The 72,089-nt window shown below is 35.6% G+C and overlaps 4 protein-coding genes, 1 long non-coding RNA gene and 1 pseudogene across 5 annotated transcripts; 4 read left to right on the forward strand and 2 right to left on the reverse strand.

Annotated features, from left to right (window-relative positions):
• Positions 1–13,096: 13,096 nt before the first annotated feature.
• Positions 13,097–17,366, forward strand: LOC131628767 (uncharacterized). Its single transcript, XM_058899588.1, has 2 exons — positions 13,097–14,203; positions 16,445–17,366. The coding sequence occupies exon 1, from the start codon at positions 13,289–13,291 to the stop codon at positions 14,195–14,197; it is 909 nt and encodes a 302-aa protein (XP_058755571.1). The 5' UTR covers positions 13,097–13,288; the 3' UTR covers positions 14,198–14,203; positions 16,445–17,366.
• On the forward strand, positions 16,477–17,403 carry LOC131628757 (two-pore potassium channel 1-like; annotated as a pseudogene).
• Positions 17,404–23,392: 5,989 nt separating this feature from the next.
• Positions 23,393–27,857, forward strand: LOC131628746 (RNA-binding KH domain-containing protein PEPPER-like). Its single transcript, XM_058899574.1, has 6 exons — positions 23,393–23,788; positions 25,282–25,540; positions 26,496–26,644; positions 26,758–27,012; positions 27,141–27,332; positions 27,458–27,857. Exons 1-6 carry the CDS (start codon positions 23,510–23,512, stop codon positions 27,638–27,640), a joined length of 1,317 nt encoding a protein of 438 aa, XP_058755557.1. The 5' UTR covers positions 23,393–23,509; the 3' UTR covers positions 27,641–27,857.
• Positions 27,858–42,254: 14,397 nt separating this feature from the next.
• On the forward strand, positions 42,255–43,894 carry LOC131628785 (uncharacterized). The gene is made up of 3 exons (XM_058899605.1): positions 42,255–42,467; positions 42,675–42,875; positions 43,712–43,894. Exons 1-3 carry the CDS (start codon positions 42,357–42,359, stop codon positions 43,745–43,747), a joined length of 348 nt encoding a protein of 115 aa, XP_058755588.1. The 5' UTR covers positions 42,255–42,356; the 3' UTR covers positions 43,748–43,894.
• Positions 43,895–44,181: 287 nt separating this feature from the next.
• Positions 44,182–47,975, reverse strand: LOC131628774 (uncharacterized). The gene is made up of 2 exons (XM_058899596.1): positions 46,844–47,975; positions 44,182–44,486 (listed from the first exon to the last, which is right to left on the reverse strand). The coding sequence occupies exons 1-2, from the start codon at positions 47,843–47,845 to the stop codon at positions 44,328–44,330; spliced, it is 1,161 nt and encodes a 386-aa protein (XP_058755579.1). The 5' UTR covers positions 47,846–47,975; the 3' UTR covers positions 44,182–44,327.
• A 19,568-nt stretch (positions 47,976–67,543) lies between these two features.
• Positions 67,544–68,918, reverse strand: LOC131601233 (uncharacterized). Its single transcript, XR_009283598.1, has 3 exons — positions 68,827–68,918; positions 68,517–68,692; positions 67,544–67,619 (listed from the first exon to the last, which is right to left on the reverse strand). It is a non-coding gene; the product is annotated as an uncharacterized LOC131601233 (long non-coding RNA).
• Positions 68,919–72,089: the final 3,171 nt, after the last annotated feature.

Below are 72,089 nucleotides of genomic sequence, written 5' to 3' on the forward strand. Positions count from 1 at the left end.
CTTGGTGTATCCCTTGTCAAGAACTCTCAATCCAGCAGTAAGAGTTTGAAATCTTGAAAACATCTTTTCAATGTCTTCATCATCCTCCATCTTGAAGGCTTCATACTTCTGGATTAAAGCTAGAGCTTTAGTCTCCTTGACTTGAGCATTTCCTTCATGAGTCATTTTCAAGGACTCATATATGTCATAAGCCGTTTCCCTGTTAGATATCTTCTCATATTCAGCATGAGAGATAGCATTCAGCAAAACAGTTCTGCATTTATGATGATTCCTGAAAAGCTTTTCTGATCATCATTCATTTCTTGCCTCGTCAGCTTTACGCCTCTGGCATTTACTGGATGTTTGTAACCATCCACCAGAAGATCCCATAGATCACCATCTAGACCAAGAAAGTAACTTTCCAGTTTATCTTTCCAGTATTCAAAGTTTTCACCATCAAATACCGGCGGTCTAGTATAACCATTGTTACCGTTGTATTGCTCAGCAGAGCCAGATGTAGATGCAGGTGTAGACTTTTCACTTTCATCAACCATCTTTTACTGAAGCGTTTTTCTCTTCCTGAATCTTTTCTAAACACGGTTAAGTGCTTGCACCTTAGAACCGGCGCTCTGATGCCAATTGAAGGATAGAAAAACACTTAGAAAGGGGGGGTTTGAATAAGTGTAGCTTTAAAAACTTGACAGATAAAAATAAATTGCACAGTTATTTTTATCCTGGTTCGTTGTTAACTAAACTACTCCAGTCCACCCCCGCAGAGATGATTTACCTCAACTGAGGATTTAATCCACTAATCGCACGGATTATAATGGTTCTCCACTTAGTCAGCAACTAAGTCTTCCAGAGTCTACTGATCACACACTGATCACTCCAGGAACACTGCTTAGATACCCTCTAAGACTTTTCTAGAGTCTACTGATCCACACGATCACTCTAGTTACAACCTGCTTAGTTCACTCCTAAGACTTCCTAGAGTATTCTGATCCACACGATCACTCTAGTTCCTTACAACTTAATGTAATTAATTCTAAGAGTTTACAATTGCTTCTTAAAAGCGATAATCACAAACTGTGATATTTCTCTTAATCGTTTAAGCTTAATCTCACTAAAATATTACAACAGCAATGTAGTGAGCTTTGATGAAGATGAAGATTCTGAGTTTAGATTTGAACAGCGTTTCAGCAAGTTTGATATGAGTTGTTTTGGTGCAGAATCGTTAACCTTGCTTCTCATCAGAACTTCATATTTATAGGCGTTTGAGAAGATGACCGTTGAATGCATTTAATGCTTTGCGTGTTCCGTACAGCATCGCATTTAATGTTATACGCTTTTGTCAACTACCTCGAGCCTTGTTCACGCTGTGTCTACTGACGTAGCCTTTAGTAGCTTTTAACGTTCCTTTTGTCAGTCAGCGTAGCTTGCCACTTGTACTTTCTTCTGATCTGATGCTTGTGAATACAACGTTTGAATATCATCAGAGTCAAACAGCTTGGTGCAAAGCATCTTCTGATCTTCTGACCTTGAAGTGCTTCTGAGCGTGATACCATCAGAACTTCAGTGCTTCTGTTCTCTTGTTCTTCTGATGCTTCCATAGACCCATGTTCTGATTCTGCTTCGACCATCTTCTGATGTCTTGCCAGACCATGTTCTGATGTTGCATGCTGAACCCTTTGAGACAAAGCCTTCTGAGCGCTGAATTATGCGTACTCTTTATATATTTCCTGAAAAGAAAATTGCATTGGATTAGAGTACCATATTATCTTAAGCAAAATTCATATTATTGTTATCATCAAAACTAAGATAATTAATCAGAACAAATCTTGTTCTAACACCCATGACCTTTGCACTTTCTAACCATGGACTTGAACCTCTCCCATGCTTCATTGAGAGATTCATTCGAACCTTGAGAGAACACCGCAATAGAAGTTTTCGCTTCCATGAACCTATTGTGAGGAAAGAATCGATCCAAGAACTTCTCTTCTAACTCGTTCCAATTTGTCATGACATTATTTGGTTGATCAAGGTACCATTCCTTAGCTTTTCCAATTAAGGAATGAGGAAAAAGTCTCCTGAACACCTGTTCTTCTTGGTCTTCCGGAGCACCAATTGTTCCGGCGATCTCGTAGAACTTTGTTAGATGAGTAAATGGATCCTCGTGATCTGCCCCTGTGAACGGATTTTGGTATAATAATTGAAGTAACCCCGTCTTCATCTCGGAGTTTCTTCCATTGGCTTGATCACGAGCAAATTGTGTATTGAGTCGAGGGCTATTAACACAAGGCCCTCGAGCTGGAACATTAGGGATCTCTCCTGCCATTTCTCCCTCAACTAAGTTTTCAACCGGAGTTGAAGAAGAAGATGCCTCTTGTTGTTGTCTTCTTTCCCTAGCTAGTTGTCTCCTCCTACGAGTTTTGCTATTCTCTCTACGAGCAGTCCTTTCAATCTCAGGATCAAAAAGGAGTTGATCTGCAGGTACACGTCCTCGCATAAACTGTAATCTGAAAAACTAACCAAGCAAATTAACAAACACAAGGAAAATAAATTTAGAAACCAGATATTATTTATAAGACTCAATACAAAACAAACTATTGCAATGCTTGCAATATCTAAACAACAATCCCCGGTAACGGCGCCATTTTGTTGAAAGAGTATTGTGGTGTACTTTTCGTTATATATCGTATCCACAGGGATTATTGTGATATCACCGCCGTTCTATAGCCTATTTTGTCTTGAGTTAATGTTACTTTAGTTTTAGGTTTGTAAAAGATCATTCAATTCACTTTAGTAGCAAAGAGTAAATTAATGAAAGTTCTAAGTTAAAGAAAATGTATCAAGATTCGATTTCATCGACCTAAATTTGTATGTTTCCTTATAAATAGATGCTTATGAACTTGCTAACGATCAATATAATTACGTATCGACACCTATATCGTCCGTGTCCGCAACGATATAGTTAGATTTACCGTGTTGTTTAACCGACGGTTTCTCCACCGTTTAAACAATACAAATAACGTTTTAAAACCGATACTTAGTAAACATCAAACTCTAAATCCATGTTTGCAACTTATAGTTTGAAAGATGATGAGTTAGGTCTAGATACAAACATTGATGTCTCAAACATTTATACCAAAGAAAAGCTTTATTAAACAAACTAAACCATCTATATTGATCATTACTTGTTCATACACATATATTCATAAGAAAAACATACAAAAAGCTAGGAAGATTACATCTTATCTTGATACAAAAGGGATTTAGCTATCCATGAGAATGGTAGCTTGCATAAGAAGGAAAGGATGAAGATCAACAAGCATCAAAGGCGATTAATCGACGATCAAGGCTTTCAATCTTCAATTCTATGTTTGCTACAGTGTATTATGCTCTTGGTTCTCTCTAAAATATCTCTACATACTTCAAAAGTGATCTGGCCCATAAACAAATAAACAAAGTTTCGCAGACCGCGCTTAGCGCGGTGCAGCCCGCTAAGCGCGCTATCAATAATTTCTTAAACCGCCCAACCGCGCTAAGCGGGCTCCAGACCTCGCTTAGCGCGGAACTCTCTGCCAGAACTTCCTTCTTTTCTTCAAAAACGCGCTTAGCGGGCTCAACCTCGCTTAGCGCGCTACCTCTTTTCAGCAATCCTTGGCTTTGGTCTTGGAACATCTTCAAAGTGCTTTTTCCATGGTCCAAGCTTCCAATTATCTATAAAAACTACAAAATCCAACATAGATTGCAAAGATAAGAACTATTCAACAATAATATAAATATAAGAATAAATATATACCAAATGACAATAAAATACTACTATTAACCACAAAAAGACTTGAGAGTTACCAAAAATTACCTAAGATATTTACACAAATTGGTAACTAACACTTAGTACCCAAAGCTTTCTGCAAACCTTCCCAGAACTTAGACGTAAACCTCGGATCTCTGTCTGACACGATACTTGAAGGAATACCATGCAGACTCACTATCTTCTTAATATATAATTGAGCCAGCTTCTCCATCGGATAATCCATTCTTACCGGTATGAAATGTGCAGACTTCGTTAACCTATCCACCACGACCCAGATAGCTTCACAATTTCTGACAGTTCTCGGCAAACCCGAGACAAAATCCATCGATATGCTATCCCATTTCCACTCAAGAATAAACATCGGTTGCATAAACCCAGATGGTTTCTGATGCTCAATTTTTTACTTCTGACACGTCAAACAAGAATACACAAACTCAGCAATTTTTTTCTTCATTCCAGGCCACCAAAATAGCTTTTTCAAATCATGATACATCTTGGTAGCACCAGGATGAATGCTTAACCCACTACGGTGTCCTTCTTCCAAAATACGTTTTCGAAGTTCAGCAATATCAAGAACACAAACCCGGTCACCTAACCTCAGTACACCGTTCTCGTCAACCCTGAATTCACAACTCTTGCCTTGATTAATTAAAGTCAATTTATCGATCAATTCGACGTCAGCTTTCTGACCTTCTCTAATTTCTTCAAGAATACCACTAGTCAGCTTTAGCATACCCAGTTTAACACTAGTAAGAGTACCTCCACACACCAAACTCAAGTCTCTGAATTGTTCAATCAAGTCCAATTCCTTCACCATGAGCATAGACCTATGTAAAGTCTTTCTACTCAATGCATCAGCCACGACGTTGGCCTTACCAGGATGATAATTCAAACCAAAATCATAGTCTTTAAGGAATTCTAACCACCTTCTCTGCCTCATATTCAGCTCTTTTTGATCAAAGAGATACTTCAGACTCTTGTGATCACTGAACACCTCAAACCTCGAACCATACAAATAATGTCGCCACAGCTTCAAAACGAAAACCACAGCTGCCAACTCTAAATCATGAGTCGGATAATTCCTTTCATGCACTTTGAGTTGTCTCGACGCATAAGTGACCACTTGTTGATTTTGCATCAATACACCACCTAAACCCATCAGCGATGCATCACAATAGACCATAAACGATTCTGTCGGATTCGGAAAAATCAAGATAAGAGCACTAGTCAACCTCCTCTTCAGTTCTTGGAATCCTTCTTCACACTTTGTATCCCAAATAAAAGCTTGACCCTTCCTGGTCAATTTAGTTAACGGCAATGCTAATTTCGAAAATCCTTCTATAAACTTCCTGTAATAACCTGCAAGACCAAGAAAACTACGAATCTCTGACACTGACTTCGGCGCTTCCCACTAAGATACAACCTCTATCTTTGTAGGATCAACAACAATACCATTCTTAGAAATCACATGTCCAAGAAAACTGACCTCTTCCAACCAAAATTCACACTTCGACAGTTTGGCAAAAAGTTGCTTCTCTTTCAACAACTCTAACACAGTTCTAAGATGTTCTGCATGTTCTTCCTCACTCTTAGAATATATCAGGATATCATCTATAAATACCACTACAAACTTGTCGAGATAAGGATGAAAGATCCTGTTCATATATTCCATAAAGACACCAGGTGCATTAGTAACTCCAAACGGCATTACAGAATACTCGTAATGTCCATACCTTGTTCTAAAAGCAGACTTCTGAATGTCGTCATCTTTCACACGAATTTGGTGATACCCAGACCTCAGATCAATCTTACTAAATACACATGCTCCAACCAGTTGATCCATCAAATCATCAATCCTTGGCAATGGATACCGATTCTTGATAGTAACCTTGTTCAATTGTCTGTAATCCACATACAGCCTCATTGGACCCTCTTTCTTCTTCACTAGTAACACAGGCGCACCCCACGGAGAAACACTAGGACGAATGAATTTCTTCTCAAGCAATTCTTCCAACTGCTTCTTCAATTCAGCCAATTCAGACTGCGACATACGATACGGTGCCATCGACACTAGACTAGTTCCCGGAACCAAATCAATAGAAAACTCTACTTCCCTTTCTGGTGGTAACTCATTCACCTCTTCTGGAAAAACTTCTGGAAACTCACATACCACTGGTAGTTCGTTACTCGCCACTTTCCCTTTCAAATCCATCAATGCAAACAACATAAACACTGTTGCACCATCCCCGATAGCCTCATTCACCTGTCTAGCTGTCATTTCCAGATTATCAGGACTAACCTCTTCAGGAAAAATTACCGTCTTTGCAAAGTAGTTGATATGAACACGGTTGAATTCCAACCAGTTCATTCCCGGGATTACATCGAGTTGTTTCAACGGAAGGCACACTAAGTCCATCCCGAATTCTCTACCAAAAATGTCAACCGGGCAATTCAAGCATGCAGACAAAGTAGTTACTGAACCCGACGCAGGAGTGTCAATAACCATACTTCCATTTATGTCAGATATCTCTAGATTCAACCTCGTAGCACAATCCAAAGAAATAAAAGAATGAGTTACTCCAGTATCAATAATCGCAACTAAAGGTGTGCCATGAATGAAACACGTACCTTTAATCAATCTGTCTTCTGGAGTAGTCTCTGACCCTGTCAAAGCAAAAACCTTTCCCCCCGCTTGGTTCTTCTTTGGCTTGGTACAAGTCGGACTAATGTGACCCTCTTCACCACAGTTGTAGCAAGTCACAACCCTCTTCTTACAATCAGTAGCAATGTGGCCCACTTGGTCACATTTGTAACACTTCTTCTAATCAAGCTTGCACTTGTTCCTACGATGTCCCATCTCACCACAATTATAGCATCTGATACGAGCACTGGAATCTCCCCCACTGGGTTTCTTCCAATCAGCAGACTTACCTCTACCATATGGCTTACCTCTATCCATAGGCTTCTTACCATTCCTGTCAACCAACTCGCGAGAGTGAGATGACTTCAGCTTGATGTTATCCTCCTCAAAAATCCTGCTACAATCCACTAAGTCAACAAACCTCCGAATCCTCTGGTACCTAATGCCCTGCTTGATCTCATCACGAAGGCCATTCTCAAATTTGTAACATTTTGAGAATTCACTGGCTTCATCATTATTGTAATGCACATAGTACTTTGCCAGTTCCACAAACTTTGCAGCATACTCTGGTACCGTCATATTACCTTGGACCAGCTCCAGAAATTCAATCTCTTTTCTGCCCCTGACATCCTCAGGAAAATACCTTCTCAGAAATTCCCTTTTGAATATAGCCCAAGTAATTTCTATACCATCAGTATCAAGTTCAGCTCTGGTTGCCAACCACCAGTCATCAGCTTCCTCAGACAGCATGTGTGTACCATACCTCACCTTGAGGTTCTCAGCACAATCAATGACTCTGAAAATTCTCTCGATCTCTTTCAGCCACTTCTGAGCACCTTCAGGATCATGCGTGCCTTTGAACAATGGAGGATTATTCCACTGAAAATTCCCCAATTGCCTTTCAGCACCAATCCCTGCTCCTACAGCATTTCCTCCAAGCACACCAGCAATCATGCCCAGAGCCTCAGCGATAGCATCATCATTTCTTCCTCCTCTTCCAGCCATTGTTCTGCTTAACCATAAACAACCAGTCAGAACAAAAGTATCGACAAATAACTCGTATTAGTCGCATACATAGGAAAGACTGACACTAAGACTCTGGTCACAACGACCGACTATGCTCTGATACCACTATTGTAACACCCCTCTAATAACCCACGGCAATTAAACAAATATTAATCAGAGTAAATATGCAAGAGGTGTCACAATTCATAAAATAAATAACACACACGTTCGGCACATGTCATGCATTCACTGAAAAATCTGAAATTATAACTCATTAATTAAAATCATGTTTACACAGCGGAATTGAATTATCAAGCCAACATTCATCATTAATGTATCAGACTTCAAACAACATAAACCAATAGAGTTATAATAAAAACTCCAAAACAACGCGTTCCCAGTGTTACATCTACCAGAGCATGACACCGACACTATAACTAAAAACCGACTTATGAGTTAATCCTCACCAAGTCGCGCCGCTATCCTCAATCTGAAAATGACAACAAGTAAGGGTGAGTCTCATCACAGTTAACCAATGTTATTGCATCATAAATAACAATATATCATAGTTATATCATTCACCCAATCGTTTCATATTCAGACACATCATTGTCACACATCTACAACAATCAAGTCATCACATAACATATATTAATCATGTTATAAGAAAAATCATGCATATGTATGAAACTGACACTATGCATGTGGTACCAAACATCACCAGTGGGAAAACCCACCGACCGATCTATCATCATCCAGATACGGCCCTGCCAGCACAGATTCCACACAATGGGAATCTTGCCCTTCACTGTATCCTCTCATCGTTAGGATACAGCCCTCATCAAATGATTATGAATGCATGCAACATATATACAACATACTATCATCATCATCATACTATGAGTAGCATCATCTTATACTCATTCATCATCATTCATCATCATCATCATTACCAAGTATGTTCAATATACATATAATTGCATCATTCAATAAATCAGACAACAATATTTCATACAGATTCATCAGTTTAAAGTCACACGTCATCAGACTTTCAAACATCACAAAACAGCAAAATCTGCAGGTCACGCTGGCCATACGCGTACCAACAGGCCCAAAAATTCACAAAACACACACCATACGCGTATCATACGCGTATGGACAGAACCATATTTCCACACAAAACAACATCATACGCGTATCATACACGTATCACTCCCCTATACACGTATCATACGCGTATCACTTCCACATACACGTACCATACACGTATCATACGCGTATCACTTCCCCATACACGTATCATACACGTATCACACGTATCATACACGTATCACGCGTATCATACACGTATCATACGCGTATCAACAACATCTTCCCAAAATCTGCAACTTACCCATTCGTCTTCCTCGCGAATTCATCTGTACAACCTGCGATTTGGGTCTCAAAACCAGAAATTTCACATTCTAAACATCATAGAATTCACCCAACATCAATAGTATATGATTCTACAATCGATTTTACTCATCACAACCTAAATCTACTCAGTTATTAGGGATTAACAGTCACAATTTTCAATCCAATTGATGAACACAAATAGAAAAATTCAGAATATAGAATCCATTGATCCAAACAATACTCCTAATCAACATCATTATCCATAACACGATAATAGAGATTAAATAGAGAATCCCCCTTACCTTAGATAAGAGTTCTTGATCCTTGGTCTCTCCCTCTACAGTTCTCCTTCACGTTCCTCGTTCCCAAAACTTCTGTTCTTTCACGTTCTTTCTTTGTTTCCCAAGTCCCAATTGTTTTATGAAAATAATAATAAAATTAGTAAAAGGTTTATTAAATCACCCCCCTTCTTTTACTATTTCCTCACATGGCCCAAATGCCATAAACCATTATTTATCCATTATTTTCACAAAATCCTTAATAATTCTAACTATTAATTCAATATTCCAATTAAATTAATATTAAAATTATACGGGTGTTACAATTAAAGTCAATTACCTTATATTAAACACTCTGTCGCCCTAAAACATCAACTTGGGAAGACCCGACATTAATTTGTTAAGAGCGATTATTTCCACCTAATACTAGGTCCTAAAATAACCTCTACCTAGTGGGTGAGTTGAGATATCTCGAGGAGACCAAAAAAGCGGGCAAGAATTTTACCAGGGCATCTTGGTGATGGGAATGGAAGAGCTCGCCCTTGGGGGCCCCTCCATGAAGCACTAGATGTAGATAGGGGTGTTCAAAACCAAACCAACCCAATAGAAAACCACAAACCAAATCAAATGAAAATTGCAAAAAAACGCATTTGGTTTGGATTTGTTTGGGTCATCTTTTAACAAAACCGTATGGTTCGGTTCGCTTTGTAGTTTGTATTTTGTAAACTGAACCAAACTGAATCAAATTGCATTATGTTACAACCTAACTTTTACTTAACTCACATCCAACCTAAACTTAACCTTATTTTACCTTAACCTTATGATTACGAACAATTTTCTCATCCTTACACATATGATTTCAGTTTCGATCTTCTCAAATTTCTAATAGCATTATCACATCTTCTTTGCCTCATACATTTGCCCTCTTCTTCTCTAATCTCTACTCTCTTATATTCTTTCTTTTTCACCTTCTCATTTTTATGCAAATGTTTCCTATTTCAGTTTCTTTTTTATCGCATATCTTCTTCTATAATCTCTCAATTCTTTTGTTTGTTCTTTTTCATCTTCACTAATCCCTCGTCTCTTGTATTTTTTGTTTCATTATAATAATTTTTATATTGTTTTATGCTATTATTTTATGTTTATTATTCCATTTTTGTCTAATTTAATTTTTAGATATTAAATGGAAAGTTGTCAAAATATGACGAATTTTGTTGTTATTTGATAGTGTATGAATGTTAAATACAAAGTTATGTTGTCATCTATATGTGAATGTTTGGTTCAATAAAATATTTATAAAAAACTGAACCAAACCGCATTGGCTTGATTTGGTTTGGTATGGTTTTTTTTCTAAAAGTCAACCGAACCAAACCAAACCGCATAATTTTTTCTCTTGCGGTTCAGATGATTTTTTTCGTCAAAACCGCCCAAACCGCACCGCGAACACCCCTAAATGTATACAATGATAGTTGGAATCCTAGACTAGGCATGAATAATGAGAGGATCACACCCATGAAGGACCTAAAGGAAGTCCTCTTCAGCTCACCAGGTGACAAAGATAAACACCTTTGTTATCGGGGAAGAAGAACACAAGCTAGTGGACAAAGATATTATAAACATCAACTTATTTGCTTGGACCCCCTATGACATGCAAGGAATATACTAAAATTACAAGTATATTTAAATAATTCACAATTTTAAAGAAGATATATTTGAATAAAATAATCCATTAATAACTAAGTAATAACTAATATATATATATATATATATATATATATATATATATATATATATATATATATATATATATATATATATATATATATATTTATATATATATATATATATATATATATATATATATATATATAATTTGGAAAATTGACAAATAAATTTTTATAGCCTAGTGATAAGGGCCTTGGTGATAAAAAGGAGGTAAAGGACTTGAGTTCAAGTTCTACTTGAGACAATAATTTTTAGGATTTTTAGAAATTTTTAATTTTAATAATAAGTTAATAAGATTAAAATAAATAAAAAAGAAAATAAATATTACGTGAAATTAAAAATAAAAAAAATATTATTCCACTTCAACATATTTGAATTTTAAAAAACTAAAAAATAAAAAAAATACACAATCAGCGCGCCACATAAGCAAATGACATGCGCCAATTTTCTAGCAAAGTCTAAAACGGCAGAATCTTTATTTGGTAAGGTTAATTTTACAACAAAAAAATTTAAAGGGTCGTAAACCAAAAGTCACCTATATGGTAGGGGCAAAATGGTAATAACTCTTTATTAAATAAGAGACGAAAGTGAAACTCGATATTAAGTTAAAGAACCAAATGATGTATTAAGCCTATTTTATTTTTAAGAGAGAATATATTTGACTTAGAGACTAAAATAATTAATTTAAATTACTTGACTCACTATCTAACTTTTTACAACTGATGTACATTCCGTGATAGATAAATAGGAAGTTAGGACATTTACCTCAATGTCTTCGGGTTTTTACACAAGATGGGTGTTGACTTCTTCCTTTTTTTCTTATTCGTCTGAAGAGTTCATATCTTTATCATCCCTAGACATGCACACCTTCTTTGTTTCATTTTTAAGTCTTTTAAATTTTTTTAGCTTTCTTCTAATTTTGAGGGAAATTCGACTTATGTGACATTTTTTTTTCACATTGAAAACAAGTTGATATGAACAAAGAACTTTCTTCATGTTTATGTTGAAAGGTTTTGGGTTTCCTATCATGCTTCATCAACTTCTTAAAATTTCGAACTAATAGATTCATGTTTTCATCAGTTTCTAAATATTTGATTACTTCGGCTTTTAGTGCAATAATTTTCTTCTTCTTGTCAATTGTCACCATATTCATTTTTCAGCCAGCCTATTTTGTTCAATCTCATGTTCCTACCATTTTCCAAACAAGATAATCAAATCCATAAAAGACCAATCTTTAGATTAAGAAACCGCATTGACTTTAGGTTTCTAACTACTGTTTAGGTATTTAAGAACAACTTTACTTAAATATTCATTTAGAAATTTTTTCCCATAGCTCTTAAGTGATTAGCAATATGAATAAATTGTTTTTTCATGTCCTAAATATTTTCCTCAAGTTTCATTCTAAACAATTCATACGCATGGATCAATGTGGTCATTCTAGCCCTTTTAACCACAATTGTACCTTCATTGATAACTTGAAGGGTGACCCATATTTCTTTTCCAGAATTATAGTGAGAAACACAAAAAAAAAAAAAAACCATTAATACTAAGAGTGAAAGTGATAATAGTTTTAGCTTGCATACTATATGACACATTTTCTTTATCCTCTTTGGTCCAAAATGGGAGTTTGCATGATAAAACCTCGAGGATTCTACATGCCACCCCAGGTTAAATGATAAATGCATAGGGTCTATGTGAGTGCCATGTCAACATGAGAGTTTGCATGATAAAATCTCGAGGATTCTACATGTCACCCCTAGGTTATATTTGACACACCCCAAATTTAATAAAAAGACTATTATAACTTTACTCAAAATTTTCACAAATTCATGTTTTCAATGAAAATTTTAAAAAATTTGGACGATACCGAAAATTTGAATAGCATACTACAAATTCTTTGAAAATAGTAAGTAGAATACCGGAAATTGTTTGAAAATTTTAGTGGAATACCACAAATTTTAGATTTTTTGGTAATTCAATTTAAAAAAAAAATTTCCAAAAATTTTAATTGAACAAAATTTCCGATGCAGATGCAGAATGGTAAATTTTAAAATTTCTAAAAAAATTAACGTAACGAAAATTTTAAATAAACTACCAGAAGATATTATTGATCGGAGGTGTCAAAAATTTCATTCGAAAAATATATTTTGTTTAAAAATATTTTTAGTATTAAGAAAAATTTCGGGGTGACATCTTTAACTCCTCTAAAATCTCCAAATAAAATACATGAGTTATGGGTTATGGCCCAAATCACGGCCCAATGTTAGAAGGAGGGTAAGTAAAGCAGCGCCAGCAACAACTTGGTTAAAACACTTTCCTTTCTCCTTCAGCAAGCAACACTTCATCGTTCTGATTCCACTCTAATAATTCAAAAACAAAAGGGATTAGGGTTCCATTCACTACCACGTTAGGGTCTATTCCATTCAGAAAAACCAGAAGAAATCAAACATGGCTCGTAATGAAGAAAAAGCTCAATCGATGCTCAACCGATTCATCACCATGAAAGCAGAAGAGAAAAAGAAACCAAAAGAACGCCGTCCTTTTCTCGCCTCCGAGTGCCGCGACCTTAACGAAGCAGATAAATGGCGTCAACAGATTATGCGCGAGATCGGCCGCAAAGTCGCCGAGATCCAAAACGAAGGTCTCGGCGAACACCGTCTCCGTGACCTTAACGACGAAATCAACAAACTCATTCGCGAAAAGGTTCATTGGGAGCGGCGAATTGTCGAACTCGGCGGTCCGAATTACGCTCGACATTCGGCTAAAATGACTGACCTCGATGGAAATATTGTGGATGTTCCAAACCCTAGCGGCCGTGGTCCAGGATATCGGTATTTCGGTGCGGCGAAGAAACTCCCCGGTGTGCGCGAGTTGTTTGAGAAACCACCGGAGCTACGGAAGCGGAGGACTCGATATGATATCTATAAGCGGATCAATGTGGCTTATTATGGTTACCGTGATGATGAGGATGGTATTCTTGAACGCCTTGAGGAACCTGCTGAGGAAGCTATGCGAGATGAAGCGGATGAGGAGTGGCGACGGCTTGATATGATAAAGAAGGAGGCTAGGAAGGCTGTTCGGAGTGGGGAGGTTGCTGAGGTTTCAACTGCTGCTAGGGAGATACTTCATGAGGAGGAGGAAGATGTGGTGGAGGAGGAGAGGATGAAGGAGAGGGAGATGAGGAGGTTGGGTGAGAAAGAGAGGGAATTCATTGTTCATGTGCCGTTGCCGGATGAGAAGGAGATTGAGAAGATGGTGTTGCAGAAGAAGAAGACGGATTTGTTGAATAAGTATGTTAGTGATGTTCTCATGGAGGAGCAGACTGAAGCTAAGGACTTGCTTAACATTCATCGTTAGCTATACGTAAGTTGCTTACATTATTACATGTTGCAGTTGATTTAGATTAGATGCAAACAATATGTAAGTTTGATGTTTTCCAAATGAACTACCTAAGGTTATAAGTTGCATTGGGTGATGTCTTCATTGAGAGAATTAAAATTCATTTTGTTGGAATATTTAGGTTTCTATCACCCAACACAATGATATGTAAATGTTTATGGTTTATTTGGTCGTCAATATCTATATTTATAGTTTGATGTTTGGTTTATTCATCTATGTAGCACCGACACCTCTAAAAAAAAAGCGTGTCCGTCCGATATCGACGCTTGTGATTACGCTTAATTTAATTATTTTGTTAAATTAATACTGTTGTCGTGTTCGAGTGTCTGTGCTTCGTATTTCTCATATTGTTTTGTGTATCACATAATATAAAAAATGTGTAGTCAATAGTCATTGAAGGTCGGCGGAATAATATTGATTCAATTCTTGCTTGTATTTTGTAATTGACACTTAATGAATGCTTTCCCATGGGATAATTATTCAATTTCATACATAATTTAATCAACAAATTTTATCCCGCAAAAGTTAAGTCACAGTTCACCAATTCACATGAGTTACCGGTTAAAAAACATCTTCCATTGACCATACTGATTAATACAAGTAGTATAATGTGATGTGCGGAAACAATTGGTTGCCGAAGATAGATGACTCAAATTTCGGTAGAGCACAAGCCGCATTTGAAAACAAATTTAAATTATCAAATGTCATTTAACAGAAAACCAAGTGGAGCCTGGTATGAGATTGGGATCTTAACTGGGTTTAGATATGCATTAGGTTTATTTGATAATAAGGATGTGCACTGGTGTGTAATATTTGATGCAAAAGAAATTTTGTGAAATGCTGTTTTCAGTTTAAATTCAATTATGTATTCAAGTGACAAATGCTTTTTCAGGAACAATTAGGATATGGTAATAATGGTTTAACAACAAGAAAAATATATAAAATAAAACATTTTGTCCGAAATCATGTCGTTTTCACTCCAACTCTGGGATACAGTTTTTTTAACAGGAAACTGTCGGAAATATAGTTGAGACTTGAGAACCGACCGAAACAACTGATAAATAAAAAGTATCTATGAATGTATATCTTTTTAACAAAATAAACTAATTCTCTTTAATGCGGAAATGAATTCTTAATAATTAATTACGTATAGATAAAATTAGAACACATGGATCCTCAAAGTTCCTCTGAATCAGATTCAGAACCTTTCTGAAAAGATGCACCAACATTCATCTTCTCAGCAGCACTACAATCACTTGAAAGGTGTAAAATAAAATTCACGTCCTTAATGGGAACTGTTAATTACTGCTTACTTATTGTTGTATTTGAATTCCCTTTCTGTTTGTTAGTTTGTTTTGTAAAATGGGTTATGGGCTGTTGCTATTATCCTTTATAAGGTTTGAATTTAGGAATTGAGTATTATGAGCTGAGAGGCAAGGAAATTCAGTGGTGATTTGCAAATGGGAAGTTCTTGTTGATTAGTCATGTTTGATTTATGATATATATGGTTTTCTCTTTTCTTGCATCTAGATTTTGATTGTGCTTTTATGCTTATGCTACACTTAATGCTTAATTTATTCCAATAACTTTCAGATTAAGAATCTGAATTTGGAACTTATGAAGTTCATATTCCCTTAATACATTTGTCAAACAATCTTAAGTGTCACCTTAATTTATGATAATTTTCCCTTTGATCAATTTTTTTGCAAATAGTTATTGTGCTTACAAAGTCATTGTCCTGCTTTACTCCTTCTAGTCCTAAATATAAGAAAAAGTTGGATAACAAAAGTTGTCACATCAATTTTTGTTGATCCAACTTTTTCTAATATTTATAACTATATTTAGAATCCGAAAGAATAAGCTTAAAGAATTGGATGCAGTTAGTATTCCTTTTCTTCAATTCAATACATGGAAGGAATTAAGGATATCCACATGGCTTATATGATGGTGATTCAAATGATGTATTTGTGTTTGGTATATTCAATTGGAAGCAGAACTATGATTCATCACTAGTGCCTAACAGTATATGTTTGAGTATCCTTAGTTATTTTTTTTTAAGCTCTTTGATGAATTTGTTATATACTCCTTACTTTTAATACTTTCAAGTCTTTTGTCTCTGTTGGAAACTTGGAACATGCTATGCATATACTGTCCATTATTATTTCGTTGACACAACTAGATTGGACTGCTTTGTGTTTGAATCAGGTTATATATTCTTGTTTTCTAAATTTATCTTCATGGCCTACAACAATATTAATGAGCCATTGCTATTGAGATCATAGCATTACTGCAGCTCAAAAGGCTAAAGGACGGCTAAACCAAATAAAGCTCCTCCGTTCTTGACATGCTCATCTGGTGACAAACGGCAATGAATCAATTCTCCTTTCTGAGTCCATGTTTGGGAATCTACATTCAAGCTTTAGAAAAGTTGCTATATATTGTCTATTTAGGCGTAGAAACATCATTCTTCTGCGTTGTCAGGAACCAGATTAAGGTAATGAAAACTGATAGATTCCTTTATGCCCTATACTTTACAATTGTGACAAGGGGATAGATTCCTCAACGGTGACATTGTTCCCAATAGCGACCTTACAAAACTACTCGCTCGCACTTTTGTTTTCTCTAGAATGGCGAAGATGGGACTAATCCTAAGCAAAGCAGCAGATTACTTGGTTGAGAAATGTGAAGTTTTGTTAATTAAAGCCATGCACATGCGCACCAAAAAGTTTGTCAGAGCGAAATTTTAAAGGATCCTGAGACCAATAAAACAAGATACAAATTTATTGGGTCTTTTACCTTTTGCTTCTCGTTTTTACGGGGACAATCTTCTTGGTCACTGTAGAGAAACTGGATGTTATTGATGCTTTGTGCTATGTTTGTTCAACAATTACCACTCTTGGTTATGCAGATAAAAGTTTCTCCACTCAAGCTAAAAGAATATTTCCAGTGTTTTGGATATTAACAGGTACTATTTGCTTACTTAGTTTTTCCTCTACATGGCTTAACTAAACACTGAGAATAGACAAAAGGCACTTGTTAATTGGGTTCTTACAAGGAAAATGACCGATTTTGATTTGTAAGGTGCTGATCTTAATGAGGATGACGCTGTTGGGTTGGTTGATCTTTCTTTCAAAATTGATCCTAGATGTAGAGTTTTAAAATAACTACAACAAAATTTTTAACTATTAACAAATACTATCTCTAATTTTATCATTTGTGCAACTGTTTTAGATTGTAAAAAGGTTTTAATCTGTTACGCAAAAAGTTAGACATTGTTAGGATATTCATTTGAAATCAAATTAAATTCATATTTGGCATTCTCCACCAATCTTTTACATGTAACATATAAATATTTTGTCTCATGCTAAACTTTTAATTAACAAATTAACGATTATTATGCATCCAAAATTGTTGATTGATGAGAATCACTTAATACAAAAACGTTTATCATAAAAATTGTAGTAACAAAGTGACTCATAATGGTTCGTAAATTTTATCTCAACCTATAAAATCACTCTAATGAAATAACATGCAACTAAATTCAATTAAATAATTTAATTGAGTTTGAGGTGTTACAATAATTTGTGTTATGCCTACTCAAGGTGTCGAAGGCCTTTCTCCTATAGGTGGGATTCCCGTGATTACTCAAATGCCCTCAAAGGACCGAAGCAAGAAGAATCTTGATAAAGTTGCTTTGGTTGGGGCCAAAAAGGACTGTAGTAAGACGATTATCCAGGGAAGTCTTGCTAAAAGGTCAAAGTAGTATGGGTTTTCTCCTACTATCCACTTGGCAGAAAGTGTTAGGAGTCCTGTCCTCTAATTTCCCCCAGTGCTAACTGGTCGGATGCCTTATACAGGAGATAAAGGATTGTGTATCTGCCGAGGATTATGCCCAAGTGCGCAAACTTTCCAAGATAGGCAAATCTGACTTGTTGGCAAAATCAGCCTTCCAATTGCTGCACGTGGCCTCCCTCATGACTAAATTTGTGGTCGATCATGAGGAACTTATGGACCTTGGTGCTTCTTCTCTAAAAGTCAGGTCTCTGAAGGCTTGTTATGGACTCGTTGAGGCAAAGGTTGCTAGCTTTGAAATGGAGTCTTCTAGGATGCGCCAATGTCGGAACCAAATGTCTCCTTTCTTGGAGGAGGTGAACCTGTATGGGTCTCCTTTCTTGGAGGAGGTGAACCTGTATGGGTCTCCTGCGGCCTTAGTCGGTCGTGTGGCAAAACTTGAAGGTTTGTAGGATGGTTTTGTCACCTTATAATCATCTTCTTCGTAGGATGCTCTCAAGCAAACTTCATCTTCTTCGTCGAAGAATATTCTTCTATGGTTCTCCCTGAGGTTGATTTTCTCTTTTCTTTTTCTACTTTCGAAGATTCCACTAGAAGATGCTTCTTTTTTATATCCTATCATAAATGAGGTTCTTTCATTCGATGTTGAATCTTTCAAGGACCATCAATTACTGAGTATGTTATTTCGAAGGAAGCCGGTGGCGAGTTAGTAGGAGTTTGATGAAGTAGATGATTCTTCGGTCTTTGAGTTTGCTTCTTCATCTTTAATTAATTAAACTATTTCGTTCAATTTCTCTATTATTTCCTCCTTTGATTTTTCTTGATATTTATGATCATTTCAATCTTTTGATTTAAAAATTGGATTAGGTTCCCACATTTAATTCTTAGACATTGATTAGTGAAAAACGTTATATTATAATTTCTAATATTTTTAAATTTTGAAAAAATCTTATGAAGGCATTCTTCATCTTTTTCACCTCGTGCGCTCATTTTCTCTTGTCCGATACTTGGGGAAACTCTTATTTCAAGAGTATCTCATATTTTCTTGGCGGTTTTGCAATTATGAACATAAAAAAATTTACTATCATCTATGGACATTACGAGTAAATTCTTGATTTTGAAATCAATTTCAAAATTTCCCTTTTCTTTTACAATCTAAAGAGAATCAAGTTTTTCTACCACTTCTCCATCTTTTTGGTGAGTAGGGATAAACTGACCAATGATTATAGTTTTCCATAATTTACTATTAATACTTTGGATAAAGATTTTAAATTCAGCTTTTCATATTTCAAACCTAACACCATTAAATGGTGGATGCGTGTTTAGGAAAGAGCTCTTGTTTAAAATTGTGTTAGAAGTCATCTTCCTCCTGAAACTATTAATTTTTAAACATGAATTAGGCTCGAATGCCACTTGTTAGACATGCGACTCCACACATGGGAGGGGTGAATTGTGTGTTTTAGAAAAATGGTAGTTTGAAAAACATTTACAATTATTATGAGAGTTTAAAAACATTTTGAAAATGTTTTATAATTTAGCAACGAAAATTTAAGTTGCAGAAAGTAAAAGTTAAAGGAAGAGAAACAACATCAGGAATTATACAGGTTCAGTCAAGAAGACTTAGTCCTGTCCCCAAAATTTGATCTTGAGAGTATCCATTAAAACTTAAGAGTTTTAATATGTTGAACTCTTGAACGCTCTTATACAAGAAAAAATGAAGTTTTACAGTAACTTCTAACCAAACAGCAAACACCAGAGATATATGGTTAGTCTTCCTTCAAAACAATAACTTGAAGCGGTTAGTCCCCAAACTAAATCGAGATTTTAAACAAACTTATCTCAAACGAATGAGAGCTGTTATATCGAGATGAGCTCACAAACCGAACCAGAATTTTGATCCGAGCAGATTTTGAACCGAACTAAGTTTTTAAACTGAGCTAAGCTTTCGAACCTAGGACTTAAAATCTAAAACCCCAAAACTGAAGCTTTTAAATGGATTTAGCTTTAAATTCAAACAAAAAATTCCTAATGAATGAATTATTCAACCAAGATAACAATCTTTGGTGAATTTACAATTATACCTTTCCAAAATAAAAAATTCATCACCAAACAAAAGTATATTTCCTAAAAGCACTACAGCTAATTTCTAAGTGAGAGAAAGTTAGGGAAATATTTTTAGAGAGAGTGTGTAAGAAGTGAGATATGAGAGCTCGTGATTTTGGATGTGAAAAAAATGAGGGAATGAACCTCTATTTATAAGTTAGAGGTTGACAAAAAAAAGAAAAATTTTGGGGCCAAAATTAATGAGCCAATTGATTGTCATCATGCTCCAATCAATTGATTGGCCTAAAAATAAACATTTAGAAGATTTTAAAAGGAAAGAAAAGACATAAATACATTGACATTCATTAAGATAATGTCCTAACCATTTAGGCGTATTTTTGCACTAACCTAATTGATTGGGTATAATTGTTATTCGATTAGTCAATACAAAAAAAATTGTCCATAACTTTTTTGACTACTCCCAATTCAACTGACACGACTTCAAAACATTTTAGAATTTTTTTATAGAAATAAGTTTTTAAACTTGTTTTTAGTGTGTGTGTATACATGCGTGTGTGACTATCCATATAACTTTACGAAAAAGCTTTTGTTTTTTTACAACATTCAGATCACTCAAACATTACTTGGCGAGCTTTTACACTTACTCTCTTTCTCGCTCTAAAATTTCAATACTTGTCAAATAATTTAGTCATACATTTAATTTCTTGAATTCTTAAAGATGGTGCTTGAGATGTATTATTTTTTGGTTCCATCATAAGAGGACATTTGTAGTGTGCACTAAACTCTTACTTAGTAGCTTAGTCTGATTGCATCTTTAATCATTTTTTCTATGCTTGCACTTTAGTTGTTAAATGTCATCATCAAGACATATTTAAGTATATGTTGTTGAGAACTTCCTTTATCACTAAACCTGCTACACATGATTTTACTGTGTGCTTGCGGCCTATCACACTTTTGGCACCGTTTCTAATGATTTCTTTGATATCGAATCTTCCCGATTTTACCTATTAGACTAAGACACCTTACTGCTTTAATTTTATTTGTATTTTATCGATCAATTTTTTGTTTTAATCTGGTTGAATGCGAAGAACCTAAAGTCTTTGAAATCTCGCTAAGTTGATTGAAGAAATCAAACGATATTTGCACAAAAGCCATAACTACATTTAGAGATGACTGGACCCAATGACTCTCTTTAGGACTACGCAACCCCTACGAACGAGGAACCTCATACCAGTATTATGAGTACGACCGTGGATGCAAATAATTTGAAACTGAAACCGTCTATTCTATCCATTGTATAATAGAACCATTTATTTGTTTCATCAATAGATGGCCTGAATTTACATCTATCTATTTTTTTTTATCAAATTATGCGACACTATAAAATTGGCCAAGAAGCAATCTGATTAATACTTTTCCCATTTTCCCTAAGGGACATAGACAAGACAGGACTACCGTCCCTACCCTCTAATTCCATTACGACATGGAATTAGCTGAAAGTTATATTCCTATCTCGATACTTCTCGTCAATCTTGATATTTCTCGATGAGCAAAACTACCCAGCTTAGAAATCAAATAACTAGCTTTAAACAAAGTAACGGGAAATTGCTCTACGAAGCTTGAGAATGGTTTAAGGAAACAATAAGGCTTCTCTTTTATTATGGACTTGAGAAATGGTTAACAATCCATATTTTTTATAATGGTCTTCTCTATTTTACGAGAATGATAATTGACGCAGTTGCGGGTGGGGTACTTATGAATAAGGATATCGACGAAGCATATGCCCTTATATAGAAAATGGTGTAGAACCATCATCAATGGGAAGCGACCATGTCCCTATTAAGATTCGTTAAATTCGTATAAAAATGTGTCGTGATTTCAAAATTATAATAGAACTTCCCTACCATTATTTAGCTTATTCGAGTTTGTATCAAAATGTGTTGCAATTTCGAAATAGTTATAAAATTTTCCAATCGTTATTCAGCCTATATCAAATTTATATCAAAATGTGTCACGAATTTGAAATAAAAATAAAACTTTACCAGTTATAGAATTTCTCGATCGTGATTCATCCGAATCAAATTTATATCAAAATATGCCGCGAACACGAAATAGAGATAAAATTTCCCGGTCATTATTTTCAAATGAAGCAAATTTATATTAAAAATGCCGCACTCTCAAAATAATAATAATAATAATATAATTACCTATCATACCAAAGATTTTAAATTTATTCGATGCAAAATTCAATGATAATTACTTTTTCAAAACCCAAAGGAGAAGAAATGCATAGCCTTTTATATACTAAGGAGAATACTTAACATACAATTTCTTAAATGTAATTTATACTATTTCTCAATAAAAATAAGACAATATTTTCACTTATTAAATAATTTTAAAATACACTTCTCATATTTTTATTAGCAAAATAGACTTAAGGGTAAGTTTTCTCGAAAATACTAATAAGGCGCTAATAGACTTAAGGGTAGGGGTGGGAATAGACCAGGCCGACTAACAGGGGCCTACGGCCCAGCCTACATAGGCCTAGGTCAGGCCAGGCCTTTTAGATAAATAGAAAAGACCTAGGTTTTTTTATAAGCCTATTTAGCTAAAAAAGCTAGGCCACATGCCACATAAAAAGCCTTTTAAGCCTAAGAGGCCAGCCTATTTAAATACATATGAATAATTTTATTATTATTATATTATAGTTTTTACTTTGAATTAAGAATATAAAAATAAATTTTAGTTATCTTGAAGAAATTATGAAAATTAGATGAAAAGAATCTTATGAACAACGTCATAAGTTGTTTCGATAAGTTATCTCAAACAAATAATATCACAAAATTTATGCTACTAGGTAAACTCAAATAAACTAATGCAAACAAACATTTAATCTCATTGATCTTTTAATTTGTTAGTCTATATAAAGACGAGTTGAATGACTTATTTACAAATGTTCAAATGAAATAGGCTTTTAAGTAGGCTAATAGGCCAATCAGGCCTTCAAAAAGGCCAGTCCCAGGCCAAAAAAATAAGCCTATGATAGGCTACAGGCCAGGCTTAGGCTTTGAATATTATAGCAGGCCAGACTCAAGCTTGGCAAAGCCTAGCTCGACTTAGCCTATTCCCACCCCTACTTAAGGGTAAGTTTTCTCCAAAATACTAATAAGGTTAAAATTGATTTTTTATTTATTTGTAATTTTCACACTAATTGATTGTTACCAGCAGTAGCAGTAAAAGCAAGATTTCACCGTAGTGAAAACATCTTCCATGACCTACCTATAATAACTTGTGTACTTTGTTTACGACATACAACAACGTCATTACATTACTCGCAAGGTTAAATTTAAGGTTATTTCAATTCCCCAGAGACTATTCAACTTCTCTCTAAACATTTTTCCTTTTCCGGTAACTATGGCCACCGCCGACCTAATCCCGAACGGAACTTTACAATTGCAACCACCAGTCGAACCAATTCCGGACGCCGTCAACCCCCCGGCAACCGAGGAAACAGATTCCGAAGAGAAGAAATGGCCGGGTTGGCCAGGTCATTGCGTTTTCCGGCTGATTGTGCCGGTTCTTAAAGTCGGGATCATAATCGGCCGCAAAGGGGAGCTTATCAAGAAGACTTGCGAAGAGACTCGTGCTCGGATTCGTGTTCTCGATGCTCCACTCGGTACTCCTGATCGAATTGTGAGTCCTTCTTCCCTTTTGTTAATATTTTTTAGGGTTTTTTTTCACCATTTACTTTTGTTAAGTTCACTTCATATGTAGCTAGTCAATTGCCAAAGTGAATATGTATTTTAGTTACATGAAAATGTTACTATTATTTGGGTATTTTTTGTTTGATTAAGTTTTGAAAATGCTTTAAATCTTATTGTTGATGAAATTGTAAGTCTTGCATTCCATTACTCTCTTGTTAGGGTTTTATTTCCCCTTTGCTTTGTTAAGATCACTTCATGTGCACGTAAGGTAAACTAATTGATAGCTCTAGCATTACGGAGCCGGTTAGAGTCGCAAGTATGAGTTTGAGTCGTATCAAAAGTGTATATGTCCTTTTCTCTGTTACTGCATTCTTTTTAAAGTGGTTATGGTCTGCTTCATATTTAAAGACCCGTAAAGACCATTTAACAAGATTGTCTCCTTTTGATAGGTCTTAATGGTGTCTTAATTGCCAAATTATTAGCCATGTCCCTAATTCGCTCATAAACGCGTTGTCCCTCGCTCTCTAATTTGAATATCCCCTTCATGTTGGTTATGGGCTGGCCTGATTGACTTGGCCCATTAGTTTGCCTAGCTAGGCCGTTTGCTAGTCTTAGAAATCAGGGTGAGTTCTTCTGAGTTCGGGTTTAGATCCGGCCCAAACTACCGGATTGTACACAATCTCTCAAGCATGAGGTTTGCAAAGGTAAGATGCTTTGTGGGGAAATATTCGATTGTACATAGTCCCTCAAGCATGAGGGATTGCAAAGGTGAGATGCTTTGTGGGGAAATATCCGATTGTACATAGTCCCTCAAGTATGAGACCTGTAAGGGTGAGATGCTTTATGGGGAAAGACTGGATTGTACACATACCCTCAAGCATGAAGCTTGTAAGGGCGAGATGCTTTACGAGGAGAAGACCGGATTATACACAGTTGTTCATGCATGAGGTCTAGAAGAGCGAAATGCTTTTGGTGGGAGATCGGGTGAGAGACCGGAATGCCTTGGGCCTCCTAATTTGATTATTCTCGTCTTGTCAATTTTGGGCCGGAAGAATAGGCTTGGCTTGATAACTTGACCTCATCCGACTTCCCTTTGTCGGGATATCAAAAGTTCGGGGCGGGCTACAATCCCTACCCAATAGAGATCGGATATACACATTCCATATTTAGCTTCACCTAATGGTTTAATTTTCTCATCTTACTTTTATTTAATGCTTATATTGGCGATGGTGATGTAATTTGATTTTCAATTTGCTTTCATTTTAGCTTTGTTTTTATACTAGTGGAGTTTCTTTGTAGGATTTATATGACTTGATGAAAAAATGTCGCTGAATTTCGCTCGTAATATATGCATAGCTTGCACCTATCATTGTAATTAGAAAATTGCCAAAGTAAATATATAGTTTAGTTATACGGGATAATACTTTGATTTGTATATCTTGTCCAATTCAGTTTTGAAAATGGTGTAAACTTTGACTTTAGGTGCTTATATCGGGGAAGGAAGATTTGGAGGCGCCTTTTTCTCCTGCAATGGATGCTGTAATAAAGATTTTTAAACGTGTCTCCGGATTAAGTGCAACTGATGACAATAATGCAGCATCAGAAGTTGCAGGAGTTGCATTTTGTTCAATCCGTTTATTGGTGGCCTCAACACAAGCTATCAATTTGATAGGAAAGCAGGGTTCTTCGATTAAAACTATACAAGAAAATACCGGTGCTTCTGTTAGAGTTTTATCTGGAGGTATGTTTGATAGCAACTGCGTGTTTTTTATTCAAATTGACTAATGTTTTATCACGTGTTCTGAAATATATCTTCAGCCTCTGGTGTTTGATTTATCTTGATTTCTATGGAATATAATTGAAATGAGGGAGCTTTTTGTCTTCCCATTGCTTTATATAGTATGTAGAGGCCGAGTACTTGGGTGCGTTGAAGTTTTCCCTCTGCTACACAAATTTTTTGAGCATTTGTGATGTTAGTTTTGTAAGACCAAATGCTGACCATTATAGTTTGACGTGTTTATCAATTGCCTCTCTTTTGAGCCTAAGTTGTGTGTGGACTTCAATTTGAATGGAAATCAAGAAATCAGGCAAGACTCTTCCAAAATAAGCTTATTTTGTACAACGAGTTTAAATGACAATGTGTAATGTGATCTTTCCCCTTAAAACTGGAAATTCCAGGGTCAATACATCATTGCTCACATTAATGACAAACTCACTAAAAAAAATCATCTTCCTAATAGTTTTGTCCTTGTTTTTTATTTTCCTTGGGAGAATGAATTTAAATTTTTTTTATGTTAATATTGAGTAGTTATATGAGACAAGATAAGATTAGGCATGCAATCATTAGAGAGAAAATTAGGGCTGTTCTATCTTTGTAGGAAAAACGGGGGAGTATTATTGTCTTAGGTGGTTCCGGCATGATTGGAAAAGACCGGTAAAAAACACTAGTTAGGGGGGATTGGCTAGTGGAGGTAATGGGGGTTATTCAATAGTTAGAGTTAGAGGGAGATCAAGAGAAACTAAAGGACAAACCATATAATGAGATATAGGGGAAAACGGTTTGTCTTTGAATCAATACAGGAAAGACCATTAGGGTGTTGCTTGATCCACATCGGCTGGATTGTTATTTGTACTTCATTTATTTTTTGGGTTCAATGATCGAAGAAGTTCTGATGAAATACTCGTTTTTCTGACAGAGGATCTTCCATCGTATGTTGGTGCCGATGAGAGGATTGTGGAACTGCATGGAGAAACCTTAAAGGTCCTAAAAGGTCTGGAAGCAGTAGTTGGGCACCTGAGGAAGTTTTTGGTTGATCATAGCGTTCCTCCCCTATTTGAGAAAACTGTAAGTTCGATATTTAACCGTTTTTTATCTAAGTGGGGAAGCCATCTTTTTCTGATTTTACTGTACATATTCTCGACACTAAGGTATGCAAATCCTTTGTTTTTTTGTTTAAGTGCAATGCAACAATCTCACAAGACCGCCAGACAGATGCTTGGGCAGAGAAACAGTCACTGCGTAGTGCTTCACAACCTAGCATTGTTTCTGATATTCCTCCTTCAACAAAAAGGGATTATTTCTTTGCAGACCGTGAAAGTCAATTGGATTCATTGCTCTCTTCCTCAACAATGTCACAATATGGACAAGATTCTTCAATTTCTGGTCTTCGTTCTTCGGCATTTAATCGTGCTAGTGCTTCCATTGTTACTACCGTAAGCATTTTTATACTATTGCCCACTGTTTAAAAATAGTCATGTATTTGTGACAAATATTGTCTTACTTCGTGTCATCCAAATTCTAGGCCTCGTGATTCATTTTGATTTATTATTTCCCCTATCAGGTAATACAAACAATGCAAATACCACTTTCCTATGCAGAGGACATAATTGGCGTTCAAGGGACTAATATTGATTACATTCGCCGTACTAGTGGTGCCATATTGACTGTGCAGGAGAGCAGAGTGCCAGATGAAATCATTGTGGAAATAAAAGGCACCTCCTCTGAAGTTCAAACAGCACAACAATTGATTCAGGTAGAAACATAGGAATGTGAAAAAAACTTACATTTTTCTGTTGTTTTTTATTGAGAATTATTAATGTTCGAAAAAATAGATTATCAAGTCACTTTTGCTGATGAAAATGTCTTTATCTGTCTCAGGAAGTCATAGCTAATCGCAACGAAACTATGGCTAGCAGTTACGGCCGGTTAGATTCAGGAATGAGGTCTTCTTACTCCCACTTGAACAGTTCTTCCTATCCCTCATCTTCCTTGCCATCACAATCCTACAACGGGTATGGATCTTCTGGTCTAGGAGGGGACTATAGTACTTTCAGACTTTAAAGTTTAAACTGGTCTTAAACAAGGAAACAGTCTTGAGCCCAGTTGTCCCAGTTTGGTTTGATTGAAAAAAATTAATGCTGGAATGAATTCTGTAGCAACAAAAAAGCATTTTTTGTTTTGTTTTATTTGATATGTCATCATTTGATGGTGAAGTTCAAAATGTGGCTAATAGGTGTAATGCAATAGAAAATGCAATGAAATATTACGCTATTGACCAAATTTCTGGATGTTCAGTTTGGTAGTGTACATGTGCATGGGTTTAATGCTTAACCTTAAGATGTATGGTGGCTTTGAAACTTATAATTTTATGTCTGTTTTTAAGTTTGCACTGCCAACTACTGTTGTCACTACTGTTGGTACTTAAATTTTGACTGAGTTTGGTTATTTTATCGTCCAGCTTCTTTTTCTTAACAAAAAACAACAAAAAGAAAGACAGAAGTTTAAGAACAATCAACCCTTGATCTTAGAACAGCAATTTCACGGAAAAAATGGGGATTTGTTTGCCACTTAAGAAAAGTACAGGAGTTGCAAGAAGTCTTCATATTACTCCCTATAGTCGTAGTCTTTATTATAAAAAGAAAATCCACTTTTTAAATTTATGGAATATTTAATGTATTTGGCCAATATATGAATCAGATACATTAATTATTGATACATTAATCATTGAATGAATATAAAAATGAGACTTTTTCTTATAATAAAGACAATTATTGATACATTAATCATTGAATGAATCTAAAAATAAATTTTTTTTTTGAATTAAAATGAACTTTATTAATTCAAAAACACTTCAAACAAGCGACCCCCATGGGTCCAGCAGCCCCAGCAAGACAAAGAAAATCTAGACTAAGTAGTTAAGCCATAAGCCTAGCAATATGCTCTCTAAGGTATTTATCTTTCCAACCTCTATATATAATACTATCAAATAATCCTATCAACAGTATTAAACCTATTCTGAGAATAAAAAATAGTAGCATTTCGAAGTTGTCATATCCCATAAACCGCCTCAGTGAACACGAGTTTCAACAGCCTGGCCTTCCAACCCTTCTTTTTCGTATTCTCAATAATCCAATCTTGTTCAGTCACCCAATCCTGAGGAACATGGTTGAGCTCAATCCAGTTCAGAATGTGACACCAAATATCTCTTGTGATCCTGCAAAGAAAAAAGATATGGTGCATTGTCTCAGGCTCACGATCACAAAGGTTACAAATTGAATCCTGTATCAAATCAAACCTAATGAGTCTGTCCTTTGTGGGAAGTCTCCCATGACACAACAGCCAAACACAAATTAAGGCACAAGGTCTAGCAGGATTATGGTGCATCAGATATCTCCAAGGAACCCTAGGTAAATCTTCCACTAAAGCATCATAAACTTGCTTCATAGCAAATTTCTGTCTGCCCAGCATAGTGTTCCAAGTCTGCTGAATCTTGGATATATCCTCTCTCTGTTTCATGATAGCCTGGAACATCAAGGACCAAGAATTACTAGCCACAATATCCAGAACTTGAGCTCCCTTAAGATAGTATATGTGGACCCACATAACCCACAAATTATCAGCCTTCCTAACAATGTTTCAGAGACATTTTAACATGGTAACCTGATTCCAAATAGTGAGGTTTATAATGTTAAGACCTCCATTACACTTAGGTCTACAAACTGAATGCCAATCAACTGGACTTTTCCTGCTATTCTCATGCTTACCAGTCCACAAAAATGTTCTGCAAATAGCCTCAATCTTGGCAATAACATACTTGGGCAAAGGGAAACATTGGAGCCAATACTGAGTTATAGCAAAAGCAATGCTCTGAATGAGCTGAATCCTACCTGCATAACTGAGTAATTTGGAGGTCCAGTGCCTAATCTTACCAACAATCTTTTCAATAAGAGGGAGATAATGAATGATGTTAAGTCTTTCAGAAGCCAGAGGAACACCAAGATATTTAACTGGGAACTGCCCTTCTTAAAAGCCACTCAGATTCTTGATAGTTTCTTTAGTTGTATCATCCACTCCACCATAAAACAGTTTGCATTTGTGAGGGTTCATCACCAATCCTGTAGATAAGGAAAAGAATTTTACAGTAGATAAAAGCATATCAACTGAAGTGGTATCACCCCTGCAAAACAAAAGAACATCATTAGCAAATGTGAGATTGGAGAGCCCTAATTTCTCACACTTTGCATGGAAGTTGAAGTTTTTGTCCAGCTGCATTTTAACCAATAATCTATTTAAGTACTCCATCATCAAGACAAAAAGCAAGGGGGGTATGGGATCCCCTTGCCTTATTCCTCTACAAGCAGACATAGTATCAGTCAATTCACCATTAACATTGATAACATAAGTCACAGTGGTAACAGTGGCCATGGTCCATTTAACAAACTGGCTAGGAATCCCTATCTCCCTCATGATAAGTTGAAGGGCCTTCCAATCCACCATATCATATGCTTTTTGGAGGTCCAATTGCATCATGCATCTAGGAGTCCCATGCTTTCTACCATATTCCTCAGTAAGCTCATAGGCTAGCATGATGTGGTTGTGTACGTGCTGACCAGGAACAAAGGCAGCCTGACATTGATTGATCACACTCTTCAACACCTTGCCCAATCTATCAGTGAGGATCTTAGCAATAATCTTGTAAAATATGGCGCAGCCTACTATGGGTCTGTACTCCTTAATGCTACTGGCAGTAGAATTCTTAGGAATGAGGGTCACAACAGTTTTGTTGAACTGACTATGCAACACACCTTGTTCAAAAAAATCATGGATGGCAGCCACAACATCATCCTTTATGATATGCCAACTAGATTTAAAGAATTTATCCCCATATCCATCAATTACAGGGCTCTTCAAATCACCAATCCTTTTTAAGGCTCTTTCAATTTCCTGAACAGTAACATGACTTTGAAGAAACTCCCTTTGCTCCCAACTAACTTGTTTACGTTTCCTCATAGCTTCTATATCAATCTGGGTCAGATTAGGACTATCAATTCTCATAAGGCTACCATAGAAATCAATAACTTCCTGCTCAATATTCTTTTGTTGAGTGATACAAGAGCCATCAGATTTCTTTAATAAGGTGATACTCTTGGTTTGCTGTTTAGATTTGAGATAAGCATAGAAAAAAACAGAGCTCTCATCTCCCTTCCTCAACCAATTGATTTTAGATCTTTGCATCAACATGTTTTCCTCCATTAGATTCCATTTGATAACCTCTTAAGTGAGTTTCTTAACCTTCTCTATGTGATATCTATCCATTTTATTCTGCATCAAGTTGGCTTGAGCAGTAGAAAGTTCATTCCTACTTTTGGCCAAATTCAGCTTTATGTCATTAGCAGGTTTATGCAGGGTCCTTAAGGCATATTTGAGCCTTTGTAATTTGTACCAAAGAACAATCATTGGTCTCCCTCTAGCAGGCTTATTCCAGTTCTCTTTCACAACAACATCATACCCCCTTTATCTCAATCGGGTGATTACTGAATCTAAAGATTCTGCGTTGGGGCCTAGTCTTTTGCATAGATAAGTGGAGCAGGGCATGATCAGATATACTAGGAGGCAGAATGTGTAATGTGGCATCACTATTCTGCTGGAACCACTCAACATTAGCAAGGATCCTATCTATACGAAAGTATATAGGGTTTCTGCTCTGATTGTTAAACCAAGTAAAGAAATCCCCACTACTATCCATCTCCCCAAGCCCAGTGACATTCATCATATTATGGAGATCCTCATACTCAGCCTCAGAGACCAAGTTACCACCAATACGATCCTGTGCAGTAAGCACATTATTGTAGTCTCCAATAACACACCACGGGCCCTGTTGTGATCTATGAAGGCTCTCAAGATTATTCCATAATATCCTTCAAAACTCTAATTGGTTATGAGCATAACAGCTGTGAGTCAATATATGAAGTTTCCATTGGTATCATAGATGCCACAATGAATATGCTGGCTGCTACTTCTAATGACTCTAAGGTCAACCAGCCCATCATTCCAAATAATCCAAAGTCCACCATTACTATGATTAGAGTAATTATCTATAACCTTGCCATGGAGATTGAGTTTATTTCTAACATCACCGACTTTATTATTCTTAACACGACTCTCAATGAGAATGCAAATCTCAGGACGAAGCTCTAGGAGACGGGGGCTAATCTCCCTAAGCTTTCCTATCTTATTAAGCCCCCTAACACTCCATGAGACTATCATTGGATATTGCCTATGGTTGTTAGCGGGTCATTCAAAAGCTCTAACACCCCAAAACCATTATCACAGGGAACATAAGTATATGGTTCAGTATAAGTGATTTTCTTCTTACCTCTTTCACCATTTGCTTTGTTCACAAGAGTCCAGATCTGTTCTTCTTCCAACATAGGGATCCTATCATCCTTAGGATTGCAACTTTCAGTTTCTGGTATTGGCTCCAATCTATTCGGTTTTGGCTTCCAAACTTTCTTCTTTGGTTCCATTCCACATTATTGCCCCATCTTTTAACACTTCTCACAGAATTCACCGGTTGACTCTCCGGCGAATCAAGGTTCGCAGGTGACGGAGGCACCGTAACTTTCGGACGCCCTCGTCCCCTCTTCGCCATAGACTTGGAAAAATGAGACGTTTTCTTATAATAAAGACTAGACAGTGTGTTTTTATAAGAGTTACAAGAAATTTTATAAACGTGTACTATTTTGAAGAATAAAAAATAATCTTATATTTGGGTTCTTCTTCTGACACTGTCTTAATAGAAAAGATAATTATTTCTCGATTTTTAAAGAATTCACCCTAGATCTATCCAACTCTAGACGAGTCTTGGGTTTTATAGGTTAGACTAAAAAAGTCAATCATATTATGAGATCAAAATATATAGCCTAAGTCTGGCTCTATATAGTTGCATACTCTATTTTTTTAATAAAATATAGATTTTTTAATATAATAAATTTTTAAATACTATTATTTTAGAAAAAATATTATTAGATGTTTTTAAGTACATTACAAATATGAAATTGCTTAAAATATAAACAAATATCAAATTTACCCAAACTAATAAGAAACATGAAAACTATGAAGTCAAAGATGAAATAATATTAATTTAATTATATTATTATATAAAATTTAATATAAAAGAATTGAATAGAGTTGAAAAGATAAAACTTAATGAAGTGAAGCAACACAATGTTTTGAGTGAGACACCATAAATAGTATATTTTTAAAGTTTGTAGTTTTACGGGTCAAACACAATACCCACGACTTATATGGACTATTCCTAATGGGTAGCAAATACTGTGGGACCGCTAAAAACCCTTATAAATTTGGACTCTAGTTTTAAGCCTTAAGCCTTGTGTTTTACTATGCTTGACAAAATAGTCAATATAGACTAACTTATTTTGACGATTCTACTCACCGATAACAAAAAGATGTTTAGTTGACTCCAGTTGATTATGAAAAAAATATTCATGAAGTGTGACCATGGTCAATAACCATCCCACGTTTAACTAGATTTTCTCTAGTGTAAATCTTATCTTAAAAGAGTTTTTAAGATAAAAGGGATGTCTTAGAGGGGCATAACTCTTCCGAACCAGATGTAGCAACTAATTAACTCTATTGGAAGTGACATTTTCCTGAGTCTATTATCCGAAAATGACAGATATGCCAACTTAATAAAGAACACCTCATCTGAAAATTTGTCCCACCTCCAAGTATCCATCTCCGGAGAAAGAGAACTTGATTCCACAAAAGCGATATAGCTTTAGCCATATCAAACTCCCAGACAAAAAGATCCATTCTCCACCTAAAATCCTAACTCACGAGCCATCCTCTAGACCATACAATCATCTTGTTGATCTTGCTAGAGCAAAGTTAGGAAAATTCACAGGAACCGACTCTTAAGGGGGATTATACCTATCAAATGTTCATCCTAGAAAGAAATGAATAAGCCAATTCTCACTTTCCTAAAGACACAATTGGCAAACTTATTAGATCTAACATTTCTTAACTTCTTTTTACTATGTAATTTAACTTTTTAATATGATGGGATCTCACTTTTAATGAGTCCAACTCGTTACTTAAATGAAAGCATCTATTGTTCCTTCAATTTTGAGTGCACACACTTATTTGTTCTTGTTATACTCTCTCTCTCTCTCTCTCTCTCTCTCTCTCTCTCTCTCTCTCTCTCTCTCTCTCTCTCTCTCTCTCTCTCACACACACACACACACACACACACACACACACAAACATGCTTATAATGCAGTAGCCCTTTTTAACAACCTATTTGTTGTTTTTTCCTACCCTTAAACTTAGTTATAAACAAGGTTATTCCTTAATCTAAAACAAATTAAACAATCCTATATGCTAAACCTTTTTTTCGACTTCTAAAATTGTGGCAGGGGTCATCACTTGAAAATTACATCAATGCACAATTATTTTATTTTTATGGGTTCATTATTTGTTTCTTAGAAATTTTCAAGAGTTTTAAACAAAATCAAATATTTGCATTTGAAAATAAAATTATGCTAACAATAAAATATTCCATTTAAAACGAACCAATTTTTTACCATACAAACAAACCATTTAATTTTTTTCACTAATTCAGCACAAAGAAGGAGAATCGACAAACAAACAAAAACAAATCTAACACTAAACCTTTACCCCTAACCTTGAAATGAATACATATTTCTCGCTGTCAATTCATAAGTCTAGATTTCATTGTGGAGCTATGTGATCATAGGTATATTTTATGGATATATGTGCTTTCAAGTATAAATATGATGATTGTGACATTGGTGACCTTCTTGGTGTTTTGATGATGAAAATGCTTATGTTTATTGAATTCAGTGGTAATATCTTTTCAACTCTTTGATGACAGTGATTAATTTGAAGACATCTCAAGCCTCATTAAGTAGGAGATTCAAGTTTCTAGTAAAGAACTTATAAGATTAGTGTATCAAGCAAAGAAACTTGAAAGCCTCTGAGTTGTGAAAGAGAAAGAGTGTGAGAGACACACCATACGCTTGTCTGATCCTATGATATATAGATAATCACAAACCATAATGTGTTGTTGTTCCCTTTAAGGGAAGTTTTATCAAGGCCTCTTGATAATAGAGGTAGTACACTATTTTAAGATTGAAATGATCGGAAATCTTCAATTAATCCTTAAAATAGTGGATTTTATTTTGCTCATCTCAATAAAATATGTTTACTAACGAAAAAAATGAGTTTCTAAGCTTTTTCTAGAAAGGAAGTGCTAAATAAAGCTAAACAGGGGTGCATAAAAGCAACTAAATTTAGCATAAGGCCCAAAATGCACAAAGGAGGTTGATTGATGAAAGCCCGATCAACAGGCATATTAAGAAAATCGATTGGAAGAGCTTGGTGCATATATTTTTAGATCAAATCCAAGCCAAAAATGGTCTCTAAAGCAATTAGATCCTAACATTGATGCTAAAAGCTTAATATCCATAAAGTTCTGATTATCCAATCGAGTGGAGCCCATAGTCAATCGATTGGCCCACCAAATTTGGAATGATTAAATTTGATTTTCAATCAGCATAATTTCCATTGATTGCTTGCCAAAAATACACGATCAAATCATCAAAAGGTGCACTACAAATAGGTATGCCATCTCACTCCTTGTATCTCAAAATTTCATCTCTTCTAACTTCTTTTCTGGTGCAAGCTCTTTTTCTCTCGCCATAAGTATCATCATGGTCTCTACAAAGAGTTAGAAATCCGAAGATATTCCAAAAATGGATGTTTTCACCGCTGGGTTGATAAATAGAAATCAAGAAGAAAAGATGATGATCCTAGGGAAGAATGTGATCCAGCCATGATACATGGAGTCAAGCCTCTTAAGAAGTTACAAACCATACCATCAAATATGTCAAGCCTCTCTAAGAGATTTTTTCACACAGATACCCGATAACGTCTTCCTAACCATTGTAAGAGAATTCTATTTAAACTTAAGAATTATAGGAACCTCACTAAGATAATAGGTAAGAGGAGTGGAAATAGATATCCACAAGGATAACTTTGGAAGAAATTTTTAGTTACGGTTTAAGGAAAAATCCTACACCCATGAGAGATCCCTAGGATTTAGGAACTTCAAACATTCCATGACCCTAAAAAATCTTGTTATCAATCCCATGAAGAAAATAAAAGTCCCTCTCAAATCAACCTACTTAAAACCAAAGGTTCACATCATCCACTACCTTCAAACTAGAATCCTCTTTCCAAAGAATGCAAACCATGACTATGTCATTAAAGAAGATGTTATACCTCTCTGGCTTTTAACCCAAGAGATTCCAACAAATTGGGTAGAAAGAATTTTTCACCACATGATTCACTCCAAAAAGAATCAACCAACATGACTTCCTTATGGAGCAATGATCACCAAACTCTTAGCAACCTTGAACATCGATGCCATGGACGAAGTTGTAGACTCAACCAACTATATGATAAGTGATACTGCACTCAGAGAGATAAAGGTTCTCGTCATAGGTGGAGTACTTCAAGATGATCCAATAATCAAGGAAGAAGAATGCCAGAAGAAGTAAAAAACACATAGATCAACAAAGTTTTGTAGATATGCCAGAACTTAGCCCAAGATATGGAGAAGGCCAAGAAAATCATCACAAGGGACGATGATACTTATGGAAATAAATAGACTCACTTATGTGTCTAAATTTTTTATTCTAAAAATTTCCTGTTTTTATACTATTTCAATTCTTTAATTTCCATTTGTACTTTGAATTCTCAGCAATTTTAAATTAATAAAAGAGTGATGTTTTTCCTTTTCTAAATGTTTATTTGCCAATATTTTTGCATATTTAAATTATTGTAATGGATCTTTACCAACCTTTTTATTTTGACAAAAGGGGGATTATACTCTCTATTTAATTGAGGGGGACTTTAATCACTCCACACACACACACACATGAGGAGGGATATTCTTACTCCAAGAGTAAGTTATTAACACTTACTCCAAATTTGGACCATTGATTCTTCTCAATCTAATGGTTAAAACTAATAAGTAATATTTTTCTCTCTCCATAATTAATTACCTAATATTTTTAACCATTAGATTGAGAAGAATCAATGGTCCAGATTTAGAGTAAGTGTTAACAATTTACTCTTGGAGTAAGAATATATATATCCAAGAGTAAGAATATATATATATATATATATATATATATATATATATATATATATATATATATATACTCCAAGAGTAAGTGTAGTAGACTTACTTCAAATCTTAACCATTGATTTTTATTAATCTAACGGTTTTAATTGATCATTTTATCTAATTATTTTTGGAAATATTTTTCTATATAAAAAATTAAGTATAGCCGTTAGATTAATGATAATCAAAGGTTAAGATTTGAAGTAAGTCTTCAATACGTACTCATGGAGTAAATATATCCATCCTCATATATATATATATATATATATATATATATATATATATATATATATATATATATATATATATATATATATATATATATATATATATATATATATATATATGTTATTTTACCCCCTTGCCATATAGGTTATTTCTGATTTACCCTTTGTAAAAAAAAAATTTAAAAACAACCTTGAAATTTCAAAATACTAACAATTTAGCCCCTAAAGTCAAAACCCGTAAGTTTCCTACGGATTTTGACTTTAGGGGCTAAATTGTTAGTATTTTGAAATGGCAAGGTTGTTTTTCAAAAAAAAAAAATTTACAGGGTAAACCAGAATTGGCATATATGGCAAGGGGTAAAATGGTAATAACCCTATATTATTTCTTTTACCACTTCTCTGAGAGATGAGTTGTAATCATCAAAAAGGGGGAGAATATGGAACCATGTTTTGCAGGTTTATAAAGATCTAAACAACATACTTTTGAATATAACAACTTAAGTGCAAGCATAACAAATGACTAATGATGCAATCTGACTAAGATACTAAACTAGGGTTTAATGATTATTGCAAGTCCTCTAATGATGGCATTAAATAAGAATAACATCTCAAGCCTTATCTTCAAGAAGAATTCAAGCAAATTTTTGTATCACGGTTTTATCTGACAAGTATTCAAGCTTCAAAGCATGAAAGAGAGAAAGTGTGAAAGTTCATCCTAATGCATCTAATTGAACAATATGCTATAAAAGCATAGGGGTTTTCTCGTAAATTTATACATCTAATCACACACACATTAAAACAAATTTTATAACTTAGTTTTCTTAAGAACCTGTTTCTAAAAATACTTTAATGCCATATCAGTTGAATCGGGATCTGTCAGAAAAGTTCTAGGAATTTTTTTATATTGGTCAATCGGTTGGAACTTATACCCAATCGATTGGGTTAATACAAAAATGTGCCATAAGCGTTTTAGACAATGTCTTAATGAATGATAATGACTATATATCTTTTCTTACCTTTTGAAACCTTCTAAACGATTAATTTTAGGCCAACCAAATCGATGGGAGCATAATGCTAATCGACTGGATCAACAATTTTGGCCCAATTTTTTTCCTTTTTTGTGTCTACCTTTAGCTTATAAATAGAGGTCTCTTCCTTCATTTTTTCACGTCTAAATTCGTGAGCTCTCTTATCTCACTCTCTAAACATATTTTTCTTTACTTTATATCACTTAAATTTAGTCGTAGTACTTTCGAGAAAGGTTTGTTGTTTATTAAGGCATTTGTATAATTTTGGAAGGCTGGTATTGTAAATTCACCAAGGAGCATTTTCACCTTGCTTAAATAATTTATCTAATTATGGATTTTTTTATATTTAGGTTCAAAGTTAAACTTTTTAAAAGCTTTAGTTTAAGAATTTAGTTACTAAGTCACTTATTTGGTTCGAAGGGTCAACCCGTTCAAAAACTTTCATTGGTTCAATATCAACCGGATACTAAATCTCAAGTTGGTTTATAGTTATCTTATGTAAAACCTCGGTTTGGTTTGTAAGCTCAGCCCAATTTAAAAGCTTGCTAAAGTTGGAGATAAGCGACATAAAATCTCATAGGTTCGTGGCCAGCCCGTCATAACCCCCATTCGGTTTGTGACCTCAGAATGTTTAAAATCTCTTCTTAGTTCAAGATAAGCTTGTGTAAAATATCGGTTTGACTTGGGGACTAACCACTTTAGGTTGTTGTTTGGAAATAAGACTAATCGCTTCAATCCATCGTTTGGAAGGAAGAGTAACTGCTTCTATCCGTTGTTCACTGTTTGGTTGGAAGTTAGTTAGAAACTTCATTTTCCTTGTATAAGGGAGTTCTAGTGTTCAACCTACTAAAAACTCTTATGTTTATTGGATACTCTCAAAATCAAATCTTGGGAACATGACCAACACATGTTCAACATATTCAACTCATCCTCTTTTTTTTACAATTATTCCATATTCAAGCCTACAAATGTATGGTCATAGATAGCTTGAGAAGGTTCGTGTACTTGCACATTGTCGCCTCCATTAGTGTTTCAGAATAAATTTCGCACTTAAGAGAATTTGTTATGCCTATTATCTTTATATGTGTATTGATACTGATAACTTATTCTTGAGAATATTTATTCCCTTCAAACATCACTAATAAAGGCGATTTAAAATTAAATAAAATTGAGGGCGTCCTAGATTTCGGACAAAAGGGGTTGGGAATCTAACACATTTGTGTCTTCTTGCTCCACCTCCTCTTTTTGTTGTTACTAGATGTTCTAAATACTAATACGCGTGGTTTGGTTTTAGCGACGTAGTTCCTCCGTAGCACCATGCATCCTTACTAGGGATTATTAGTCACCATTAATAGATATAACCGTAGTGGTCACCATTGTCAAACAAAAGCTAGGTTATTCAGAATCTCTATAAAAATATGCAGTTCAGGTCAATTTTACTAGACCCTACGGTGGGCACCAATTCTACTTGTAAGTAGTACAATAAAGGAGACTATGCCTACTTTAAGTCAAACAATGAGTCTTTAGGTTGCTGATATGTGAATAATTAACACATTGACCTAAATTTTGAGTTAAGTATTTATAGCTTAAGCCCCTCCCAGAGGGTTGCCACTATTAGTTAAGTATTTATAGCTTCATCCCCTCCCTGGGTGACCCATTAGAGAATATGGTGGATGACTCATCCCTTTAATATAGGAGACTTTTTTAGTCAATTACAAAGGCTTGGGACTTTTTAGTTATGACAAAGATAATTCTGTTAGATTTTTTAACGTCTTTGGTGAGTCATCCTCTATCAAGCAGGAGAACATGGTCAGCTCACTTCCACCTGTTCGACCTCATTCAACCTCTTTTTAACCTCAATGAATTCAAGTGGCTAATGGATTGTAACTATTAATACCTAATGGGATCTGATTATAATATAACGGACCATGAGCTATCAAATGGTCACCCCCATAAAATTACAAGAGAAAATAACTCGAAGCCCCAAGCCCGACTCAAAATTTCGTAGAACAAATTTAATTTCTCAGAGGTTCTCAGCCTTAGCCGCCCCATAATAAGTGTGACGTTCCCATGTTGACATCCACATACCCAAAATGAGAGATCACCAAACTACCCAACCTTAAAACTAGAGCTGTCAAAATGGGCTCGGCACATAAGCCCTACAATTTAGCGCGGGCCGGGCAGCAAAATACCTTAAAAAAATACGACCCTGTCTTTTTGGGCCAGCCCACCGGGCCTATGTTTTTTATGGGCTGGACCGGGCCGGGCCAACGGGCTTTGGGCTGGCCCATTAAAAAAGATTTTGGTAAATTTTGGAGAAAAAAGATTGAGATAAGATATGATTTTATAAATGTGTTTTCAAGTCATAAAGAAAAGTTAAAGAGGATCAAGATATATTTTCAAAATGATGTGATCAAGGAAATGATTGTGAGATGTAGAGAAAATTTGATAAGTATTGGTGATAATATTAAGTTACTTTATACTTTTACATGGATGATTTTGTCGTATTCATATATATTTATGGATAAATATTTTAAACATCACTTAAATACGTTTATGATGACTTTCTACTTATGTTGTATTGCATGTATCCATTACATCTTTTTTATAAAATTAAAATTATAATATTGAAATACGGGCTGGGCTGGCCCATCGGGCCGCACGGGCCTTTGAAAAATGGGTCGGGCTCATTTTATGTAGCCCATTTAGCAATTGGGCTGGGCCAGCCCATTAAAACACGTTGGCCCACTGGGCCGAAGCGGACTGGGCCGGGCCAGCCCATTTGACAGCTCTACTTAAAACTATAAAAGAAACTCAAATCCACATCCTTGGGAGCTAGAGCACTAAATCCTTCAATAACCAACAAAAACACAAAGGAGCTAAGGGGTCCCATTGATTAAGCTCCCATTTAAATATTAATCTATTGAGTGTGAGGTTGCCATTAACCAAAACATAAAGGTTCCACGAGAAGACACACTCTCGCAAATAGGAACATCATTTCTTCCCAAAGCCAAACCTACCCACCATGTAATTTAGAAAGCTGCAACTAATTAAATCATTTTTTTTTAAATCCACCTTAAAATTTATTGTGAAAAGAAAATACCAATATTTAAAGTGTATGTATTTTTGCAGGTGAGATTATTCTTATTATTAAAAGAAAAATATTAAGGTACATAACACAAGGCAAGAAATTTGTCAAAATAAAATAAAATAACTATCAAAATTGATTCACATATTCTTCAGGAAAAAAAAAGTTGAAACTACAAATCAAACTATTATATTTTTAGAGAAAATGGGTGATGCACTGACAGTGTAAAAAAGTTTTACACTGTCAACCAATCACGACCATGAATCAGGACAAGTCAAACTGTAATTTTAAAAAAACTTATATGACATGGTAAAACGATTTGTTTCTATTGGATGACAGTGTAAAACTTTTTTACACTGTCAGTGCACTACCTTTAACCTCATATTTTTATTGTTTTTATGTGATTTTTGTTTTTTCTCTTATATTTTAGAAGAGATGACGTATTAATTAATCGTGAATTAAATATATGGAATTAAAATCTTTTAATGAAAAATATCATTTACCAGTTGTTAGTCGGTACCGTGGTGATTGAAGTTAGTTGGGTGTGTTTGGATAGGCAGTGGAGAGAATTGATTCTAGCGGAATTGAGTTTGGTAGAATTAATTCTAGTATAATTGAGTTTAGCATAATTGATTTATGTTTGGATACATTTATGTAAAAGTGAATTGAACAATAAATTTCAGTGTAAAAATCACCCCGAATCAATTCTGGAGCCAGAAGCTACAAATTGTAGCTTCAATTAGAATCAATTCTAAATGCATAATCAATTCTATTTTAGTCTAACCAAACATATCAAAATCACCCAAAATCAATTCTACACCTCTAGAATTGCTTTTGACCATTGCAAAAGTTAATCCAAACATGCACTTATTCGAGAGAACTATGGTTCGATCATTTACTAGTTGTTAGTTGGTACCGTGGTGATTGAAGCTAAGATTTAATAGAGAGAACTATGGTTCGATCTCCTACAACTGCGATCAAAATGGAACTGAAACCACTTGATGCCAGAACATAAAAAAAAACCATTTTATTAGAAATGTCATTTTATTAAATTATATTTCTAAATATAAGCAGTAGCTATTATAAGTTTTACTTTAAGCGGTTTTGTTTGACTGGTTTAAATTCATAAGTGGTGATACCTTATCCCGAAGGACTTCGTCTATCCGTTGATAACTGCAGCAGCAGCAACAACAACAACGCAATGCCCACTTTGAACCTCTTCACCAACATTCCCGTAGACCCTGTTATTGCTTCAGACATTCTCAGGGATGCCACCAAAGCTGTTGCAAAAATCATTGGAAAACCCGAATCTGTTGAGTACATTTTTTAACATTCTTTATTCTTGTCCACCAATTGTTTGATGAAATTACTCTGTAGTAGATAACAAAACATTATCCAACCCGTGATGGGCTTAATGCCAGCAACACTCAATTGTAGTTTTATCTATCAACTTTTTTTTAGTTAATTTGACTTAAATTTGTGTTTTTTTTTATTAAGAAATTGTGGGATTGTGTTTCAGTATGTGATGATTGTGTTGAATGGTGGAGTGCCTATTGCATTTGGTGGGACTGAAGAGCCGGCTGCTTATGGAGAACTGATATCAATTGGGGGTCTTGGTCCAACTGTTAATGGAAAATTGAGTTCTACTATTGCAGAAATTATTCAAACTAAGCTGTATATTGATAGCTCCAGATTCTACATCAAGTTTTATGATGTCGAGGTAAATTTCAGTTTTTCTGTTTTTAACGGCCTCTCATGAATTGATTCTATTATTATGCGTTGTACTCTATTTCATGTATTATTTTCATCAAGTATTTGAATAATAGGATAAAATCAGTAATATGGCTTGAGAGACTGTACTTGATAGACTGTGAGAACATTGTGCTTGAGGGTTATTTCACCCAAAGGTGAATATTTAAGGTGCCAAAATTTATCTGCTTTTTGGAAATTATTCCAGATATGTGAAGCAACAATGGGTATTGCCATTTTTGTGATCGGTAACTCCTTTGTTAGTTGGTTAGGTTGGAGTGTGATGTTATGCATATAAATACGAGGAGGGAATTATGGGAAGATTGGTTTTTAATGGAGAGCAGATTCTACGTCGTATCAGTTCGGTGTTGCGGTTCCGGCTCTCCTGTCATGGGGTTGTTTATGTTTTAGCTTTTCTAGGTTCGTATCAGTTCGGTGTTGCGGTTCCGGCTCTCCTGTCATGGGGTTGTTTATGTTTTAGCTTTTCTAGGTTCGTATCAGTTCGGTGTTGCGGTTCCGGCTCTCCTGTCATGGGGTTGTTTATGTTTTAGCTTTTCTAGGTTCTGGCCATTTTGGCGCAAAGATCTGCAACATTGTAATCCAAGAAGCTTCCTTATTCGTTTGTAATGAGATATTGTAATGAGATACTAGTTCCCATCACATTTTGTGGAATCAGTTCAAGTGGAAATACGTATGACAATAAATTCTCAACATATAGATCTATATCGTGATTTATGTACTGTCACATATATTTGATTACTTCATTGCTGACATTCTAAATCTCATTTTATCTGTGTTGTGGTGCAGCGCTCATTTTTTGGGTTCAATGGCTCAACCTTCTGATCAAGAGGTATATCAAGTCAAAGATTTGGGGAGTTTCACAAGGAAGAAATCTATTTCATCTTTCTGTGGATCATTACAGATTTGTATGTAAAATTGTGGTTACAAACACATTTGATATATAAAAATGCATCCTTCTCAGTCCCCTCATTTTGGTCTGTTCAAGAATCATTTAATTTATTGTTCTTCTTGTTGGACCTGAATCTCAGTAACAAATTATATAAACAGATGGAAGTTATTTAGATTTTAAAGAGAAAGGTAGCAATCAATAAACACGAGTGACATTCCAACTAAAAAGATAGCAAGTAATGTTATGCTTGACATAGGTTCTCACAGTTTACTAAAAAAAAATAATGTTGCCTCATGATTATTTTAAAAATCAAGCATTGATCAAGTAAATTGTAGTAAATCTGTAATTGTATGCATACAGAACAGTATAACGCAAGTGCTGCAAATTGGAGTAAATCTGTAAATGTATGCATACAGAACAGTATAATACAAGTGCTGCAGCTACATTTGAAAGCTCCGTTTGTAAATCATTTTACAAATGGAAGTTCTTAAAATTACAGCATGATCCCCCAAATCACCATCCATATTTCGCTTGTGTTTCAGCTTTGGTAAGCATGCCCTTAGAACGGCGCTCCGCGAGTTTCATTTCATTTTGTTTCATATCAAAGTACAATGAACCAATTTGATGCTTCCTCTTCATCAGCTTTGAAGGTTTTCCCTTTGTTGAAACAGGCTACAAAAGGAAAGAAATTTGATAAATACAAAATAGTAATTACAGTGATATACTTTTTATGGGTAAGAAAGAAAATTAAAGGAGGTGTACGATTTCTAGTGACAACCTCACTAACCAAAATCTCCTATTTCTTAAAGATTTGACTTTTGATGTGATATGACATTGAGGTCTAGGTTGTCAACCAACATTACATTGGTACGAGTACAATTGAACTTGGTTCTCTTAAGTAGGATTTTGAGTTCGAGCTTTGTGGATGGAGAAAATAGAGCTGTGCTATATTTACAATTTTTTCCTACACCTAGGTATGTTACACCGTATAAATCAACAAATTTAAATGGTTTTGCACAGAAATCAAGGTAAATAAATTATTAAAAAACAAAATTAGTATGTATTATGTATAGAAATAGGGTGTAGGTGTTAAAAATGGGTGTAAACTTAACATTTCTCGAGAAAATATGGTAGGAAAAGAGATTCTACTAAAAGTGAATATACTACACACCAAAAACACAGTTACAAAAAAAAACGGAAGCTAGGTTTTATCTGAAAAATAAATTATTAACCTTTTTATGTCACCAGTAACATAAACTTTTTTTCTCTGTGCCTCCAAATGTAAAAATGGTGTAACATGAACTATGATTTATGGTTGTCATGTAATGAATGATGATAGTGGCATAGGCATACACCCATCACACAGTACTTTTTCCATACATATGGACCCAAAATCAAACTCAAGAACACATGTTTAAAATATTTCAGCTAAGCACTTCCCACTACAAACCGACACATGCCGAAAATGTAGTTATCACTACTATTGTCTTTTATAGGGATAGAAGCAGTAGAAGATGAAGATCCAACAATACAGTATTGAACAGTCCAAGTGTCCAACAATATTATTCCATAATTCTTTCGATTGTTGTAAGAAAAAGACTCAACTAACAACTATTTGAAAGGTTTTCTTTGTAGTTGCAAAGGCAAAGGCATCCAAAAAAATGGCAACAGAAATTAAAGTTTAAAAATATAAGTTGGTTTTATGTATAGACAGACAAACATGACAACAACAACCAAAATGCTCTCTCGTGTGTTAATTCAAAGATAGTTCATAAAACAGTCAAATTCCATTGTGTTAATTCAAACAGTTTCCTCTTAAAATCTCAAGGGTTGGCCGGTTGGTGAAGGCTTGGGACTTGAGAGTGTGCTCCTCTCAAGGGCTAGGTGCTAACAATCCTTACGTTGGGTCAATTCATACAGAGCTTTGCTCAGGCTTTAAATGGCCCCCCGCTAGTGGATGGTGGGATTGATCCCCTTGGATTAGTCGGTCTCAAAGCCGGATACCAAGTTTTCAAAACCAAACAAAAAAAACAGCGTCTTCTTATTTTCGAGACCACAGTATTGCTCACCAGCTGAATGAGATAACATACCAAAATTCCTAAGGTTTGTCCTACTGTTAATCACAAAAATACATATACATACGCTAAACAGAGCCAAGATATAGTACCAACACTCGACTGACTACAGGAACAACTGAGGATCAGAACCAGTCACCAACAAATTACAATTAGATACAAGTACCCTGACTAATTCAAAATCTTTAAGCTATGAATTTTCTTTCCTGTTCACAAGATGCAACGTATGAAGCATTCTACCTTGCGTTTAGTTGTTAATCCCTAGCCCCTGCCTTAGGAACCAATGTAAGCAAATGCACCTTGCCTTTACAAATCTCCACTTATAGCTATCGGGATTATTGCTAGATGGGTATTGTTCATCCAACGTAAGTTTGGCTCCTATACCAATGTTATTTTGCATTTATTTGTGCTTTCGATTTATACTAGATAGCTATAGCTAAACCAATTGTGCAATTTAGGATTTCTTTTATTTATAGCAGCTGTTCTACATAAAGGAGACTTCACAGCTTTTACAAGGAAGTTCATTTTTTCTTAATAAAAGATGATTTACAATTTCTCTTGAATGCAATCCAATTCGTGACCAAAAAACCCATCCTCTATTGAGTTTAATATCTCCTACACTGTTCGAACATACTTTCACCTAGGATTTAACAAGGCCCAAAATTATTTCAGATATTGTTTTTTGTTTAGTCACACATGTTTCATCTCAACCAACACTCATATGTGCACTTTACTAAAATCTCCTTACCTCGCTTGCCTTACTACCAATTAAGTTAAATTAAATCTAACACACACACACACGCAAAAAGCACAATCTCAGTAATTGTTCGCCTCGACACTTAATCAAATCAGAGTTTCACAAAAATCACAATACACACACATCATCATCATCATCATCATCAACAATAACAAAAAAAACAATAACAATTAGCCAAATAGAAAACTGAACAATACCTGATAAGAAGGTCCAAAAGCTAACCCAGTAAGCTTAGCTTTATCCTCTCTTGGTCTATTCTTCATCAACTCATCTTGCTTCACTTCAATCACTTCCACGGGAACATCCTTCCTACCTCTCTTCCCAGTAAACTTCAACACACTCTCACTAATCCCAGAATCCTCCGGAGCCGATGGATCCGACCTATCAACCCATTTATTTTCATACTGCCCATAACCTTCATAGCCACCATAATTCACATATCCATCATCATTCGAAGCAGTGCCAGTGCTGGCACCGGAACCATCATACTGGTGATCAGTTGCATATTGGTAATTTCCATAACTATCATACTGGTCAGTGGCATATTGGTAATTTTCATAATTTTCATAATCTGTTCCATTTTGATCTTCATGAACACTGCTCTCTGTGGCAACAAAACCAGAACCAGAACCACCATCACCACCACTGAAACTTGGCTCCGGTAGTGCTGGTGAGGTGGTTTCGAGGATGGATCTTCTGCCAGAGCCAGAGGTTGATTGAACACCGAGAGTGGAAGAGTTTCTGGGTGCTGGGATGCTGGACAGGAATGATGTCACCGATGGAGTTTGAAGGGAAGACTCCAGCTTTCTTCTTCTGTTTCGTTCTTCTTCTTCGTCATCGTCTTCATCGTCGTCTTCAAGATTGGGTTTGGGTAAAGGAATGATTGGGGGTTTGAATTGCACGACTCTTTTGGGTTTTTCATTGATTTGGGATTTAGGTTTTGGAAGGGAAGTGATTCCGATTCCGATTCCGGTCAAATTGGAGGGAGTGGTTGAAAGTGTGTGGGAAGAGGGTTGTTTGGGAGGAGGAAGAAAGTTGAAGAGAGAAGAGGAGGAAGATGATTTGGGTGGAGGAAGAGAGGGGAAGAGGGAGGAAGAAGACGGTGTCGTTTTGGAAGGGATTGATTGATGTTGAGGTGGTTGTCGTTGATGGTCTTCTTCTTCGTCTGAAGAGGCGTAGCTTGCTAACAGAGAATCCATGGCCACGACGATGACGGAAACGCGATTGGAATTGGAAGCAGCAAATTTTTCTGATCGATCAACCCACTCAAACCCTAGCTACACTTTTGCTATTGCTGCGTTTTGCTTTTTTCTTTTCTTTTTTATGGTTTAAGGGGATGTATTTGAAAAGTTTTTTTATGGTAACGTGTAGAAGACCCGTGCGTCCGCACGGGTAAATTAAATCTTAAGATGAATAACGCATTGCAAACGTAAAAAAGCAAGTTTAAAATTCGAATGAAGAATGTTAATTTAAGAGTTGAAATGCGGTAAGGCTGAGTTGTTGGTGATATACAATTGTTATTATAAAATTACTAATAATAACTGTAAATATTTAAAAATAAATATGTAGTAAATATTTATAAATATTTTGTTAATTTAAATAAAAAGGGTATTATGGTGATAATGACATGTGAAAATAGTGAGTTACAGTGGTAAAATATATATGAATTGATAAATTCATATATCTAATATCTATAAATATTTATAAATACAACTAACAACTATAAATATTTACAAATATTTTGTTGGTTAAAATAAACAAATATATTTTGGTGATAGTGATCCATGAAAATAGCGAGCTTCAATAAGAAAATTTATAAAAGTTGATATAATTTATAACTATCACTCTTGTTGCTTCCGTAGAATATAATAAACTGATAATTTTAGTTATATCACTCTCAATTATTTCCTTAAAATTTAAAAATACCACTCTCAATTTTATGTACATTATTTGTCATCTTAAAATGTCTAAATATAACGATGGATAAATTATTAATTCATTCCTTAATTAGAACTTGTGTAGGTTATATATTGTATTACAATTAAAAATACTCAAATCTCATCATTCTACTATACTATTGATGCCAATAGTTATTTTATAAGTTACAGAAAAATGTAAAAGCATCTATTCTAAATCATGGGAATGTTTGTTTTAAAATAAATAGTAAAAAAATGGAAAAGAAAATAATTAAAATTAATTTTGATAAAAAATATATTTTACTAATCATATACAAACTTAACATATATATATATATATATATATATATATATATATATATATATATATATATATATATATATGAAAATGCTAAATGGTACGACAGAATTTTCGTCAAAACCACGCGAATGTGTATTCTACCCAAAAAAAAACTATTTCATATTTTCTCATTTATTTTAATAATATTTAATTTAAACAAAGAAACTGAAGACATGTGCATATTGTTAGTCATATATTTCGTGTAATATATATATATATATATATATATATATATATATATATATATATATATATATATATATATATATATATATATATATATATATATATATATATATATATATATATATATATATATATATATATATATATATATATATATATATATAGGGGACGACTCAAGTGAGAACACTTGGTTATTATGAGAAATGAGAATAATGAATCACGACCGTTAAATTTTGATTTTGTTGATTTTAATGAACTGGATTGGTTGTTGATTTAAAATAAATATTAAGGATCATAGAAAGAGAAATCAATCCAGTCCATTAAAGTCAACAAAATCAAAATTTAACGGTCGTGATTTATTGTTCTCATTTCTCATAATAACCAAGTGTTCTCACTTGAGTCGTCCCATATATATATATATATATATATATATATATATATATATATATATATATATATATATATATATATATATATATATATATATATATATATATATATATATATATATATATATATATATATATATATATATATATATATATTAACATTGAATTTAATAATTTATTGTAATATATTAACATTTAATGTTCAAATGTAATTGTATGATATCAATTCACTATTTAAGTAGAGTTATTTTTATCAATTATTCTACTATAAATGTTACAAGTTTTTTTTTCTCATTAAACTGAATTAATAGCAAAGATACTATCAATAATTTTAATTAAAGTCAAAATTATATAAAATATTTGAAAATCAAATGAATAAATATAGTGATTTAGGAATAAATCGAGCAATAGACATTGAAAGCATATTTGTTGTGGCATAAACATAACTATGCCATAGAAGAAACTTGTCAGAAACTTAAATCCCATGATACGGCTATCAAAAACTTGTAATGACAACTGGTCAGTGGAATGGGAGGGTCGCCTTAATGGTGTTGAGGTCGATGGAGGTGGACGACTTTGAGATGGCAGAGGAGATATTGACAAAGAAGTAGAAGGGTAAGAATGATATTGCTGATAGCTCTTCCAACTCCTTCACCTAAGAGAGATTCACGAGGAGGAAATGCACCAAAGAAATCAGATACAAATTACTGACAAAAAATTAAAACAACCACAAAATTCCTTCCCAGTTATAACTAATTTAGTAAATAACAATGGCTCAATTAAAAGAGATGGTCTATATTATTTTTCATGATCCGGATTGCTGTCTTGCATTTCTGTAGTGATTGCTGTCTATATTATTTCTCATTGTTTTGTTTACTACAACGGCTGACCGATAAAGGGCACTGCTAAACTGATGGTGAATTTGTAAAATTGTAAAACTGATAGTAAACTTGTTTAATCATGTCTAAACTATAGTACAGCTAAAACACTGATTTGCACTATTGTAGCAGTTGTTCACATCTCTTTTGCTTTTTGGTTCTATCATATTTGAAAGAAAATTACCAGAAAATGATTGTGTGTCTAGCAGCCCCTTCCGAAGCTGGGGACTTTATCGTGTGATCCATTTTTATTCTCCAATCTATCATTGCAGCTAACACCATCTGAAAGCATAAGCCTTAATGAAGGTCAATCAAATTTTATAGTGCAGTCATCAATTGAAAGACTAATGAAGCTTTTAGGACATAATCCAGGTTCTTGGTTTCATCCGCATATATTATTTAAATTTTAAAAGTTCAAGCATACCAGTTCAAGCACATTGTATCCTCTGCCATCTCAAAGAGTCTTCAACTTCACCACCAGCTTCCAAGTGCTTTATGCATATACACTTGAGTGAGATGCAAGTGCTTTATGTATTCTCCAAAGTAATATTGTTGCATCTCGGGATCCTGACACCAGGTGGTTACTTTCGGATGAAAGGCCAAGGGAAGCTACTGGAGCACGGTGCTGTTGAAAGTATTTGTGGGTAAATATTTTCGGTAATATATCGTATCCACAGGGATTGGTTAATATCACTGTCGTTCTATAGTTAATTATTTTGAGTCAGAAAAAGTAATTGGATTTGTTTTATGATTATGATACTATCAAATTTAAACAATAATTTAAATGCAAATAATGAACGTTTGTTAACGATTAAGGAAGTATGTTGAGCTTTAGGGTTCATCAACCTATTCCTATACAACTTATCAATTAATTCACAATTGAACAATCATTTGGATTACTATCTTCACTTATCCTCAAATATAATTCCATGTCTGCAAATCAAATTAGATAAACTTTTACCGGTATGAGATTCGATCTCTCCAAATATCAATATCGATAATAGTAATAAGGAACGATAATTATGAAAACTCAATCACAATTCCATCTCTGCAAATTGAGATTGAATCAATATAGTAACCTAGGGCAAAAGTTAAAATCCTTTCTTTCGATCAAAGATTCAACAATGGTGCAAAGTAAAAACAAGGTTTCTTATTGATAATAAATTCAAACAATTGTTCATAGGAAATAATTAATGGCATTGTATATTCATAGGTTAACTACTACCTTAAACTCAACAAGAGGAATTTAGCTCTCCATAGACATGAAGAACACACAAGAATTAATGGAGGGATTCATCTTCATCAATGGAATGTCTTCAATTGGTAAAGAATTGGCCTTCAATTGTTGTTCTTGACTGCAAACTCAGAATGCTCTCCTAATCTCGCTCACAAAGGATCTCTCTTTCACTTGGAAGCTAGGGCTTCTATTTATAAGTTTTGGGCTTTTAACGCCGAGGCCGCGGCGCGGTAATGGAGGTGCGCGGCGCGATCAGAAACAGAGACTTTGGCGCGGCGCTGGCTAGAACTCCCGCGGCGCGCCCTTGTCAAACTTCATCTTTTTGCTTTGCCTTTGAGACTTCCAGCTTCCTTTCCTCTTCATGTTTTCCTAAAGCTCCAGTTCAGCTCTAAACCTGCATCAATAATACCCACAAGTGATTCGATTTGCTTTACACATGAACTGAACCTTTTCAGTTCAATTCTTACTAAAAACCTATGGATCTATCACAATTTGCATTAGTTTAGAGAAGAAATCACTTATATTAACACATGAATTTACCATTAATTTACTCCTAACAAACTCTCCCCAACTTAGAGCTTTGTTTGTCCCTAAACAAAATTACTTACCTCCAACAAAACACACCAGCAGTCATGCAACAAGTTTTTCAAAAAGGTTTCTCAAGTGGTTCAATTTAGTAACCAAGTCAAAATACTCCTCCTCTTCCTGCAAACTCAGAACGTACACATGAAACAAATTTTGAAGGCAAATTACCTCCAGAAGTTCAAAACATTACACAATTGTAATTGAATCAGCACTAATTACTCTCATCAAAAAGTATGATGAATAAAAGAGGGGTTAAACACTCATCCAAACAATTAAATCAACAAAGATCCATATCATACGTTCACCAAATTGTTAGCATCAAGTCCTGTGGAATCTGAGAATCAGAAGGTCTTTCTAGGGTTGCAATGTGGTTTAGATTCAAAGAAAAGAAGATAATCAAGGGTTGTTCCTAATCTAGGGAAGCATCCAAATCATAACTCATTCCTTCTTCTCTATACTTTAGCTTTCTCACCCGTTCATCTTTTTTCATTCGTAGCTCGGTTTTTCTTTTTCACTCTTTTTTTTCAACAACCGTTATATTCAAACGTTGTTCTTTTTCCATAAACTCTTATTATTATTATTATTATTATTATTTTTTCAAGCTACGACTTCTTTTATCCTTCACAGATTACCACATGTACTTACTTCTCTTTTGAATGTGACTCTCCCCAACTTGGAGATCAACCTGTATTTAGATTATATGAATGCTCCCCTACTTTCTAAAAAGGTCAAAGAGAAAACACATCACCAAATTTTATGGTTGATGGTCCAAAACAAAACTTTTTATTGAGATCAAAACTCACCAGGTATTTTCCTTGGTGCATATTATGATGCTTATCTTGACCTCAGGCTCAAAGAATGGTTAGCAAAAAGATCACACTCTCACAGAAGAAAATAAGTTTTTCGTTAGAATAGGCTAAAAGAACTCTCAGATTCAAATAAGTGCCTAAATCACTTTCACAGATTTCCACAAACGATGCAACAACCGGTTTAGCATGATACAAACAAGTCAAAACAATTGATGGTCTCCTGCATATAGTAAACAATGGAAGGCTTTCCTCACAATGGTTAAGGCTAAACCGATCCAATAAAATAGTGTACCATAAAGAACTTCTGTTAAGAATTTACTAACAACCTAAATTTCATGCACACATTAGGAGTTTGAGTTCAAAAATCCGTACCTGCTTTGTCACTTTATTGAAAAAGTAAGTAAACTAAAAAAATTTCAAAAATTTTCACTTCACTCACTACCACTTTCACGCATGTTGCTCCGTTGTTGGTGCTTTGCTTGAGATTCTCATTCTGTTATGGGACTACTTACTCTAAATCGAAATGGATAGAAAGGAAACAACTAATTGCAATACTTAACATAAACTTTAAAGAAATAAACAAGTCATAGTGACCCTAAGGTTCACCAGAGTACAGGTCAGATAAAAACAAATAAAACAGCAGCAGTATTATCATCTCATCAGTTACCAAAAATAAACTATTTTCACTCCTCTCTCACATCACCTCACACAAACATCGAATCAATATCAGCATCAATGTCTTCATCCTCTTGCTCTGGGTTATTATTCCCAGCGCCACCTGCACCTGCATCACCTGCACCTGCATCCCCCCCAACAGGAAAAGGGTTGGTCTCCGGCCAACCACAGTAGGTGAAATAGCTTTCCCGGGTTGGGAAAGTTCTCTCTTCAGGGGCAACAGATAGGTTCCTGAATTGCTGCTGCATGGCATCGTGCAGGAAAATCTGGGACCTCTTATTCGCTTCAAACATAGCCGAATAATAGTGATGAGCCACTAGAGGGTCAAAAGGGGCGGCACCACTATTAGGTGGTGCTGCAGAGACAGAAGGTCCAGCTTGAGAGGTGGCTGTTAGGAGTAAATTAATGGTAAATTCATGTGTTAATATAAGTGATTTCTTCTCTAAACTAATGCAAATTGTGATAAATCCATAGGTTTTTATTAAGAATTGAACTGAACAAGTTTAGTTCGTGTGTAAAGCAAATCGAATCACTTGTGGGTGTTATTGTTGCAGGTTTAGAGTTGAATTGAAGCTTGAAAAGAACATGAGGAGGAAAGGGAGCTGGAAGTCTCAAAGGCAGAAGAAAAAGGTGGAAATTACAAAGAGCGCGCCGCGAGAGTCCTAGAGCGCGCCGCAAAAATACTTCTGTTTTGAAGCGCGCCGCGCCAGTCCGATGTCGCGCCGCGGCCTCGGCGTTAAAAGCCCAAAAATTCTGTTTAAAAGCCCTAGCTTCCAGGTGGTTAGAGAACTTTGTGAAGAGCGAAATTAGGAGAGCATTCTGAGATTGCAGCCAAGAATAACAATTGAAGGCCAATTCTTTACCAATCGAAGACATTCCATTGATGAAGATGAATCCTTATATTAATTCTTGTGTGTTCTTCATGTCTATGGAGAGCTAAATCCCTCTTGTTGAGTCTAAGGTAGTAGTTAACCTATGATTATACATTACCATTGATTAATTCCTGTGAACAATTGTTTGAATTCATTATCAATAAGAAACCTTGTTTTTAATTTACATCATTGTTGAATCTTCGATCGAAAGAGAGGATTTTTACTTTTGCCCTAGGTTACTATATTGATTCAATTATAATTTGCAGAGATGGAATTGTAATTGGGTTTTCATAATTATCGTGCTTAATTACTATTATCGTTATTGATATTTGGAGAGATCGAATCTCATACCGGTAAAAGTTATCTAATTTGATTTGCAGACATGGAATCTTATTTGAGGATAAGTGAAGATAATGATTCAAAGGATTGTTCTATTGTGAATTAATTGATAATTGTATAGGATTAGGTTGATGAACCCTAAAGGCTCAACATCTTTCTTTACTTGTTAACACAAAGTCCTTTACTTACTTTTATTTTATTATTTGCTTGTGATATTATTAGAAGTATAAAACAAACCAAACCAAATTTCCTAACTCAAAATAAACAACTATAGAACGGCAGTGATATTAACCAATCCCTGTGGATACGATATATTACAGAAAATATTTACCCACAAATACTTTCAACAAATTGGCGCCGTTGCCGGGGATTGGTGTCAATATTGCACGCATTGCAATAGTTCTTATTTTGAGTTTTAATTTTTATTTTCTCGATTTGGTTGTTTCACGTGTTTGTTAGTTTGTGCAGAAATTCGTGTATGCGCAGCAAAGTTCCCAGTGATCAACTTCTTTTTGATCCCGAGATCGAAAGGACCGCTAGGAGGCTAAAGAGCAAAGCACGAAGAAGAGAAAACATAGCAAGAACAAGAGACAACGCAACCGCGACATCGTCACAACAACTTGAAACTATTGACGAGTCGCAAGAAGGATTCTTCTTTCACGAACTATTCACGGAGGAAGAACCGGAAGTTATTATACAACCTACTGTTGGCAACATGGCAGCTAATGGTCCATGTGCTAATAGTCCAAGACTCAATCCTCAGTTTGCTAGAACTGCCGCCAACGGGCGACCGACAGAACTGAAGACCGGTATCATACAATTGATTTGTGCAAGTCCTTTCGCCGGATTGGACCATGAAGACCTGTACACGCATCTTACTCGATTCTATGAGTTAGCGGGTACTACGGGTGTCGCTCAAGCTGATGAGGAAGCATTATTTAAGAGGTTGTTCCCACATTCTTTGTTATCTAAGGCAAAAGATTGGTACCTGGATCAACCCGAAGCAGTGATGACTAATTGGAACACATTGGAAGAAAAATTTCTGGAAAGGTTTTACTCTCAAAACCGATTCTTTGAAGCAAAAACAGCAATAGCAGTATTTTCTCAAGGTAGTAATGAATCTTTGAATGAAGCATGGGAAAGGTATAAAGCTATGTTGAGAAAGTGCAAAGGACACGGTTTTTCAGACGTTGATCAAATCCATATGTTCCGTAACGGTCTCACAGCTACAAACAAGACACTTTTGGACGCCACAGCTGGTGGTTCTCTCATGTCCAAAACACCTGAAGAAGCTACTCAGATAATAGAGCGAATGGCTCTAAATGATCGTCAAGGCAATCATGATCGAACAGTAAGAGATAAGAAACCCGGAATGTTAGAGTTGAACAACAGTGATGCTCTACTTGCTCAGAACAAATTGTTAACTTCACAAGTGGAACTTTTGACACAACAAATGTCTAAATTACCACAACAAATCAAGGAGTTGAACGGGGTATCTAATTCATATCAAGTTGCTAAGTGCGAATTGTGCAAGGGAGATCATCAAACAGGATTCTGCCCACCAGTGCAAGAAGAAGAAGTGAATTACATGAATAATAACCAAGGACAAAGGCCGAATCAATATCAAAATCAGCCATACCAACAAGGCTATCCGCCAAGATATAACAATCAAGGGTACCAACAAAGGCCACCGAATCAAGGGTATCAACAACAAGCCTTCCAACCATACACTCAACCACCGCAACAACAGCAAGGAGGACAATCCAAGTTGGAGGAGACCGTGAATCAGTTCATTCAAACATCAGTGATAAATCAGAAGAACCAGGAAGCTGCAATTAAAAATCTGCAGACTCAAGTGGGTCAAATAACACATCAGCTCACTCTACAGGCACAAGGAGCCTGTCAAAACTCAACTGTGAAAAGCCCGCAAGGCCAAGAGAAAATTAATGCTGTTACAACAAGGAGTCAAAAGGGTTTAGAATCGGAAAAAGAGAAAGAGGAAATAGGTGACCCTATGGTGATGGAGGTAGATCTGGAAATAAGAGAGAACTCAAAAGAGCCAGAAGTTGTTATACCACCAATGAAACCAGTTGAAGAAAAAATTAAGAAAGATGTTGAACAGGTGATTAAACCACCTCCCTCTTTGCGAGTGACAAAGAAGGATTCAAAAGAGAAAGACTTTCGAAAGTTTACGGCCTTGTTCAAAAAGTTAGAAGTGAATCTACCTTTCTTTGAAGCACTGGAGCACGTGCCTGTGTATAAGAAATTTATGAAAGAGGTGTCGGCGAAAAAAAGATCACTAGAAGGAGAACCAAAAATTGCAATCGAGAAGTGTAGTATAGTCGCTGCAGCAAGAAAGATCCCAATTAAGAGAAAAGACCCTGGGGCGGTGGCGATACCATGCACTATCAGGAATATATCATTTAAAAAGGTACTTCTCGATTCTGGCTCTAGTGTGAGTTTAATGCCGTTATCCATTTTCAAAAGGCTTGAATTAGACAAGATCAGTGAAAGTAAGTCGCAATTACGGTTCGCCGATCACACTATTAAGAAATCTTATGGGGTAGCGGAAGATGTACTAGTAGAAGTTGATAAGTTTGTTTTCCCTGTTGACTTCCACATCATGGACATTCCGGAAGATGAAGAAACTCCGATCCTTCTTGGGAGACCCTTTTTGTCGACAGGACGCTGTAATTTGGACATTGAAAAAGGGACGCTGACGCTAAAATCATTTGATGAAGAAGTAACTTTGAAGATGTTGGGAGTCAAAAAACATAGGGCATGTGTGAATGAGAAAACTTCAACTGGTACGCCGGAAGGTGAACAAGAAGACAAAAATCTCAAAAATTTCCAAGAAAAAATCTCTAACATATCTTCTCCAATGGAACCAAATTATGAAGCTGTCAACAGTCCTAAGAAGGCTAAGGAAAGTGATAAGAATGGGGGAGGTAAAGTGAAGAGAAAAGCTATCCATGCTTTTCATCTTCATGAGTTTGTGGTTATGAAAGTGCAGAGTAACGAGTTTTGGAAAGGGAAACACCCTCCATAAAGCAAAAAAGGGGGTAATGGACCGTCGAGCCATGCGACGTTAAACGAAGCACTTTGTGGGAGGTAACCCACACTTTTAATGTTTTGTCTTATTTTGTTTGATTTTATTTCAGGAAATAATCAGGGAACCCGTCTGGTGAAAGCTAGGAGGCAGCAATTGATATTGCGTTACTCTCTGTAAGTCACCCTCTCGGACTTGTTACGAAACATTGAGGTCAATGTTTAGTTCAAGTTTGGGGGGTGGAGCTATTTATTTTTGAATTGTTCAAATTTTCTGTTTTTATTTAATTATGTACTCCCAGTTAGAGTAAGTAGTCCCATAACAAAGCGGGAATCTCAAGCGAAGTATCAACAAGGAAGCAACATGTATGAAAAGTGGTGGGAAGTGAATGTTCAAAATTTTTCAGTTTCACTTTCTTTTTCAATAAGTAACAAAGCAGGTATGAATTTTTGAACTCAAACTCTTAATGTGTGCAATGAAACTTAAGGTGTTAGTAAATTCTTAACAGAAGTTCTTTATGGTACATCGTTTGTTGGATCAGCTTAGCCTTAACCATTGTGAGGAAAGCTGTCCATTGTTTACTATATGCAGGAGACCATCAATTATTTTGACGTGTTTGTATCATGCTAAACCGTTTGTTGCATCGTTTGTGGAAATCTGTGAAAGTGATTTAGGCAATTGTTTGAATCTGAGAGTTCTTTTAGCCTATTCCAATGAAAAACTTATTTGCTTCTGTGAGAGTGTGATCTTTTGCTAACCATTCTTTGAGCCTGAGGTCAAGATAAGCATTATAATATACACCAAGGAAAATATCTGGTGAGTTTTGATCTCAAAATTTTTTTTTTTTTTTTTTTTTTTTTTTGGTTTTGGACCATCAACCATAAAATTTGGTGATGTGTTGTCTCTTTGACCTATTTTAGAAAGTAGGGGAGCATTCATATAATCTAAATACAGGTTGATCTCCAAGTTGGGGAGAGTCACATTCAAAAGAAGAGTAAGTACTTATGGTAATCGGTGAAAGATAAAAAAAAAAAAGTCGTAGCTTGAAAAAAAAAAAAAAAGAGAGAAGTAACAACGTTAGAATATAACGGTTGTTGAAAAAAAAAAGTGAAAAAGAAAAACCAAGCTACGAATGAAAAAAAGATGGACAGGTAAAGGAAGTAGAGTTTTGGAGAAAAAAGAAATAAGTTATGAATTGGATGCTTCCCTATATTAGGAACAACCCTTGATTATCTTCTTTTCTTTGAATCTAAACCACATTACAACCATAGAAAGACCTTCTGATTCTCAGATTCCACAAGACTTGATGCGAGCAATTTGGTGAACGTATGATATGGATCTTTGTTGATTTAATTGTTTGGATGAGTGTTTAACCCCTCTTTTATTCATCATACTTTTTGATGAGAGTGATTAGTGCTGATTCAATTACAATTGTGTAGTGTTTTGAACTTCTGGAGGTAATTTGCTTTCAACGTTTGTTTCATGTGGATGTTCTGAGTTTGCAGTTAGAAGAAGAGTATTTGACTTGGTTACTGGATTGAACCACTTGAGAAAAAAAAACTTTTTGAAAAACTTGTTGCTTGATTGTCGTAAACTTTGCTGGAGGTAAGTAATTTTGTTTAGGGACAAACAAAACTCTAAGTTGGGGAGAGTTTGTTAGGAGTAAATTAATGGTAAATTCATGTGTTAATATAAGTGATTTCTTCTCTAAACTAATGCAAATTGTGATAAATCCATAGGTTTTTATTAAGAATTGAACTGAACAAGTTTAGTTCGTGTGTAAAGCAAATCGAATCACTTGTGGGTGTTATTGTTGCAGGTTTAGAGTTGAATTGAAGCTTGAAAAGAACATGAGGAGGAAAGGGAGCTGGAAGTCTCAAAGGCAGAAGAAAAAGGTGGAAATTACAAAGAGCGCGCCGCGAGAGTCCTAGAGCGCGCCGCGAAAATACTTCTGTTTTGAAGCGCGCCGCGCCAGTCCGATGTCGCGCTGCGGCCTCGGCGTTAAAAGCCCAAAAATTCTGTTTAAAAGCCCTAGCTTCCAGGTGATTAGAGAACTTTGTGAAGAGCGAAATTAGGAGAGCATTCTGAGATTGCAGCCAAGAATAACAATTGAAGGCCAATTCTTTACCAATCGAAGACATTCCATTGATGAAGATGAATCCTTCTATTAATTCTTGTGTGTTCTTCATGTCTATGGAGAGCTAAATCCCTCTTGTTGAGTCTAAGGTAGTAGCTAAATCCCTCTTGTTGAAAATGTCTGAAGGGTTTTCCCTGCACTGGGTCCTTCTTTGAATCCCTAACACCCTTAATCAGACCAGGGCAAAGCAATTGAACAACAAATCAATGTCATCTACCCTAGGGTTTGCACAAATGTCATTAGATTCCTAATACCTAAGATTTAGGGTTACCTTCATCAGAGAAAAAAAATGGCTAGAACACAAGAGTAGAGAACGAAGAACATACCTTGCTGTAGATTGAGTAATGATAAATGAGAATGAACAAGATTAATGGGTGATACTGCAGATTCGTGATATTTCGCTCTGAGGAGTTGGAAGTTTCAAAAAAAACAGAATGAGGGGGAAGTGAGCAGTTTCAAATTAAAATCTATTTTTTTCACAGTACCGCGGCGCGCAAGGTTACTCCCGCGACGCGCAAATGTCTATGTTTGGCGTCACGGCGCCCACAAAAGGGCCGCGGCGCGGTCTTAAATTTTTTTTTTTTGACTATTTTTCTGCTTGTGCTTCCCCACTTCAATGTTTTATAACCTTCCTTGCGCTTATTGCACTGATTTGATGATAAACATATAGAACTAACGGAAAGATTAAAAGGAATTACTTAAAATTAAAGGAACTTACTCTGTTGGGTTGCCTCCCAACAAGCGCTTCGTTTAACGTCGCATGGCTCGACGGTCGAACTCCTTTGACAAGGTGTTCAAAAGTGAGATTGTGCACACTTCTCTATCAAACTCTCCCCCAAGGTAGCTCTTTAACCGTTCTCCGTTAACGGTCCAACTGTCTTTAGTCTTACTATCCTCGATAGTAATGGCATCGTATGGTTTAACTTCCTTGATTATGAACGGTCCTGACCACTTAGACTTCAATTTGCCTGGGAAGAGCCTGAGCCTATAATTGAATAGTAACACAAGGTCGCCCACCTTGAACTCTTTCTTTTTGATTCTCTTATCATGGTACCTTTTCATATTTTCCTTATACATTTTATTAGATTCATATGCTAGGTACCTGAATTCCTCAAGCTCATGGAGTTGATTCTTCCTCTTCTTATACGCCAAACTATCATCTCTATTGAAGAAACGTAAGGCCCATAGTGCTTTGTGCTCCACCTCCACCGGTAAATGACATGCCTTACCATAAACCATTTGAAAAGGTGATGCACCAGTCGGTGCTTTGTATGCTATCCTATATGCCCACAAGGCATCATCTATCCTTACCGACCAATCTTTACGGGATTCTGACACAGTCTTCTCGAGAATATTCTTGATTGCTCTATTTGAAATTTCTGCTTGCCCGTTGGTTTGGGGATGATAAGGTGATGCTATCTTGTGGTTGATATGATACTTGTCCAGCACTTTTGCCACCTGTTCATTAAAAAAGTGAGATCCACCATCGCTTATGATCACTCTAGGCATGCCAAAACGTGTGAATATGTTACGGTTTAAAAATTTTAGCACTGTTTTGGCATCCGCTTTTGGTGTAGCGATGGCTTCTACCCACTTGGAAACATAATCCACTGCAACTAGAATATATTCATTAGTAAAAGAAGGAAGAAATGGCCCCATAAAATCGATGCCCCAACAATCAAAAACTTCTACTTCAATAATGGTTTGAAGTGGCATCTCATCTCGTTTACTTATCCCACCAACTCTTTGACATTTGTCACAATTCTTTGCATGGTGATGGGCGTCTTTGAAAATAGTTGGCCAGAAAAATCCGGATTGGAGGACTTTTGTTGCCGTCCTCCATCCATTAAAATGTCCACCACTCGGTGAATTATGACAATGCCACAAGATTTGTTGGGCTTCTTCTTCAGTAACACATCTTCTTAGAATTCCATCCTTACCTATCTTGAACAAGTATGGGTCGTCCCACACATAGTATTTTGCATCGGCTAACAACTTTTTCTTCTTGTTCCAGTCAAAATCCTCCGGTATCATACCGGTTGCTTTATGATTAGCCAAATCGGCGAACCATGGTCTTGTTTGTATTTCAAATAGTTGTTCATCCGGAAATGTCTCATTTATTTCAGCTTCTTGGTTGGTGACATTTACATTGACCAAACGGGATAAATGATCTGCTACCACATTTTCTGAACCTTTTTTGTCCCGAATTTCTATGTCAAATTCTTGTAAAAGAAGGACCCAACGAATGAGTCTTTGCTTCGAATCTGGTTTGGTGAGCAGATATTTAATGACCGCATGGTCTGTGTAAATCACCACTTTTGACCCAATGAGATAGGATCTAAATTTTTCAAGGGCATACGCTATAGCTAAAAATTCTTTTTCTGTGGTAGCATAATTGACTTGAGCGTCGTTTAGCACCTTGCTTGCATAGTGTATGACATGAAAAAATTTTCCTTTCCTTTGGCCTAATACCGCACCTATGGCATAGTCGCTAGCATCACACATGAGTTCAAAATGGTTTTTCCAATCGGGTGCTACTATCACAGGTGCGGTGGCTAGCCGTTCTTTTAGATCATTGAAAGCTTGAATACAAGATTCATCAAAATTAAAATGCGTACCTTGGTTGAGTAAATTACTCAAGGGCTTGGCGATTTGAAAAATCTTTAACAAACCTTCTGTAGAATCCTGCATGACCTAAGAAGCTTCGTACTCCTTTGACATTTATTGGAGGTGGAAGCTTTGAAATTACCTCCACCTTGGCTTGGTCTACTTCAAGTCCTCTTGACGATACTTTGTGTCCGAGTACAATTCCTTCCGTTACCATAAAATGGAACTTCTCCCAATTTAGGATCAAATTGGTCTCAATACACCTTTCAAGTGCCACATCCAGATTGTTCAAGCATGTATCAAAAGTCTTTCCGAATACTGAAAAGTCATCCATGAATACTTCAATACTCTTTTCAATAAGGTCAGAGAATATGGCTTGCATACATCGTTGAAAAGTTGCTGGGGCATTGCATAATCCAAATGGCATCCTCCTATATGCGAAAATTCCAAATGGACATGTAAATGCTGTTTTCTCACGATCCTCTGGGTTGACCACGATTTGATTGTATCTGGAGTATCCATCCAGAAAGCAATAGTAATTCTGCCCCGATAACCTCTCAAGCATTTGATCCATGAAAGGTAGTGGAAAATGGTCTTTTCTCGTAGCTTTGTTGAGTCTCCGGTAATCTATGCACATGCGCCACCCGGTCACAGTTCTAGTTGGTATGAGTTCATTTTTGTCATTACGGATTACCGTCATGCCTCCCTTCTTCGGAACAACTTGTACCGGACTTACCCATGCACTATCAGAAATTGGGTAGATCATTCCTGCTTCTAGGAGTTTGATCACCTCTTTTCTTACTACCTCTTTCATTGTTGGATTTAGTCTTCTTTGCGGTTGAGCCACCGGTTTGAATTCTTCCTCTAACATGATCTTGTGCATGCAATATGCGGGGCTGATACCTTTCAAATCTGTTAATACCCATCCGATTGCCGCTTTATTCTTTTGAAGGATTTGGATGAGTCTTGCCTCTTCTATAGTATTTAACTTTGAGCTAATAACGACCGGTTTACTTCCCTCTTCATCTAAAAAGACATACTTCAAATGAGTTGGGAGTAATTTTAATTCCATCTTCGACCCTTTCACTTCTTTTTTTCAGCCCCAAATCTTCCACTTTGTCTTCCTTGTTGGATGTGTTGCCACCTTTCTCTAATTCTTTTAGGAACAACTCAATTTCTTTTTCTTCTTCTTGAGTAAGTACATTAAACGAATCAACAAGAGATCTCTCTAAAGGGTTAGAAAGATGAATTTGGCTTGCCACTTCTTCTACGATCTCTTCAGTTACATCCATGCGAAAGCAATCATTCTTGTCTTTGGGTTGTTTCATGGCATCAAAAAGATTAAAACATACCTCTTCATCTTGGACTCTTAGCTTCATTATACCATCATCGATATCGATTATCATCCGGGCTATTTTCATGAATGGCCTTCCAAGAATGATAGGTGAATCTTTGTTTTCTTCCATATCAATCACCACAAAATCCACCGAAAACAGAAATTTGTCAACTTTCACTAACATGTCTTGTGCAATTCCATACGGAAGAGTGGTAGATTTATCTGCTAGTTGCAAAGTCATTCTTGTTGACTTCATTTCAATATTTCCCAGCCGCTTCACTATTGATAAAGGGATTAAATGGATGCTTGATCCTAGATCAATCAATCCATTCCCAATATTTTGATTCCCAATTGTAACTGGCAATGTGACTCTTCCGGGATCTCTCGCCTTTTGGGGGAGGCGTGATATGATAGCACTACATTGTGCATCAAGTATAATAACCTCTTCTTCTTTCGGTCTTTTCTTCTTTGTCAAGATATCTTTCATAAATTTTGCATATTTTGGCATTTGAGCAATAGCTTCAGAGAATGGAATATTAATTTGTAGTTGCCTAAAAATTTCCATAAACCTGGCATATTGTCTAGCGTTGTCTTTCTTTGATGGAGCATGGGGATATGGCAAATGTTGACTTGGAATCGTGTTGTTCGCCATCTTATCTTTAGCACTCCTTCTTTTTAATTTCTCCTTCTTGACTTCTTTATTCACATCTTCTTCTTCAGCCCCATTGTTAATAATTTCATATTCTTCGTCTTCTCCATCATGTTTTTCATCTTCCTTTTCTTTATCATCCTCAACCTCATTCGTTTTCGTTTCATCCTTACCACCTTTCTGTCCAGTCCTTGTCACCACCGCTTTGCAATGCTCCTTTGGGTTCTCTTGAGTGTTGGCCGAGAAAGTTGCATTTGATTGATTAGTTGCAATCTGCTTAGCAAGTTGACCCACTTGAGTTTCCAAATTCTTTATAGCTGCCTCTTGATTCTTTTGATTTGTTATTGACATTTGCATGAATTGTGTCATAGTTTCTTCTAACTTTGACTGTCCTCCTTGTTGTGGTGGTGGTTGAGTGTAAGGTTGGAAGGCTTGTTGTTGATACCCTTGATTTGGTGGCCTTTGTTGGTACCCTTGGTTGTTATTCCTTGGTGGATAACCTTGTTGGTATGGATGATTTTGATATTGATTCTGCCTTTGTCCTTGGTTGTTGTTCATGTAATTCACTTCTTCTTCTAGAACTGGTGGACAAAATTCTGTTTGATGATCTCCCTTGCACAATTCGCACTTAGCAACTTGATAAGAATTAGATACCCCGTTCAGCTCTTTGATTTGTTGTGGTAATTTAGACATTTGTTGTGTCAAAAGTTCCACTTGTGATGTTAGAAGCTTATTTTGGGCCAGCAGGGCATCACTGTTGTTCAATTCTAGTAATCCGGGTTTCTTGTCTCTGACAGTTCGATCATGGTTACCCTGACGATCATTCAGAGCCATTCGCTCAATTATTTGAGTAGCTTCAGCAGGTGTCTTGGACATAAGTGAGCCACCAGCTGTGGCATCCAAGAGTGTTTTGTTGGTTGGGGTGAGACCATTACGGAACATGTGGATTTGGTCAACCTCTGTGAAACCGTGTCCTTTGCACTTTCTCAACATAGCTTTATACCTCTCCCATGCTTCATTCAATGATTCACTACTACCTTGAGAGAATACCGCTATTGCCGTTTTTGCTTCAAAAAATCGGTTTTGAGAATAAAACCGCTCCAAGAATTTTTCCTCTAAGGTATTCCGATCAGTCATCACTGTTTCAGGTTGATCCAAGTACCAATCTTTTGCCTTAGATAGCAAAGAGTGTGGGAACAACCTTTTGAATAACGTTTCCTCATCAGCTTGAGCGACACCCGTGGTACCCGCTAACTCATAGAATCGAGTAAGATGCGTGTACGGATCTTCGTGGTCCAATCCGGCGAAAGGACTCGCACATATCAACTGGATGATACCGGTCTTCAATTCTGAATTCCGCCCGTTGGCGGCAGTTCTAGCGAACTGTGGGTTGAGTCTTGGACTATTTGCACATGGACCAGGAGTAGCCATGTTGACAACAGTTGGTTGTATAGTGACTACCTGTTCTTCTTCCGCAAATAGTTCGTGAAAGAAAAGTCCTTCTGGCGATTCGTCAATTGTTTCAAGTTGTTGTTGTGACGATGTCGCAATCGCATTGTCTCTTGCTTTGATCACTGGGAACTTTGCTGCGCATACACGATCTTCTGCAAAAACTAGCAAACAAGTGAAACAACCAAATCGAGAAAATAAAAATTAAAACTCAAAATAAGAACTATTTCAATGCGTGCAATATTGACACCAATCCCCGGCAACGGCGCCAATTTGTTGAAAGTATTTGTGGGTAAATATTTTCGGTAATATATCGTATCCACATGGATTGTTTAATATCACTGCCGTTCTATAGTTAATTATTTTGAGTCAGAAAAAGTAATTGGATTTGTTTTATGATTATGATACTATCAAATTTAAACAATAATTTAAATGCAAATAATGAACGTTTGTTAACGATTAAGGAAGTATGTTGAGCTTTAGGGTTCATCAACCTATTCCTATACAACTTATCAATTAATTCACAATTGAACAATCATTTGGATTACTATCTTCACTTATCCTCAAATATGATTCCATGTCTGCAAATCAAATTAGATAAACTTTTACCGGTATGAGATTCGATCTCTCCAAATATCAATATCGATAATAGTAATAAGGAACGATAATTATGAAAACTCAATCACAATTCCATCTCTGCAAATTGAGATTGAATCAATATAGTAACCTAGGGCAAAAGTTAAAATCCTTTCTTTCGATCAAAGATTCAACAATGGTGTAAAGTAAAAACAAGGTTTTTTATTGATAATAAATTCAAACAATTGTTCATAGGAAATAATTAATGGCATTGTATATTCATAGGTTAACTACTACCTTAAACTCAACAAGAGGAATTTAGCTCTCCATAGACATGAAGAACACACAAGAATTAATGGAGGGATTCATCTTCATCAATGGAATGTCTTCGATTGGTAAAGAATTGGCCTTCAATTGTTGTTATTGACTGCAAACTCAGAATGCTCTCCTAATCTCGCTCACAAAGGATCTCTCTTTCACTTGGAAGCTAGGGCTTCTATTTATAAGTTTTGGGCTTTTAACGCCGAGGCCGCGGCGCGGTAACGGAGGTGCGCGGCGCGATCAGAAACAAAGACTTTGGCGCGGCGCTGGCTAGAACTCCTGCGGCGCGCCCTTGTCAAACTTCATCTTTTTGCTTTGCCTTTGAGACTTCCAGCTTCCTTTCCTCTTCATGTTTTCCTAAAGCTCCAGTTCAGCTTTAAACCTGCATCAATAATACCCACAAGTGATTCGATTTGCTTTTCACATGAACTGAACCTTTTCAGTTCAATTCTTACTAAAAACCTATGGATCTATCACAATTTGCATTAGTTTAGAGAAGAAATCACTTATATTAACACATGAATTTACCATTAATTTACTCCTAACAGGTGCGCATTGGCTGTTTCCAAGGTTTTGGTTCCATCAGAGGATATCACCCTAAATACTATGATCAGCATGCCCACCTTATCAAAAGTCAAATTTTCAGGTAAGAAACAAAATACCTAGCCAGTGCCTAATACAATTAGCAAGTACCACTCAAACGAAAAATAAACTTTGCCAAAATAGATGCATAGTTGAACTATCTGTTTAAAAATGTGGCTAAGTGTAAAATTTGTTTTGCCACTACTTCAATTAATTTTAATTTTCCTGTGTAATGGTGTAAATTCTGTGTGACTATACTTAGATCACACTCCTTGTATTTACAATGGTATTACAAAACTCATACTCCAGTCCAATCCAAATGCAGTCCTAAAAGCTAGCATACATAAGCCGAACTCGGTGCCCATTCATTACCAATTCCATGTCATTCGACATATACATTTTAGAGGCAAACATTCAACCAAAATCTAAAACTAAAACACTCCCACTTCATAATTCTAGAATTCCACAAATTTAGTTCAAGTTATTTCAAATGAACAGATCCAAATCGATCTAAATACAAGTTCTACTAAGTTATTCCAACGATCTAAGGACAACGGAGAGCTTAATAACAATGTAAGTATGGACAATGTTTGAGTTCAAAGCAGCTGCAAACAGAAGTGCAGACAACACACAGATGCCAAAGCAGAAGGAAATTTAGAATTAAGAGCACCCAGGATTTACCATATGTAGTTATCTTTAGAATATTGTATGTCCCAATCAAAATAATTGATAGAAAAATGTTGATGGAAATTGTTCAGACGCCTAAAGAAAAGAGTTCGTCAAACATGAGTAATAAACAAAAGGATTAAGGAAATAACCAGTTCCTCAGTGGCACCACAAGGCAGAGAGATGCAAGAATGACCAATCCAAGTCGGATTCAAACATGATTTAGAAAAAGTTCAACTCTGCATGTATAAAGTTTCCGAAGATAATTGCACCTTTTGGGATATAACTCTGTGGATCTCATCTTGAAGTTGTTTTGTAGCCTTATCAGTCTTCTATTTTTGTTTCAAGACTTGAGCCTGAGCTTCTTGTTTATTCTTCAGTTCCGATACCTACCTGCAAAATTTTCTTTTCTTGTTCCATCTCAAGGAGTTTCTTTTCATAATGATGCCTGATAACAGAAGTATATTAGAATTACTGTCAAACTTCATTTCAGTCTTCAACCAGAGGAAAAAAAGTATAAACTTGTCAGAAAGATAATCATATCCCCACAATACAACACAAATAGATAACAGAAACTTTTACCTCATTTTGTTCAAGTTTCTTATCCAATTATTTGAGCTCTTTATCCAACTTTTCTTGAAAAGATGAGTGTTCTAGCTCCTTTTCATCTTCTTCCATATCATTTGTAAACAAATTATAGGTGTTCCAAAAATATAAATATTTTATTATCTAGGATGATAGATATACTTAGTCTAGTTAATCGCATTAAACACTACTGAACCAATCACCTAAAACAATAGCTAGTCAACTTAAAAGATCAAATGCTAAAACATGAACAAACCAAAACCAGCATCCTTCTTTAGGAAAAACTGACCTCAAACAGAAACCAAAGAACCCGGATCACAACTGCAGATTGTAAGCACCACTTCTAAACACCACCGTAGATTTACGATTGTTTGATTAACATCACTGCAGAATTTAAACGCCATTTCAAAAAAAACACTACAAATTTACACCGATTGATATTATGAAACTCGACTGATTGGAACTTCTAGCTCACCAAACCAATGTTGCAACACCCGGTTGTGACCGCCTATTTCACTAATCCACAACAGAAAGGAAATTGCCAGAAAACTTCACCAGTATAGAATTCATAAGAAATAACCGAACAATTGCAACACAGAATAGAGGATACGCAAATAGCTCTAGAATGCATCATAAAGCTCAGGGGGGACCTGCAATCATTTGCAACATAATATGATCAAAACCATAGTCTTTAGATACTTGGTCATATCACCATTAGAAATAGAAGGAACTTTCAGACCAGGTACATCAACCAGACAACAAACCTCTGTAGTACTTATAGGATAGAAAAGAATTGGCGAAGGATCTCCTAGTATGACGTGGCCATGATTGGCACATGGAAGTTCACAGTTATCTAAAATTAAGCCAACAAAGCAAGAAGGATTGTCTACCTACAAATAAAGCAATATAGAATATTAATCTAGAACTTTACAGTCCAATTATGCACTCGAGATGTTGCACACCGTTTCTTCCCTATCACCACCATACTTAATGCAAGCTACATGACAGTCACAAAAACAAAACCATTTACCAACTCTACTAACACAAATACTACAACAAAATTCAGAATTGAAAAGGCTCTGCAACATGATTTTCCTACTATTGAGTTTAGAGAAGAGGCTAGCCTCAACACAAGGCGGTAAACTACAGTTCATTTCCCAATAGAAAATTCTATTGTATTAGTTGTCACATCGAAAGAAATCAACATTGACAATATTTTTAAATATAGTATATAATATAGTGTGATACATGATTTTGAAATGCTTTCGGGTGCCCAACTCTTACCTATTCCAGTTTGAAACTTTCCTGAATACAAAATAAAAATCATGTGATTGACAAAGGTATAAGTAAGGATTCATGCATTTCATCTGTATAAGATAAGTATCAACTCTACCCGCAGTTGAAATGAAAAATTCATCTAATACTTTTCCATGCTCTGCCACAGGGAACGGTACAGTCATTTAAGATACTTAGTGTTGTAAAAGCATATCATTATCTTGCTTTTGTAATATGAATTCAAAAGCTACCTGCAAATAATGTATTTGCCTATCTATATACATATATTACTTACCCATTTCATATTCCGGGGCTTGCAGAATCATTTCGACCTGATCAAAGCCAAAATGTGAGTTAATATTTAATGTAAAAAGTGCATAAACAATTAAAACATACCACAAAAAAATTAAAACAAAAAAACTCATTAAAAAAAGGAACTAAGGTAAAACCTTTCATTCAACAGTGAACCATCAATGTCTTCAATCTCTAATTTGTGTTCTATCTCTTCAACCGTGCACCTACTTCATTTCCACAAGCTTTTGGGAAACCATAAAAAATAACACACAAAAACATGAAATAACATAACTTGTCTGTGTAGTTGTCTTGTTGATTATGAATAACTGCAAAGAATGAAAAAACCATCAGAGTGATATTGAAACAGAAACAAATTCGACTGTTATCTAAAGAAGATGACAAAGTTCTTGATGGATTTGAGATAAAAATCTAAGCATTCAATTAAAAATTAAACCAGAATAAAACTTACATTAACGATAATTTGAGAAGCTTCCCTCTTTCAACTTGAAACCATGACTTGAGCTTTGCGGCGGTCTAGGGTTACGGGAAGGAAAGATAAGAAGAGATGAAGAAAGAATGTAGTGTACTGAATTTTAGATAGAGACGAGACGGTGGGAGAAAGAGACGGGAAAGAGGTGAAAAAGAGGGAGAAAGAGTGAGGAAAAAATGGGTATGACAGAAAGGAGGAAGTTAGGGTTTTGGAAGAGAGGAGAAGGAAGAAAGAGAAAAGTGAAAAAGTCAGGGAAAATGAATCTTTTCAAATGAGATGGATGGAGAAAAGGAAAAGTGGGAAATATGTGTGCCACTTGGAGGAATAGGAAAATGTGATTGGTGAAATAAAATTTTGATTTAGCAAATTACCATAAAGGGCTTTTTTAAGGGTAATTATTTTTTTCATTAAGGGTAATTTAGGGTGTTTGGTGGTATGTTTCATTCTTAATTAGGTAGTTGATTTTTTAGTGTTATTTAATCAAAATTATTACAAAATACAAAAATATTTTGATTGATGAAAAAAACAAAATTTATCATATTGTTAAGTCTATTGTACAAGATTTGATATGGTAACTTAATTTTCTAAGATTCCCTTTCCTCAACTTAATTTATCATATTATAATCCTCTCCTACCCTACTCCTTTCTTATGCCATGTTCCTCAACTTCGTTCTATCATCTTCAATCAAACCCAGAAACGTTAACCTTAACTCTCTCAACCTAACGTCTTAAACCCAGAAACATTGTTTGAACTCTTATCCTTCAATTGAAGAACCAAAAAACCTTTTTGAAGTTCAAGACGCAAGGAACGGTAACGACATGAGCGACATTCTGTTAGAACAAGATTTGTTCTGATCAATATTCTTAGTTTTGATGATAACAAGGATATGAATTTTGTGTGAGATAATGTGGTACTCTAATACATTGCAATTTCCCTTTCAGGAAATATATAAAGAGTATGCACAAATCAGCGCTCAGAAGCTTTGTCTCAGAAGGTTCAGCATGCAACATCAGAACATGGTCTGGCAAGACATCATAAGATGGTCAAGGCAGAATCAGAACATGGGTCTATGGAAGCATCAGAAGAACTTGAGATCAGAAGCAGAAGCACTGAAGTTCTCATGGTATCACGCTCAGAAGCACTTCAAGGTCAGAAGACAAGAAGATGCTATGCACCAAGCTGTTTGACTCTGATGATATT

This window comes from Vicia villosa, linkage group LG1 (assembly GCF_029867415.1).
Source record: "Vicia villosa cultivar HV-30 ecotype Madison, WI linkage group LG1, Vvil1.0, whole genome shotgun sequence".
Classification (NCBI taxonomy): Eukaryota; Viridiplantae; Streptophyta; class Magnoliopsida; order Fabales; family Fabaceae; genus Vicia; species Vicia villosa.

Excerpts from the sequence above, each read along its gene's own strand:
- LOC131628767 (XM_058899588.1), top strand. The coding sequence starts at position 13,289 with ATGGCTCGTAATGAAGAAAAAGCTCAATCGATGCTCAACCGATTCATC.
- LOC131628746 (XM_058899574.1), top strand. The coding sequence starts at position 23,510 with ATGGCCACCGCCGACCTAATCCCGAACGGAACTTTACAATTGCAACCA. Across the intron at positions 23,789-25,281 it reads TCGGTACTCCTGATCGAATT|GTGCTTATATCGGGGAAGGA; the intron begins GTGAGTCCTTCT and ends CTTTGACTTTAG. Across the intron at positions 25,541-26,495 it reads TGTTAGAGTTTTATCTGGAG|AGGATCTTCCATCGTATGTT; the intron begins GTATGTTTGATA and ends TTTTTCTGACAG.
- LOC131628785 (XM_058899605.1), top strand. The coding sequence starts at position 42,357 with ATGCCCACTTTGAACCTCTTCACCAACATTCCCGTAGACCCTGTTATT. Across the intron at positions 42,468-42,674 it reads TCATTGGAAAACCCGAATCT|TATGTGATGATTGTGTTGAA; the intron begins GTTGAGTACATT and ends ATTGTGTTTCAG. Across the intron at positions 42,876-43,711 it reads TCAAGTTTTATGATGTCGAG|CGCTCATTTTTTGGGTTCAA; the intron begins GTAAATTTCAGT and ends GTTGTGGTGCAG.
- LOC131628774 (XM_058899596.1), bottom strand. The coding sequence starts at position 47,845 with ATGGATTCTCTGTTAGCAAGCTACGCCTCTTCAGACGAAGAAGAAGAC. Across the intron at positions 44,487-46,843 it reads CTTTTGGACCTTCTTATCAG|CCTGTTTCAACAAAGGGAAA; the intron begins GTATTGTTCAGT and ends TTCCTTTTGTAG.